This window comes from Megalobrama amblycephala, linkage group LG9 (genome assembly GCF_018812025.1).
Source record: "Megalobrama amblycephala isolate DHTTF-2021 linkage group LG9, ASM1881202v1, whole genome shotgun sequence".
Lineage (NCBI taxonomy): Eukaryota > Metazoa > Chordata > Actinopteri > Cypriniformes > Xenocyprididae > Megalobrama > Megalobrama amblycephala.
This window is the reverse complement of record NC_063052.1, coordinates 37,478,500-37,550,588: the sequence shown is the minus strand read 5'-3', so window position 1 is coordinate 37,550,588 and position 72,089 is coordinate 37,478,500. Positions and strand designations below refer to the sequence as shown.

Sequence of the window (72,089 nt, the reverse complement as noted above, 5' to 3'; positions counted from 1 at the left end):
GGAACAGTGAATTTACAGCACGCTCACACACACTGAACCAAGCCCTCCTTGTAATTAAATACTTCTTATAGTACTGAAATCGTGCCATTTACACCATCACAAAACAGTTCCTTAGCACTGAAAATATCTTTTCTTTCCTTGGTCTCCCTGAAGACATGCACAAAATGCTGTGGCGGGTTGTGCCGTGGCTTGTTCATTGACCTACTTCTGGCTCTTTTGCACCAGCCATGTGTACATGGTTGAATGGGGTACTGGATGTTCAAAATGGCCTCAACACAAAGTAAAATCCCATCGAAAGCAGCAACACAATGTCCCGTGAAACGCTCTACAGTTCTGAGCAGACGTGCATAAAAGATGTTTAGAAATCAACAAAAAAAGCCAGTGACAGCTTCGAGAATCAGTTTTGTATGGAAAGTGTGTGAGTTTCAATGATGTGTTGTCAAGCTGTTAAAAAAGCAGCGTTATAGAAAATCATGATGTTAAGCTTTATAATATCTTAAAGGATTAGTTCACTTTCAAATAAAAATTAGCCCAAGCTTTACTCACCCTCAAGCCATCGTAGGTGTATATGACTTTCTTCTTTCTGATAAACACTTTATAATGGCAGGCTCCGGGGGGTTAATGAAGGCCTTCTGAAATGAAACGATGCGTTTGTTTTAAAAAAACATATTTAACAAGTTATGAAGTAAAATATCTAGCTTCCACCAGACCGCCTTCCGTATTCAACTTACAAAGAAAATGTAAAACTCTCACAGTTCAAAAAGCTTACGCTATATCCTATATGCCTTCCCTATTCAACTTATGGAAAAAGTGTAAAATGATGCAACACCAGTTTACACTTTCTGTGTAAGTTGTATACAGAAGGCAGTCTGGCAAAAGCTAAATATATATATTTTTTTGCTGATATGAACAATCAAGCAAGTGTATCTGGTATTCAGATAAAGCAAAAAAGAAAAAAAAAAATACATCACCTTGATTGGCTTATTGCTGTCATGAAATGGAGGCAACAGCATAATAAAATTTTGTATATTTATATATTTAACATTTTTTAAAAATTGTTATATTGTTAATATTATATTATATAAATATGTATATATTTTTAATAAAATAAATAATATTATAAATAAATATAATTTAAAAATTTTAATATTTTGGATTTATAATATGTACATTTTCAGAAGAACAATTGGGTACTGGCCATTCAAAAGTTGTCCTCACAATGTTAGGGTGTTGTGAGTGGTTGTCAGGGTGTTGCTATGTGGTTGCTATGGTGTTTTTAGTAGTTGCTAGGTGGTTGTCTACTGGCAGGTCAAAAGGTCTGAAGCTGTTTTTTTCAATGATTTGGAGGGAGTTGTGTATTGAAGAGGCTGAACACTATTGATTGAGCTCAGATAAGCTAAAGTTCAGAGTTTTTCAGTCTTGGGTGGGACACTAATGACACTCCTGCTGCCTGGTAACACAAACACACACAATGCTGTATCAACACTCTGAAAAAAACAGGTGACCTCAACATTTCCACTCACTGTTGACCTCCCAGGGAACATACACACACATGTTGGGTTTAACCCTACCCATAAACCTACCCATCACAGAAAACGTTCTGCTATTTTAGATTTTAAAAATATAATTCTATATGATTTATAAGTTTGTTTGTTGTTCATAGGGACCAAAAAAAAAAAAAAAAGTCCCCACAAGGTCAAAATGTACTGACAGGGGGGCATTTCGGACATTTAGTTAATACCAGGACCACAACACACACACACACACACACAGGGCTACACTGAAATCTTTTTTCTCTTCAGTTGCTCTCAGTCTGAACTCTGGCTTGAGAAACAGACAGTACATGATATCTGTCTTTCTGTTTTGTAAATCTGAAGGGCATAAAATGATAACACTAAATCTATTTTGTCTCCATTTTAAAGCACGTCTTGTACGAAAAAACTATTTCCCAAAACAAACCCATGCAATATTCTTTTGCTAGATTAACTGCACCACAATTTTATGTGTTCTTGTTAAAATCTACAGTGCTGTTCAAAAGTCAAAGAAATGAATACTTTTATCCATCAAGGATGCATTTAATTGATCAAAAGTGACAGTAAAGATGTTTATAATGTTATAAAATATTTCTATTTCAAGTAAATGCTGTTTTTTGGACTTTGTTCATCAAGGAATCCTGAAAAAAATGACAGAGTTTCCACACAAATATTAACCCTCAGGGGTCTGAGGATTTTTGGGCCCCTGGAGAAGTTTTGACATGCCCTGACATTTGTGCTTTTTTCAGTTGTTCATAAACATATCAATGGAAAAAGTGTCATTACACTGTATTCAGCACAAACTAGGCTACAATAATATGTGAGGAACATGTATGTACATGTTTGTGTTTTTGAAGGAATAACGTTTATGCGTGGTTATTGAAAAAACAAAAAACTTAAGTCACTGAAATAAAGCCAAAAAATATATATTAAATCTTTGTTCACAAGACTTCTGGTTATTGGAGGTTGTAGACTAGAGTTTTTGCTTCAAAATGAGGTAAAAATTATGCTGCCTGCTTGTTCATATAAAACAATAGAGAGATTAAAATTTTCTAAAACATCTTTGGTCAAGAAACACAGTATGCGTGGAGGCGCAAATAATCATGAATAATGGGTGATTCTCACCTGAGAAGACAAAAGAATCGCATAAAGAGCTCTAATGACCTGCATAAATAATGAGCTCTTTCAGACAGGTAAGCTGTGAAAAAACCCTCTGTTGATCATGTCTCAAATCTCATCATGGTGTAAATCAAACATACAGAAAAAGTAGCAATACTGTGAAATATTATTACAATTTAAAATAATGGTATTCTATTATATTCTTTAAAATATAATGTATTTCTGTGATGCAAAGTGTCTGAACAATTATGTTACCTCTATGGCATTTCATATAGGCTTTTAGCTTAAAAGCATGCACATTTGGAGAAATATTGATGGATTCTCATATGTTTGTCAATTTTCTATACAGAGGAGTAATATTCAGGATTTATTGTCATTACTATGAGTGCTGGATACTGTGTTTTCAATTCATACTTGCAGCCGGAGGGTGCTCTGCCCCTTTTGTCCACAAATGCCTGAGCACTAAAGAAGAATAGGCAATCCAGGAACTAACCGAACTAACAGAGGCCAGAGATCGCTAACTATGGCTATTCAAAACACTTTTCAAGACAATAAATACACGATTGAGACGGCACAACCATTTACAACATTGATAACAATGAGAAATGTTTCTTGAGCAGCAAATCAGCATATTAGAATGATTTCTGAAGGATCATGTGACATGTTCCAGGTTGCACTTTTCCATAAAAACACCATAAAAGTGCTATTTTTCAAGTCTTGTAAAGTCATGATATCTGCTTGTGATAACCCACATTTCTACATATTCAAACTGAGATTTAAGATCTATGCTGGAGAGCATTTTATTTTTACTTGAGTTTGAAATTTCCATGTTCATTACTATTATGTGACTTCTGACATCCCTAAATATAGCACTTGAGACTACCTGAATCATACTTTCATGGTTGCTTTTGGTCATTTTGGACCCCATTCATGAGTGTTGAATGGAGGAGTGCCTGGAGTGTAGTGAGTCATATGTGTTTGGAATGACATGACGTTGAGCAAATTATTAAATTTTTTGGGGTTTTTGTATGAACTAACCCCTTTAACTAGAATTCAAAAGTGTTGATGTTTTGAATTGAAGTACAAGTATATTTAATTCTGACCACCTGACCTGTCACATCTACTGATCAATTGTCTCAGACCATCTGAGCAAACAAATCAATCTTGACCTGCACTCCAAACCCTCTCCCTCAACCCCTACAATCATCAGTGGAACAGTAAAATCATCCATTATTTCTTACTCACGACGGTATGAGGCTGTCCCAACAACCATTCATTCATTTCTAGAGATCAACACTTAAAAATAAGTACAAAAACAAATCTCCAGACAAGATTCGGTCTGAAACATAACTCAGCTGTCTTAACGCTTCCAAAAAGAGAGCAGAACTATACAAAACCTTTCCGCAGATGAAAAAATCATCATCTCTGGAATTCAAATCTGTCTTTTTTCATCCAAATCCTGTATTTTATTGAATGTATCTGGACAGTAGGGAAACATATTCATAGTATGTGTGCATGACTTTGGTTTGGCAGTGGAATAATTCCCCATCTGTTCCTTTTTCATGAACACTTGTGCCATTATCACCACATTCTAGAACACTGTGCCAAAGCCAAATATTCTGATTTCCATGTCTGTTTTAACAATACGCCTGCAGCGACAATTGTACAGATAGTATGTACTGTGCTCGTACTATCTGGGTATATACAAATAAGTGTAGAATAAACCAAAATGTTCTGATTGGCTGTTATTTTCTTGCTTTGTTTTTATGCCTCAAAATCTAACTACGGAAGAGGATTAGGGCCAAGCAATAATAAAAAAATAAAACCATCTCGAGATTAAAGTTGATAAATTTCGAGAAAAAGTCGAGATAAAATGTTGAGAATAAAGTTATTAAATTACGAGAAAAAAGTCATTAGATTATGAGAACAAATTCGGTAAATTATGAGAAAAAAAGTAGTTAAATTTTGAGAAAAAAAGTTGTTAAATTATGAGAACAAATTCATAATTTAACAGATTCAGTATTCATCAAAATGAATAAAAACAGTGAATTGCAAACTCAGAATATTACACAGTCCTGCACTAATTACCAGTAAATATGTTAAATAACACAAATATACATTATGTATTTAATCTCACGTTATTAACCAATGTCTTTGCTGCTGACCTTTGATGATCCAATTCAATCACAATAATAGGCAAAAAATTACTTTAGAAAACATCACATATGTGTTTCATTCTCTGTTTTATTGTAGAAGAGTGCTGAAATTTCTTGTCTGGTTGCTTTCTCACCTATACAGGTGTGAATTTGCATTTCCTTTAGCACTTCTGGTGTGAAAGGGCCTTTACATTTGCCCAAAATGAAATAACTTTTTTGTTATTAAAAAACAAACAAGCAAGCCCAGCCCAGATTAGAAAAAGTAACGTAACACATTACTTTCCATAAAAAGAATAAGTAACGCAATTAGTTCCTTTTTTTAGGAATTGGTTACTTTTTATTACTTTTAAAAGTAACTTTCCCCAACACTGCTAGCTAGTACACTGTAAAAAAAAATCCCAGTAAAATTTACGGTAAAAAACCGGCAGCTGTGGTTGCCAGAACTTTACCGTAAAAAATACAGTAGCAACGTAAAAAAAATCTGTTAAATTTACGGTAAAATAACGTATTTCATTAACTGATATAATGTTAATTTACCAACCTAATGAAGTACTAATATCTGTTTTGTACCTTTATAATACACTGACAGTCACCAAACACAGTGGTGATAAGAGTCACATGATGAATCAAAGTTCATCACAAGCTGAGAAGGACAACACTAACATATAGAAGGTGCACACAGTGTCATTCACACACACACACTAAACACCATCATGGTAACATGCATGAAATTTTAAAAATGCAATAAACATTAATTTAACAACATTAGATGTAACATAAAACCATAATGTACATAACTGATTAGAAAAAAATGAGAAAAACTAAGAAGAAACAGAGTTATTTCAACGAAAATATATCAAATGTGAAGTGTCACGCAGGGAATTGTGGGAATGTCAATTTACAGTTTTTCACTGTAAATTTTACAATGAATTGTTATTTTTCACTTCCAAAAACTGTGAATTTAACGGTATTTTACCGTAAAATTACATTAAACGTACCGTTAGATCTATTACAGTTATTCACCGTATATAGTACGGAAACTTTCTGTAAACCAATTGACAGTTTTTCACCGCAGCATTTTTACAGTCTTTTACTGTTAAAATCACGGTAATTTTTTACAGTGTATGGTAACTTTCACATGAATAGAAATTTTGTTCAGAATTCATGTTATGCATATGTAAATGTATTGGCGCTTTTCCACTGCGTGCACAGCTCGGCTAGCTTTGCTTGTCCACTGCAGTTTAGTACCGCTTCAAAGTAGGTGTGATTATTGACTGATTGTTATAGTTGCGCCGCCACCTTGTCTTGACCCCGATACAACCATTTCTTTTTTCAAGTTGCATGCGACGGTTGTTTAAAGCAAGTTCTTTAAAAAAAGTCACACAAACAAATGATACTGCAGTGGCTGTTACTGACGATTTAAATCTAGTGCTGTTGGTGCCTCGTGTCGCAAATCCAGTGGTGCTTGTAGTGACACATTTTAGTATCGGTACGGCTTGCTTGGAACCTCAACCGATGTGGTACTATTTAAGAGAGCCGTACCGAGCCGTACCATGCTGTGGAAAAGCGGCATATAATTATCAGAAAGTAAAAATAGTACAAAGTCATCTGCAAGTGAATTCAATTGATTTGAATTTTTTGCAACTATATCTGGAAATCATGTTTACCAGGCCAGTTTTACAGGTTTAGTGGCAGCAAATCTTACTCACAAGTTTTGTTTAAGGCACAGTTGCAAGTAGATCTTTTATTGTCTTATAATTTGTCAGATAAACACACCCTAAAAACATGCAAAAGCAACTGAATTCTTGTTTTTACATGTTGGTCAGACAGTCTCTTACATACTGTAGGCGTTGCTTGACATTACATTGAGGACTTGACCTTTAGCTACAAAAGTCAATAGACAGTGAGGATAGACAGTAACTGACATAGAAAACTTGTTGCATTGTACCTGGTTAGGATGTGTTGGTATTGAATTGATTTGTTGAAGTCAGTGATAAAATTTAATACATTTCTGTTGTTTTCATTATAGCTTTTATTACCAAATGAAATATACAGATTAATTTAGCTTTATAAATATTTAAATTAAGCAAAATGTCAAATTAAGGAAATGAAACACATTTATGCTTCTACAAAGTGACTTCGCAGTCATTATTTCTCACTGAGGAGTTTTCCATCAGCGCAGCTCAGACAAAAGCAGAACAGACTGCAGTGGGATCTGAGCCACATCTACCCCACTAGACTCACAAATACAAGCTCCCAGAATGCTCTGTGCTTGCGGCTTGTTTGAGCTTCTGTGCTCCAGTGCCCTCTTCACCTGCCTGCAAGGACACCCAGTCACCCAGTCAGTATGCAGATAAATTATGCCATTTGTGTATTCCACTATAACCCTCAAACCGAAATAGTACATCTCACATCAATAGAGGCTTGTGTCGCTCGCCCGCAGCAGATGGAGACTCTCTGAGGAATGCTGTGGATTTATAAAACTGCATTTCATTGTTCATTCACGGCCACGGAGGGGGAGATACAGACGCTCATCCATATTTGGTCTCGAGGGAAAGCTTCGATTGGACTTAATGTAATGCTGCGGCTCGTCGTGAATTCCAGCCCTGTTTGTTTATAGTGATTTCTGCTGTTGTCTGTTGTAGTCTGAACATCATTTGCAGGGAAGAACAGAACAATAGAGCTGTCTGGGAATGAAATATTCTCCTTATGTAACGCTGGAGAGAGTCCAGACGGACTGAGAGGTCATCTAAACAGGTCAAAAAAAAGTCTCTGCTGTCCTCAGTCTCACCTCAGCCTGGGAGTCCACCACAGGGAAACAGTGTTTACAGTCTTGACACAATATTTACAGTTACAAGGAACACACACACACACACACACACATACATATAGGCTATATAACTTCCCGGTTCGGTTCATGCAGTTACACGACAGATACAGTCAGTCACAAGCAATTCACAATCCAGAAGGGGTGCACGCGGTAATGCAATGCTGTTTGCTAACTGCCACAACAGGAACAGCACAGAAGAAGAAAAACAGATGATCTATGCACAGATATGTTTACGTGTAATCTCTCAACCAGTGTTTCAACTGTGGAAAGATATCAATAAAACAGCTTGAGAATAATATCTCATGTATAGCATTACATTTACCTCAGGCAAGTCATACAGTGTCCACAGCATGTTAGTTCAGTAGAGAAATGAACTCTAGAGGGAGCGTTTCACTAAATATATGCACTATATTAGCTTACATATTTATTATATTTACTTCACCTGTTAGTAATTGTGTAAATGATTATATTTCAAACCTGTACCTAACAGTGACTTCAATACTGAGGTACGTACTAACTTTTTAAAATATATTTAAATAATAACTAAATCACTAATCATTTATTTTATCATTTGAAGAGTAAGCTATTGCATTTTATAATATTTAAAAGTTTTAAATGTTTTTGAAATTTTGTATAGTCAATATTTATACAGATACATTGAATTTAAATATTTATAATAAAATAACATTTATTATATTTATGTAAATTGAAATAAAAATAAAAATATAGATGGATATATCAGCGCCTGGAGTCTTCAAACAAAGCAAGTCTGCCTTTTGAAATGTATCATGGGACAGATTGTCTGAATCACAACAGTTTCCCATGTCACACTCGCATAGCCAAGATTTAGAAAGACAGAGCAGAACTAATTCCATTATTTTGCAGGATATGCTGATTATAACACACAAAACACAGCAATGCCTCCGTAAAAGCAGACAGGACTAGACTCTCACCATTAATGAAGATAGTTATGCTCTTTTCACTGTAACAAATCTACTAACTTTATTTACAACTCTAGATGTAGTAAACATATACAAACTGAACACACATGATGGATGTTGGCTCACTCACTATCAGTTTCATTATCACTTTCAAAACTGATTCAGGACCAGTGATGTAATCCAACGACATTTATAAGAGTGTGACACATCGGTGAATGTATTTTTGTGCTTGTTGGAGTGCCCCTGTCTTTAGCCTGGCAATATTGAAACTGTAAATCAAAATATATTGAAATAATATTACATGTCCTGTGGCCACATCCTATAGTTATAGCATAACAGGAACAGAAGAAGTTTCTTTACATCCTGTGTTACACAGGAAGCAGCATGCTGTTTCAGACTGTGAGTGTGTGTGCATGAGCGTGTTTATAACCCCACAGACTGCTTTCGAAAAATGTCTCCAGGGGTTTAGAGGTTAAAACACATAGACAAAACATATGTGTAGAGTTGCCTTTGGGTCTGGATCTGCTCTCCTCATCGAACAGATCAAAAAAGCATGAAAAGTCTGTAAGGAACGTGAAAACTGGGTCAGACTGCCCATGTTTGCTTCGCCCCTCGCCCCAAATTCGATCGGATCTGCGGTTTCCCTGGTGACGGACACTCTCCGGTCTTTCAGCCTGTTCTGTTTGGCATGGAGCGCTGCGGACAAACTCTCTTTGAATTGAATCCCCTTCCTCAAGAAGATCATTCGGCACCTTTCAGATGTCACAAATGATTTCCTTTTTTATGAATGTTGTCTTTCCACTGTTTGGCGTCCCGCTTAGATTAGTTCAGCTGGAAGCATCCCATGCCAAACCCCAGGACCTTGAGTTGGGAATATTTTACTCTCCCCAAACCATGTGGATAATCCATATATAGTTGATGGCTGTTTGTCAAACATATTTTGTTTTGTGGGGAAAATACAGAACTCCTTAGGAATCTCACAACGAGTTCTAACTCCCAGACAAAAGAGAAAATGTGTGTTGCGTGCCTCGTATGAGTCCTGGATGATGGATGAAATATCACAAGTAGGCCTACTACAAACTGAAATCACAACTGTTTTTATAAAAGCTAAAAATGTTTTTTCAAAAAAAAAATAAAACCGTTGATTAGCCTACCGAAGAAGACTTTTGATATTTTAATTGAATTGGATTTTTTAATGGAATATTTCAGTTATTGTAAATGATTTATCCATGCACATCATTATTTTTTTTAAACCATGTGCCTCGTGAGGGTGGGGCAACCTGTCACTCACATGTAATCCACCAATAGCAAACCATGGACAAAATCAAGCCCCGCCCCGCATTTTTTTTCTTGTTCAAGAAGCTGTTTCACTCGGATACGTCACAATATAGAAGAAAAGACTATCCCCCTCAGTTTCATGCTGACTTTAACACCGTGTCTACAGTACACCGGACGCAAGTGACGCGGTACGACACAAAAAAAGACAATAGAAGAACTCATTATAATCAGTGATGTTGTCTCAGCGTGACGTGATCAAATCTCCAGAGACACGAGATGATATCCGTGGACCGCGAGTCGGCTCATACCACAAAAGGTATCGCTCCCATTTGAATTCTGCACAGAATGCTGGATTTTAAAGTAATATAGAGGAGAGATTACAAGGAAACGGATGTTTTACTGATTTTAACGGCTTTGGCTGAGCTGTGATATAAACGAAACGCTACTGGCTATTTTAAAAAAGAGGCGGAGCTGTTCGATATGTCCTGCCCTGTCTTCCTGTTTCAGTTGAAATTAGGCTTGTTCAAGATGCATCGGCGCTGCGCAGACCGATCGGCAAATGACATCAAAGTACCGCGAGAGCAATTGGAGACCAGACGACTCCTTATGCTTTTGAATCGCTATCGCGGTACTTTGATGTCATTCGCCGATCGGTCTGCGCAGCGCCGTTGCATCTCGAACAAGCCTATTGTCAACACATTGAATCCGGTTGTTAAGTCTGACGTCACGCGGCAGCACTTCCGGGTCCAAACGCTCTATCTCATACCACAAGAAAACAACAAATGGTGCTAATATACACACGTAATACTACAAAAACATATATAATTATAACCTTTATCTCCATACCAATATTCCAGATGGCCAGACAATGATTCATCTTTTATAAATCGTTAAAATATTAATAACTTTGACGCTGTGAGCACGGAGAATGTTGTGTAGACTGTAAGTATTTAAAATGTTTAACTTTTTAAAATGATTGATGTTTAATTTGAATAAATATCGCTCATAAACGGCCGTCGATGGCATTTGCCAGTGAAACGAGTTGAGGCTTGGACCCGGAAACGGCGTTCCTTACGTCACGACTTAACAAGCGGATAGAGGGTATGCATCGACGTCACTTTCCCGCCGAAAACGCGCTCCCTCAACTGGACTGAGTGGCAAAAGAACCTATTGCGTAACTGGATTAATAGGAGAAACGGCGAAAACGCGAGTAATAAACCTAATCCATGGATATTGACATGCAGCCAGGAGTCGTGTTTCCTGACATTTATATGTGCCTGATTTGACGCCGGGGAAATACATAAAGAAAATCTGGCTGTGAATATTTTATATAACTACAATATTGGTAGGTTTAAATCTGCTTAATCTCTTATATCAATGTTATATCGTCTTGTCCAGCCCTAAAACATATATAGTTTTATAGTATAGTTTTTGACAGTGTTGTTTATTTAAAAACACCCAATTATGCATAATATAAGATGGAAAATATTTAATTGATGAGTCGTCAACATAATATATAACAATACAATATATACGGTATGATTTTACCTCAAAATCCAACAATTCGACACAAAATGATAACTGCAAATCCATGTTTCTCTGCTGGAGTCCAGCTGTTTCTGTGACTTGCAGTGATCCATTTGCTTATTTTTCTGTTGCTTTCTCTAGTTTTTAAATATATACCTCAGGGTTTGTATCAAAATTTGTACAGTCAGCCGCAAAGCTCTTTCCCGTTTTGAATGTGTTTTGTGTGTTTTTCGCGACATTCACGCTGAAAACCAATGCTGCTGCTCAGTCTTTTGCCACTCAGCGTGCGTAACTGCAGTCCTAACGGTCGACGGTGACGTCACGTGCATACCCTCTATAATGTTGCGCGTTCCAAGACACTTCAGCACTTTAAGAGATGTGCATTTTATCAGTTTGCATGTTGTTTTGGAGTCGAATCCAAGAATTTGCCATTGCTAATAATACTATTGTATGTTCAACCAGTTAAAATAAGTCAAAACAACGACTTTTCAACAATATTTATGTGGTTTGATTTCAAACACTGCTTCATGAAGCTTCTGAGCTTTATGAATCTTTTGTTTCGAATTAGTGATTCGGATCTCCTATCAAACGGCTAAACCACTGAAATCACGTGACTTTGGCGCTCTGATTCACTGATTCGATTTGTGAAGCTTCATGAAGCAGTGTTTTGAAATCGGCCCATATAATTGTTGAAAAGTCTTTATTTATGTTTTTTTTTTTGGTGCACAAAAAGTATTCTTGTCGCTTTATAGTATTAAGATAGAATCACTGTACTCACATGAACTGTTTCAAATATGTTTTTAGTACCTTTATGGACCTTGAGAGTTTGAATGACTTTGCTCTCAATAGAGGCCTCTCTGAGCCATCAGATTTCATCAACAACATCTTAATTTGTGTTCGGAAGATGAACGAAGGTCTTATGGCTGTAGAACGACATGAGGGTGAGTAATAAATGACATAATTTTCATTTTTGGATGAACTTACCCTTTAAGCTACATGTTGTGCTAAATGTCCACAACTCATATCCAATGTTCTATCTGTCTTATCATGAAATATTTTGTCAACAATTTTAAGTTTCTTGGTATAAACATTAATATCATGTGCACGTCCTTGGTTATCTGTAGGATGATGCAATATAAGCGGGCCTCCAAAAAACAACCTGACCCTGAAAAACAACAGTCCTGAGCTGCAAGAGGGGTTGAGTTTTTATGGTGTGAGGTAACGTTAGGAAAAAAGCATCATGGTTTCCACAGAAATATGAAGCAGCACAACTGTTTTCAACATTGATAATAATCAGAAATGTTTCTTGAGCACCAAATCAGTATAAGAATGATTTCTGAAGGATCATGTGACACTGAAGACTGGAGTAATGATGCTGAAAATTCAGCTTTGATCACAGGAATAAATCTACTATACTATAGAAAACATTTATTTTAAATTGTAATAATATTTCACAATATTGCAGTGTTTACTGTATTTTTGATCAAATAAACAGGTGATCATAAGAAAATTCTTTCAAAAACATTAAAAAAAATCTTACAGACTGCAAAAGTTGCATTCTGGGTGGTTGCTAGGGAATTACTAGGTTGTTTATATGGTGTTGTGGGAGGTTGCTAGGTGGGAAAAAAAACATGCAAACTGAGTAAATTGATCGTTCACTTAAAGATGAATGGAGAACTAAAAACCACTGAATTTAATACTTAAATGTAATGACACCACAGATTTTTTCTTTATCTGAACTGAGATTTCGTGACTCCTGTCTTTTGTTAATCATAAACACAGGAGAATAAAATGACTTTTCAACTGAGCCTGCTAGCGTCTATTGCATAATATCTGAAAATAGATATCGTTCTACTTGTTTTTATTTCATCAGTGGATTTATTTTTCAAAATGTGCTTTAGTCTAAACAGGTCAGATGTCAAGTAGCGAATTTTTTTTTTTTTTTTTGCATTCTAGATTCAAAGTGTAATATCATACAATGCTGAATCTGAATTTACTATTTACTCACTCTTTTCCCTGAAACTCTTTTTAAAAATGTTTTCTGAGCTTGTACAACATGAATATGTGAAGTTACTTGCAAAAACAGCGGCCAGAGATTGACAGACAGCTGGAATTTCACATCTGTGTGGTAAAGTGACACTTGTTTAACTCCAAACCAAAAATATGCCTCTCTTCTGGAAACTGACAGCCACTGACGTCTTGCCATCAAAAACACTCTTTTTGTTGTTTTTACAGCCCTTTAAATATGTGACCTGCACACTCGCACAGGTGGTTGAATCGCTGTATACTCTCAACAGCCATGTACAGCTTTGTCTGGATAGAAAAAAAGAGGAGGAGGAGGAGGGAGGAAAGTTGAAAGAGAAACAAAACACCCTATTGTGCTTTACTACAAGACTTCCTGCCGATAATCAGGCGTACAATGCGGCCCATGCCAGGTGCTGTTTGTCAGTCTTACATACGCCAGATGAATTCATGTCATCGGACACAATGAAGTTTTGTCTACAAAAACGCTAATTACTTTAAGAAATCCTTCAGTTTGAGGTTTGAGATCAAATGGTTAATAAATAGAATTCAGAAACCACTGCTATTAGCGACACCTGTGGCCGTTAAGTGAACTGCAGCCAGCAAGCTATTCCTCGTTCTCGCACTTGTGCACACATAATGGACTAAACGTGATTAAAGGCCCGATAAACTCATGCGAAGTTATTCGCTTACAAGTAAAAAAGAAGTTGGAAATACCTATATACTTTTGATGAACATCCAGATGCCGTTCACGTTGTTGAGAGTAACGTTTAGATGAATATTTCCTCTCAGTAACAGCATTCGATAAACAACAAAAATGACAGCGGTGAGAAAAGCAGTTAAAGGATTAGTCCACTTTTAAATAATATTTTCCTGATAATTTACTCACCCCCATGTCATCCAAGGTGTCCATGTCCTTCTTCTTCAGTCGAAAAGAAATTAAGGTTTTTGATGAAAACATTCCAGGATTTTTCTCCTTATAGTGGACTTCAATGGCCTCCAAACGGTTGAAGGTCAAAATTACAGTTTCAGTGCAGCTTCAAAGGGCTTTAAACGATCCCAGACGAGGAGTAAGAGTCTTATCTAGAGAAACCATCACTCATTTTCTAAAAAAAAATTAAGAATTATATACGTTTTAACCATAAATACTCATCTTGAACTAGCTCTCTTATTCTTCTTCTCTATTTGAATTCCAGCAGTGTAGACACTGCTAAGTGTATTACTGCCCTCCACAGGTCAAAGTTTGAACTAATTGTTAGATACTTGCACTAGCATATTGTACATGACAATTTAGTTCAAACATTGTCCTGTGGAGGGCAGTAATAAACTTAGAAGTGTCTACACTGCTGGAATTCAAATAGAGAAGATGAAGAGAGCTAGTTCAAGATGAGCATTTATGGTTAAAACGTATCATTTTTATTTATTTTTTTTTAGAAAATGAGCGATGGTTTCTCTAGATAAGACCCTTATTCCTCGTCTGGGATCGTGTAGAACGCTTTGAAGCTGGTTTTTTGACCTTCAACCGTTTGGTGCCCATTGAAGTCCACTATATGGAGAAAAATCCTGGAATGTTTTCATCAAAAACCTTAATTTCTTTTTGACTGAAGAAAGAAGGACATGAACATCTTGGATGACATGGGGGTGAGTAAATTATCAGGAAATTTTAATTTGAAAGCGAACTAATCCTTTAAGAAAACATCTGATCATGTGGATGTGGATAGGTTTGCACCAGCTCTGCAATTCACCAGCATCATATCGACCGATGAGGTAGGCTAAATAAAAAATTACACTGTTAAGATAGTTTGATTATAACATATATTTGAGACTAGACTATTTAGATCTGGCTATGTGAGACTAGTTTGAATTAATCCATTTTTCTTTGCATGACACATTAACATTACAGTTCAGAATAGTCTTTTTTAGTATTATCCTGAGCATTGTAAGCATTCATTTCATGCGTCATAGAACAGAAGAGGCTCTCAGGAGCGTGTGTAAACATCACATCCTTTTGATTTTCCCGGCAAAACCGCCCCGTGTTCTTTATAGAAAAATCAGTTTAAAGGCTTTCATAGACAACCTGGGAAGTTGTGGAAGGTCTCGTTTTTTCAGTTTCGTTACAAGCTGTTCACACATTAGCAGTTGGCATAAACATTCTTACATACAGCCCTTTTAAATCAATAAAAATATTTTGTATTTTTTAGCCTGTATAAAAGTGCACATTGTCTAAACCAGTTATTGGATTGCACTTTTTAAAACACCTGAATTCTATAAAAATTTTAAATGATAAAATAACATTAAAATGCATGCGTCAGAATATGTAGCAGTGCCATGGTACTTTAATATTTACATATCATTTACATACAATTTACATGCCATGATATTTATATGGTACTCCAAGAATACCATGATTCTGTTTGCAAGTAAATCATGTACTATATATGAATTCCTAATGTCAAGCAAAGATCACTTCTTAAATATTGAATGTGTGGCTCGAGCAGCACGTGCAGTTTGCTTACAGCACTTTCTCGATCCCCATAAATAATGCCGCCGTGAGTTATGTTATGTGTCTCACAGCACATGGTCTGGAGTCAGAGTGCGTTTTGGTCATAATGTGTAATAATGTCTATACAGGTCCAAGATTTCTGCTCAAGCCATTAGATCAAGTGAAAACTTGATCACACACTCATGCTTGAATGCACCTATGCACACAAAACACACACACACAAAGACATATATAACACTGTCAGATCAGCTGAGATGATAGAAACACCTGGTGTAGTTGGCCTTGAGTCCCAAAAGATCTTTATATGGGATTTTCAGGATATGAAAGGCCAGAAAATATAGTTTACCTACATGTTCCAAATGTTTTAAGATCTTTAAATAATACCACAAAAATGTGATAAAATAAAACCAATTATATCTAACAACTTAAGCTTTAAAACACAGCCTGACTTTAATCCATCTGCATTACACAAATCAGTCTCGTAAAATTAGATCTCTTTCATTTTCCCCATTCCACATGCTTTTAGAGTGACTTAACGGACCATGTGTAATCACAGCTGTAATTTTAGCCTTTCACTTTCAGTCACTGATGTAATGAAGTAGTTTCCCTTCATCCATGTGGTGCCATTCATGACCTCTGTGTCCTTTTGGTGTGGCTTCCTGAAACAGTTTGATTTATAGAAAATACAATTTATGCACAGTTTCATTGTAAATCAATGCACAATAGAGCACTAACCTCAGATAATACTGTTTTTGTAATCTAATCTATCAGGATGTGGATGGAAAAACTGTTTTTGGATCAGCGGTCTCAGTCTTCACTGCATAAAAACACAAGAATAAGGTCAATTCTTGAGGTTTATAACTAGACAACACTTGCTAAATTGAACATTGTTTTATTGTGAGGTCATGTGAATGGATATTATTAAATAAACTAAAAATATTTTGTTTCTTGAATCAAAATAATTGTTAACTGAAATAAAATAAAATATAAAAAAACTTAAACTTATTTTAAATTTCAGCTAGTTGCCAACATGTCTCATTTATTAACTAAAACTAATGAATAAAAATGAATAAAAACTATATATTTAAAAAATGCAAAAATGCAAAACAAAATTACTAAAAATATAAATTTTTAGTAAAACAGAAAATAAAAATTTTAATTTAAAATGTTAACAAAAACTATAATATAGCCTATTAATGATACTAAAATAACACTAGTCATGTGACAACGGCAATTATTTATACTGTAAAATAATTAAAATAAAATATAATTACTGATGTCAAATCGATTAATCACGATTAATCGCATCTAACATAAAAGTTTGTTTACATAATGTATGTGTGTATATATATTATTATATTTATATATATTATATATACATGTCTGTGTGTGTATACTGTATATTACTATACATTTATTCACACATGTGTATATATGTGTGTATATGTACATATACACAGACACGGGCACACACACACACACACACACACACACACACACACACACACACACACACACACACACACACATATACAGGTGCTGGTCATATAATTAGAATATCATCAAAATGTTGATTTATTTCACTAATTCCATTCAAAAAGTGAAACTTGTATATTATATTCATTCATTACACACAGACTGATATATTTCAAATGTTTAGGCCTATTTCTTATAATTTTGATGATTATAACTGACAACTAAGGAAAATCCCAAATTTAATATCTCAGAAAATTAGAATATTACTTAAGACCAATACAAAGAAAGGATTTTTAGAAATCTTGGCCATCTGAAAAGTATGAACATGAAAAGTATGAGCATGTACAGCACTCAAAAATTAGTTGGGGCTCCTTTTGTCTGAATTACTGCAGCAATGCGGCGTGGCATGGAGTCAATCAGTCTGTGACACTGCTCAGGTGTTATGAGAGCCCAGGTTGCTCTGATAGTAGCCTTCAGCTCTTCTGCATTGTTGGGTCTGGCATATCTCATCTTCCTCTTCACAATACCCCATGGATTTTCTATGGGGTTAAGGTCAGGCGAGTTTGCTGGCCAATTAAAAACAGGGATACCATCGTCCTTAAACCAGGTACTGGTAGCTTTGGCACTGTGTGCAGGTGCCAAGTCCTGTTGGAAAATGAAATCTGCATCTCCATAAAGTTGGTCAGCAGCAGGAAGCATGAAGTGCTCTAAAACTTCCTGGTATACGGCTGCGTTGACCTTGGACCTCAGAAAACACAGTGGACCAACACCAGCAGATAACATGGCACCCCAAACCATCACTGACTGTGGAAACTTTACACTGGACCTCAAGCAACGTGGATTGTGTGCCTCTCCTCTCTTCCTCCAGACTCTGGGACCCTGATTTCCAAAGGAAATGAAGTGAAGTGAAGTGACTTGTGGCCAAGTATGGTGACCCATACTCAGAATTTGTGCTCTGCATTTAACCCATCCAAGTGCACACACACGGCAGTGAACACACACACCGTGAACACACACCCGGAGCAGTGGGCAGCCATTGCTGCGGCGCCTGGGGAGCAGTTGGGGGTACGGTGCCTTGCTCAAGGGTCTCTCACCTCAGTCGTGGTATTGAAGGTGGGGAGAGCGCTGGATATTCACTCCCCTCACCGACACTCCCTGCCGGACCTGAGACTCGAACCCATGACCTTTGGGTTATAAGTCCGACTCTCTATCCATTAGGCCACGACTGCCCTAAAATGCAAAATTTACTTTCATCAGAGAACATAACTTTGGACCACTCAGCAGCAGTCCAGTCCTTTTTGTCTTTAGATGCTTCTGACGCTGTCTGTTGTTCAAGAGTGGCTTGACACAAGGAATGCGACAGCTGAAACCCATGTCTTGCATACGTCTGTGCGTAGTGGTTCTTGAAGCACTGACTCCAGCTGCAGTCCACTCTTTGTGAATCTCCCCCCATTTTTGAATGGGTTTTGTTTCACAATCCTCTCCAGGGTGTGGTTATCTCTATTGCTTGTACACTTTTTTTCTACCACATCTTTTCCTTCCCTTCGCCTCTCTATTAATGTGCTTGGACACAGAGCTCTGTGAACAGCCAGCCTCTTTTGCAATGACCTTTTGTGTCTTGCCCTCCTTGTGCAAGGTGTCAATAGTCGTCTTTTGGACAACTGTCAAGTCAGCAGTCTTCCCCATGATTGTGTAGCCTACAGAACTAGACTGAGAGACCATTTAAAGGCCTTTGCAGGTGTTTTGAGTTAATTAGCTATATATACAGACATTATGTAAACAAACTTTTATGTTAGATGTGATTAATTACAATATACATATTTTAATTAATCACATCTATATATATTTCATTGTATTAAGAAAGTAAGTTGGGTCAATTTCAGTTTCATGTTGACTATGCACCTTTTTCAGAGGCATTATGGTTGAGATTCAAGGTTGCATCTTGGTTGAATTTATAACTAGCTAGTTCAGATCTTTAACCTCTGTGGGATAGAAAGTGTTAGAGTAGCACAACATCAAATGCGAGTACGTGTCAAAACACACTCAGGCTGATGATGTGGTCAGTGCGTGAATACATTTGTCATGTTTTGTTTAGTGTGTTCTCTTGCCGAGCTGCAGAAGGCCTAGTTTCAGTGGGTTGTTTTTTAATCAGAATATTCTACATTGTGGACTTTATGCTGGATCTGTGAGCATTCGTAGGGCCTCTGGGATTATGGAAACAGGTGATACAGGACACCTTTGTTGCTCCAGTGTGTGTGAGGAGCCTTTCTGTGAGCTTTCCAAAGAGCTCAAGGGCAGGTTTTGATTTCTAGACACGCATGTGATGCCTTTCTGTGAAATTTACACTCCAGTGCAGAATGCTGGACTCCACCTTGCCCTTTAGTACTCTACAAACATGCACAAGAAGTCTTTTTCCTGCCTGGATTTTCTCCCTGTTTACACCTGGTATTAAGATGCGGAGTGGACACAAGTGGATGACGCTAAATACAGGTGTAAACGGGGTCTAAAATATTTTGAACTTGACCACTTCAGACCACTTCCAGAGGTAGTCGAAAACACATTTGACGCATTCGTTCGAACAGCCACTAAAGACCACCTACTCTCCACTTACTGACCTAATGCGTAAAGATTATGGGAAGCGCGCTAGCCAGATAGGATTTAAACTTTGTCGGCTGAAGACCCAAGTTTGGTTTGAATACAAAAATGTACCAAGCACAATGTTCTCTCACCATTCCTGATTTCTAACACACACTCACCGCATTCGGCTGGTCTCCAATCACGTTCATATGTAAATTGCATGAGCTTATTTCGTCAATTAGATCAAAAGATCTGAAAAAGCCCATACATTTACCTGCCTATAGACCCTCCCCTCAAAGAAATCAGAACAGAAGTTGTTGAAAGTGGACAAAAGAGACCTGGATTAAAACACCAGGTGTAAACAGGGATGTGTCTCCCTCGTCTACTTGTGATCCAGTAAACTAAAACACATCTTAGTACCAGGTGTAAACAGGGATGTGTCTCCCTCGTCTACTTGTGATCCAGTAAACTAAAACACATCTTAGTACCAGGTGTAAACAGGGCCAGAGAGATGGGATGAGTGACACCACGTCTTATTGGAAAAGTTAGTGTGATCTTCAAATGTTCAGGGAAAGTCCTACTGGTGCTTGTCAGAATGATGTATTTTGCACTGAAGTTCGGAATGATGATGTCGTTGCAGGTGCTACCAAATGTGAAAACTGCCAGTGCCAGATCTTCATCCATCAGAGGAGATGGAGAGGAATGGAAAAATAAATAACTGCTGCAGATATCCTACTATTTTCCGTTTTCTTTTGGTTAAAAACTCTGTGGTTTATCTCCATTCAGCAGCTCCCAAAAGCTGCTAATGTGAAATATGACCACTGTTTTTCCTCCACTGTAAAGTTATATGAATGATAATCTGATGACTAGCAGGATATTGTATATACTGCACAAGCATAGAGAGTGATGTGTGTGTCTGTCTGTACAGTATATACATACACTCTTAAAAATAAAGGTTCCAAGGGGGATTTTTGCAGTGATGCCATTGGAGAACCATTTTGGGTTCCCCAAAGAACCTTTCAGTGAACAGTTCTTTTCTTAGTGTAAATATTTTAATAATCTAAACCTTTCTCCATAATAAAGCACCTTTTGTGGAATGGAAAGGTTCCATGGATGTAAAGTTTCTTCATGGAACCATAAATGCCAATAAAGAGCCTTTATTTTTAAGAATATATGTGTGCATGTGGGTTTTATAGTAAGTAATGTGTGACTGTTTTAAGTCAGATAAGCTAAACTACTGACATTGTGTCTCTGGAACAGGAATTTAACTGTCTCTCTTTCTCTTCATTATACAGTGTGAAGCGTTTTGCACTTTTTGACCTGGAAGCACAACCAGCGCTGGATTAGACTGCTTTTGTGAAGAATTTTCCATAATTCAATTGTGCCAAATGACCTGGAGGCGACGCTGTAGAATCAGTGAGGAAGTGTGGCTTAACAAATATTAGTTTTGTTTGTTTTTGGAGTGATTTCAAGCTTACATTAATGAGAAAAGAATCATCAACCGCTAAAGCTGCTGAACAAATTCTAATTAATCTGACACTAATTACACAGACCACCTGATGTTTAATCCTCTTCTTACTGAGTTTGTGTGTGTGTGTGTGTGTGTGTCTGGCATTCCCTATGTTATGGGGGCCAAATGTTCCCAAAATGATAGTAATACCAGTAATTTTTGAATTTGTGGGGACATTTGTTTTGGTCCCCATGTGGAAAACAGCTTATAAATCATACTAAATGAGTTTTTTGAAGGTAGGTTTAGGGGTCAGGTTAGGTTAGGGATAGAATATACAGTTTGTACAGTATAAAAATCTTTATATCTATGGAAAGTCCTCATAAAACACGGAAACAAGTGTGTGTGTATGTAGTTTGTGTCTAAGTCTTGTGTCTTTGAAATCTTGTGTCTTTTAGTCAATTTTTTTTACCTATGCTCTTCTTCTTAATAATAATAAAAATGATAATATTACAATACAGAAAAAATAGAGATCATAAAATAATATAAAAAATTGTTATCCCTATATTAGAGATTCATAATATAACGGGGCCTTATTGGTTATTGGCTGATATTAGTGATTTATTTTATTTTATTTTATTTTATTTTATTTTATTTTATTTTATTTTATTTTAGTTTTGTTTTGTTTTGTTTTGTTTTATTTTATTTTATTTTATTTTATTTTTTGCATTTATCAATACTGGTTGATATTATTTACCTATAAATTTGTGTTATTATTATTATTATTATAAATATTACAATAAATAAAAATAGAGTTAATAAAATATTTTTTGTATGAATTCCTAAAATAATACTGGTCAATATAAAGATATTGCATATTGAATTGTAGATGCTTGTTTCTGCCAGATTAATAGGAGATTAGTCACTTTAATGGAGTAATATTCAATAATATTATTATTAAATATTTGCACATTTGTCATATTAGTTGCTATAGGTTGAACAGTATTTTTTTTATACGTCCTTTTTTTAGGTTGTCTTTAATTTGTGTCCATTGCCCAGTCTGTCATTGGGATATTTCACATCCTAAGAAATACAACAAGTATGAGCGATTTAAGTTTTCAAGAAGCATTTTTTCTCATTCCTTTGCCGTGAACATCTGGTGTGGTGGTCGTGCGTGTGTAAACATTGTGAGAGTATATGTTTGTGTGTGCATCTCATTATTGTGTGGTGTAATCAGTGCTCCTAATGAGCATCTATGATTAACTGCCAATGAAAGACTTGTTAGCACATCATTCACTCCTTCTTCTGGTTCTTTAATTATCTTTTGTTCATTCAAGGCTCTGCTTTTGCCCCTTCAGTTAAAGCAATAAAACCACCACCACATCTGTCTCTGTCAGGTGAAGTTCATCTATCAAGCTGTGAAACAATAGCTCATCAAATTCGCAGACGCCTTCTGAACATCTAAAGATAAATCAGATTGTCGTCTAGTGGCAACAACCACTCATGGGCTTTGATTCAGTTCTGATGTGTTTACTTTCTCCAGCCGTTGAAAAAGAGCACATTTGGTCCTCTGGCATTGGTGTGGACCAACCAAAGAACCCCACTTGAAAGGCTTTGGTTAAACCCAAACAGCCCAATCCAGATGATTCTGCTTTGAGAACGGCTCATTGGACCGCCTCTTCCTCACCGCACAGATTGTTCCGGAACAAATACATCCAAAGATGGCTTGTAAAAGCCCACAAATAGTTCTTTGAGTTCCTCTCCCATGGATTGGCGTAATTTGTCTTGAAATGTTTGTCTGAAGGTAATAAATGACCTTACGATGTAATGTAAGTCGCCATCATGGTAGTCTTTCTTTGACCTAGCCAAATTGACATGGCTAAAACTCTCGTTTAATCATATTTCACTGCTGTTCGACTCCCCCTTTTTTATAGGATGACTAAATATATACTGAAAACCCAAAAATGAGGCATAGTTGAGTGTAAGTGATCCTCTGTGGCGGGCTGTTAAAAGCCTTCATATTTCACAGTTGAGTCATTGGGTTGCTCGACTCATTTTAGATGCCAGGAAAGGGCCACACCGTCCAGTCCACATGGCCAGAGGTTTGTGTTTAATAGCTGACAGCTTTGTTACTTACTTGGAAGTCGATGAAGAAACATCTTAAAAGAAAAGTGACAATTTGCTATTGTGAAAGTCTCTAAAAATGGATCTTGTGTGCACTTGCGTGCATCAGAGTCATGCCATTATCTTGACATGCACCATGTTTTAATGCATGGAAGTCTTTTTAGCAACTGGCAGCTTAAATTTCGGTCTGTTTGTTTTTTTGAGAACATAGCATGCCTTCAGAGGAGTTACGCTATAGTTCAACAGATTGGGGTTGGTACGATTTTTTTTTTATGTTTTTGAAAAAAGTCTCTTTTGCCCACCAAGGCTGCATTTATTTGACAAAAATAAAGAAAAAAAAATGCAATATTGTGAAATATATTTACAAATTAAAATAGCTGTTTTGTATTTTAATATATTTTAAAATGTAATTTATTCCTGTGATCAAAGCTGAATTTTCAGCATCATTACTCCAGTCTTCAGTGTCACATGATCCTTCAGAAATCATTCTAATATGATGATTTGCTGCTCAAGAAACAGTTCTGATTATTATCAATGTTGAAAACAGCTGTGCTGCTCAATATTTTTGTGGAAACTACACATACTTTTTCTCAGGATACTTTAATGAATAGAAAGTTTTAAAAAAAACAGCATTTATTTGAAATAACAATCTTTTGTAACATCAATTTAATGTTTTTATTTACACATTTATTTATTTGTTTGTTCATTTTCTCACTCCAAAATTTAAGTATAGACTGTATGTACTAATTTTATGTTTTTATTTTTCTCAGATTGACAGTACCCGTTCACTTTTCTTCTAAGAACAGCTTGGACATTATGCTGAATATATGGTGAATAATGACAGAAGTTGATTTGTGGTGAACTATTGATTTAAGCCACCTGACATTGAATCCCCGGATCTTGCTTTTTATGCAGGGCAGCAGTTTAGAGCCCAGAGCTGAGGACTACTGTTAAATCAATCAGCTCAGAATGAGAGGAAAGGAGGGGAACCTCATACTGGGTACAGCTACTGTTCCAAAGCACACACCATGACTTTTTCCAACACACTGTTCTATTTCAGTGTTCCAGCACTGTACTTTTGAGATTTTGCTGATGAGACCCCCTTTACACCAGGTATGAACATCCATCATAAATGATCTGATCACAAGTGCAATGTGTTCTAAAGGCAAAGGTATTTGGACAAGATTTTTAAGAAAAAAAAAATGCTTTTGAAAGGAGTCTTGCTAACCAAGGCTGCATTTATTGGATCAAAAATACAGGAAAAATAGGAATATTGAAAATTTACAATTTAAAATAGCTGTTTTCTATTAGAATATATTTTAAAATGTAATTTATTCCTGTGATCAAAGCTGAATTGCATCATTAATCCAGTCTTCAGTGTCACATGATCCTTCTAGAAATCATTCTAATATGATGATTTGCTGCTCAAGAAACATTTCTGATTATTATCAATGTTGAAAACAGTTGTGCTGCTTCATATTTTTGTAGAAACCATGATACATTCAGGATTCTTTGATGAATAGAAAGTTCAAAAGGACAGCATTTATTTGAAATAGAAATCTTTTGTAACATTATAAATGTCTTTACTGTTATTTTTGATCAGTGTAATGCATTGCTAAATTAAGTATTAAATTCTTCTTTAAAAAAAAAAATCTTGCTGACCCCAATCTTTTGAATGGTATTATAGATTATTATAGATCACAACAAAGCCAAAAGTTGCCTAAAGACAAGCAAACAAACAAAAAAGATAGCACAAGCCTTCAAGCAAAACATTTCACAAGAGAAGTTTCAAATGATAAAGCAAACTGGTCAAAATGAAGTCAACTTTGTGGTTGTGAAATGTGTAATATCTCTAGGCATGACTTAAGTGTCCAAATACTTTTTGGAGCCACGCACATATATAAAACATAATGGAATAGGTTTAGTATGCCTGACATACAGATAATTCACACTGAATAAAAGCATCTGTTAAATGAATAAATGTTGATTATTTGTTTGTAGATCATGTGAAGTATCGGTTCTTCCAGTAATTTCTGCAGCTCAACCTAAATACATTGTGCTTCTTATCCTTATTCTTCAGGATGCAATCGAACACCACAAGGACAAACAGAGGCAGACAGAGAGAGAGAGAGAACATTCGACAGAACCGTGACTCCGGACCCCTGGGACGCCCTCCTGCTGAAGATGTGAGACTCGGAGGTTATTTTAAGCAGCACGTCGGACCTGGTTCTGAATACAGAGAGAGCTCAGGGGTAAAGAGACGAGGTGAGAGGACAAAGACAGCAGGTGAGGAGGATAACATTTCAGAAGAGAGTTTAAAATCAGCTTTTTCCAGCTGAACTTGTCTCTGGAGATCCATTAATCAGAATCAATCTACTCTTTTTGACCTTTCATTCTTAGAGAAAAAAAGTTACAAAACATAAAAGAGTTTTTCAGGCTCTTCATATATATAATGTTTTAGGGGTTCCCATCATGGAATCATTTTATGGATTTAGTTTTAAAAGGGTCCTTGATTATGATTTCACTTTTTTAACTTTAGTTTGTGTTTAATGTTGCTGTTTGAGCATAAACAACATCTGCAAATTTACGACGCTCAAAGTTCAATGTAAAGGGAGAAATTTTTTACAGAAATCACTTTTTAAGGACTACAACAAACGGCTGGTAGGGACTACAACAAGCTTCTTCCCAGGTTAGTGACATCACAAACCCCAAAATTTACATAAACCCTGCCCCGGGAACACGCAACAAAGGGGGCGAGGCCATGTTGGGCTGCTTTAGAGAAGAGGAAGAGTTGTTGTTATCTTGCCGTCATTTTACGCCGACTGCTTCACAAACGAGGGTCAATTCAACACTGGATTTGCACAAAAGATTAACATGACGGCACATGCGAGTCGATGAGTTGAATCAACTGTAACTTCTTCCTGAGTCTCTCCTTCAGTGTCCGTCTCGTTTGAACAATGTAAGGCTGAACACCGTTACTGGCGATCTTCATTTTGGCTGCGTGAGATTCTCCAGCTTTGTTGTTGTTAAGCAACCGAAGTGTCAGCTGTTAAAGCTCCGCCCTCTTTGGACGTAGGCCAGTAAGATCTGTGCGTGTAAACCTCACTCCCTTGATCTCAAGATGTGCTCTAGCGACTAACATTAGAGACCTTTAGCCTCCTTGTTAGAACGCTGACTGCCATGCCAGCGGACCAGGGTTCGAGTCCCACTTAGAGCGGGTGGTTCAAACTGGAGGGGCTACATTGGTACCGTGACCCGGATGGGAGTGAGGTTTAGGGGGGTGAATGTAATGGACATAGGCCGGTGAGAGCTGTGCGTGTAAACCTCACTCCCCTGATCTCAAGAGGCGCTCTAGCGACTGACGCTAGAGACTGCAGTCTTTAGCCTCCTTCTTAGAGCACCCGACTGCCATCCCGGCGGACCGGGGTTTGAGTCCCGCTTAGAGCGGGTGGTTTGAACTGGAGGGGCTACATTGGTACCGTGACCCGGATGAAAGGGGGGTGAGTGTAACGGACGTAGACCGTTAGAAGCTGTGTGTGTAAACCTCACTCCTCTGATCTCAAAAGGCGCTATAGAGACTGCGGTCTTTAGCCTTCTTGTTAGAGCGCCCAACTCCCATGCCGGCGGAGCCGGGTTCAAGTTCCACTTAGAGCACGGTTTGAACTGGAGGGGCTACATTGGTACCGTGACCCGGATGGAAGTGAGGTTTAAGGCAGGAACACACCAAGTTTTTCTTCGTCGGCCGACTAAGTTTTCTCAGTGTGTTCTGCACCGTCGGCTGAAGTTGGTCCTCGTCAGCTTTTTTTCGGCTGATTCGAAATGTTGAATCGGCGTTGGAGCCCGTTGGTCCGTCGGGCCATCTGATCATTCTGATTGGCTGTTCTGCTACTGCCGCCAGCTGGTTCGGAAAGGCATTTCATCTCACGTAGGCACAGAACTGACGTGTTACTTGGCCGTCGGCTGTTTAGCGTAGGTTTGGTGTGTCAGGGCAACAGTCTGCTTTCATTGCCACTAGTTCGTCGGCGTCGGCTTGGTGTGTTCTGGCCTTTAGGGGGGTGAGTGTAACGGACGTAGGCCAGTAGAAGCTGTGTGTGTAAATCTCACTCCTCTGATCTCAAAAGGCGCTATAGAGACTGCGTCTTTAGCCTTCTTGTTAGAGCGCCCAACTCCCATGCCGGCGAACCCGGGTTCAAGTTCCACTTAGAGCAGGCGGTTTGAACTGGAGGGGCTACATTGGTACCGTGACCCGGATGGAAGTCAGGTTTAGGGGGGTGAGTGTAACGGACGTAGACCGTTAGAAGCTGTGCGTGTGAACCTCACTCCTCTGATCTCAAAAGGCGCTATAGAGACTGCGGTCTTTAGCCTTCTTGTTAGAGCACCCAACTCCCATGCCGGCAGACCCGGGTTCAAGTTCCACTTAGAGCAGGCGGTTTGAACTGGAGGGGCTACATTGGTACCGTGACCCGGATGGAAGTGAGGTTTAAGGCAGGAACACACCAAGCCGACGGTCGTCCGTCGGGCAGTTTTTCTTCATCGGCCGACTAAGTTTTCTCAGTGTGTTCTGCACCGTCGGCTGAAGTTGGTCCTCGTCAGCTTTTTTTCGGCTGATTCGAAATGTTGAATCGGCGTTGGAGCTCGTCGGTCCGTCGGGCCATCTGATCATTCTGATTGGCTGTTCTGCTACTGCCGCCAGCTGGTTCGGAAAGGCATTTCATCTCACGCAGGCACAGAACTGACGTGCTACTTGGCCGTCGGCTGTTTAGCGTCAGTTTGGTGTGTCAGGGCAACTTTGGACACAGACGCTGCTGACGCGAGCAAACCCCGCAGTCTGCTTTCATTGCCACTAGTTCGTCGGCGTCGGCTTGGTGTGTTCTGGCCTTTAGGGGGGTGAGTGTAACGGAAGTAGGCCAGTAGAAGCTGTGTGTGTAAATCTCACTCCTCTGATCTCAAAAGGCGCTATAGGGACTGCGGTCTTTAGCCTTCTTGTTAGAGCGCCCAACTCCCATGCCGGCGAACCCAGGTTCAAGTTCCACTTAGAGCGCGGTTTGAACTGGAGGGGCTACATTGGTACCGTGACCAGGATGGAAGTCAGGTTTAGGGGGGTGAGTGTAACGGACGTAGGCTGTTAGAAGCTGTGCATGTAAACCTCACTCCTCTGATCTCAAAAGGCGCTATAGAAACTGCGGTCTTTAGCCGCTTTGTTAGAGCGCCCAACTCCCATGCCGGCAGACCCGGGTTCGAGTTCCACTTAGAGCGCGCGGTTTGAACTGGAGGGGCTACACTTATATAGAGAATAACTCCCTTTGGAGTGACTTTGTGCTTTGTAACTTTGCAGAACTTTTTCTAAAAGTGTTGAATTAAACAGCTACTGTCCTTTTAAGATGTAAATGACCTGTTTTGGCATTCATATCAAGTATATTTGAAAGAATATATTGTGAAAAGCACTATGACAGAAATCCATTCCCAGTTTTCAAATGAAATTAAACAGCAGCACAGTCTACATTAGGACACGTCTTATTAGAGTAAATCGCTCATAGTTTAAAGACGACTTCAAAGGGACCTGACATCAGATATGGATTGTTTGAGTTACTGGCCGTGACAGATATATCGAGACTCCAGCATGACTGTCGTGCACTAACATACCATGCTTCTGTGCACCTCTATGTCAGACGAAAAAGGTTTCATTCCTGGCTCGCACTTCTGGAGCACAAAGGAAAAGAGGAATCCTGACCTCATCAGTCATGCCAAGCCCTGCCACAAAAGAGCTTCATTTAGGAGGCTTTAGACCCTGCCAGTTTGAGTGTTGGTTGCTGTAGTCTGTAATTTCCAGCCATGCAGATACTGGAGTGCTTTTTCTAGCTGGTGACGTCAGTGTGAGCGCCTTGTTTTTCTCAGGCGTGGAATAATTGTGTTTACCGGAACATTTAGCATGTGGCACAGATGGATTGTTACATTAGCTGTAGACGAGATGTTGAATAACCAAATTACCTTTTTTTTTTTCCTATTTACAGTGAGAAACTGGCATATATACACACACACACACATTGCTTTCTGAAGTTGATTTTTTGTTAATTGTTCAAGTTTGGAGTTGGTTAGATTTTTGAGTCTCTTCTGCTCACCAAGGTTGCATTTATTTGATTAAAAATGCAATACAAAGAGGAATAAGAAATAGGTACATGAAATATTATTACAATTTAAAATACAGTAACATACTGTAGAACTGTTCACTTTCATTTGAGTTTAGCTTCAATCTTGATCAAACTCACCTGCCTATAACTTTCTAGTAATCCTTGATTAGCTTGTTCAGGTGTGTTTTATTAGGGTTGGTACAAAACTTTGCAGGAAAGTGGATCTCGAGGGCCAGAGTTGAGAACCCCTGCTGTAGAACTTGAAATGATAACCATTTATATATTGAATATATCAAACATTTTTTTAAAAAAAACAAGTTTTCATCCTGTGCCTTCAGATCCCAACACTTTCATCTCGAAATATCAATGCTATTCCTTTAACCATTGTATTGGATGTGAAGAAAGGGCCATCTCTGTATTCATGAGTTATGAATAGAAGCATTGTGTTCAGTATCCAGGTGCTCAGGTGTGTCTTTAGTTTGCTGAGCTAATAAACAAACAGATCTGAAAATGATACAAGCTCAAAGCAGATTGAGCTTTATATCCAGTAATGATGGATTCAAAGAGTCAACAGGCAGGCTGTGGGTTTATTATGTCTTAGAGTTTATCCAAACAGTATAAAACAGAGTTGCATTTCATAGATGCAATAAATGAATATGATATTTATGGCTGTGTTCTTCATAAACAAATAGTTCACAAAATTCTGGGGCAAATTCACTAAACAGTTGTGGCTCTTTAGTGGCACTTCAGAGAAGGGTTATTATAGATAACTAAAACTAAAACCATAAAAAAAAATGTTACTTAAATGTTTAACTGAAATACAATATATATAAAATACTTTCATTAGTTGCAAAGGCAACATTTCTCATTTCACTTTATGTACTAAAATAACTAAAAATGAAAATAAAAATGAATAAACAGTATATTATAGACATTAAAAACAATAACTAAATAATAACTAAAAAAAACAATAATAAAAATGACAAGAATACAAAATTAGTTTAAATCCTTAAAAAAATTAAACAAATATTATATATATATATATATATATATATATATATATATATATATATATATATATATATATATACAGTAGTCAACATTTGAAGTGGATCAAAAAAGTCAAAATTGTCCTAAGAACTAAGTTGTCCTAAGAAGAAGGTATTAGGACAACTTTGATAAAAGATTTTGATCCACTTCAGATGTTGACTACTGTGTATGTATGTATGTATATATATATATATATATATATATATATATATATATATATATACAGTGCCCTCCACAAATATTGGCACCCTTAGTAAATATGAGCAAAGGCAGCTGTGAAAATAAATCTGCATTGTTTATCTTTTTGATCTTTCATTCAAAACATTCACAAAATTCTAACCTTTCATTGAAGGAAAAGAATTGAAAAGGGTGGAAAAAGCTCATTATGAAATAAATGTTTTAAATTCACATTTACATTTTTTAGCACACCAGGGTGACTAGGAGCATGAAATTGTGCAGCCATGACTTCCTGTTCCACAAGAGTACAAATATGTGTAAACACAAAGGCCAAATCCCCTTAATCATTCATCACAATGAGAAAAAACAAAGAATATAGTTCTGATGTGCAGCAAAAGATTGTTGAGCTTCACAAAATAGAAAATGGGTATGAGAAAAAAGCTAACGCATTAAAATCCCCATTTCCACCATCATGGAAATAATTAAGAAGTTTCAAACAACTAAAGATGTTACAAATCTGCCTGGAAGGGGACGTGTGTCTAAATCGTCCTAATGCGCGGTGAGGAGGAAAGTTTGAGTGGCTAAAGACTCTTCAAGGATCACAGCTGGAGAATTGCAGAGATTAGTTGAGTCTTGAGTCTCGGAAAGCCTAAAAAAAATTACCAAACAACACCTACATCCCCACAAGTTGTTCGGGAGGGTTTCAAGAAAAATCGTTCTTTGCACATCCAAAAACAAACTCCAGCATATTCAGTTGTCAGACAAGACTGGAACTTCAAATGGGACTGGCTTCTATGGTAAGATGAAACTAAAAAAAGAGCTTTTTGGCAGCAAACCCACCAGATGGGTTTGGTGCACACATGGATAAAAAGTACCCCATGCCCACGGTTAAATATGCTGCTGGATCTTTAATGCTGTGGGCCTATTTTTCTGCTGGAGGTCCTGGACATCTTGTTCAGATACATGGCATCATGGATTCTATCAAATGTCAACAGATAAAAAATCTAAACCTGACCACTTCTGCTAGAAATCCAATAATGGGCAGTGGTTTGATCGTCCATCAGGACAATGATCCAAAACAAACATCAAAACCAACACAAAAATGTGTCACTGAGCACAAAATGAAGCTTCTGCCATGGCCATCCCAGTCCCTGACCTGAACCCTAAAGAAAATGAGTGGAGTGAACTGAAGAGAAGAAGCACTAACATGGAGCTGGAATCTGAAGGATCTGGAGAGATTCTGTATGAAGGAATGGTCTCTGATCTCTTGTCAGGTATTCTCCAAACTCATCAGGCATTATAGAAGAAGACTCAGAGCTGTTATCTTGGGAAAAGGACATTGCAATAATTGGGTGCCAATAATTGTGGCCAACATGAACTAGAGAAAAACATTTATTTCATAATGAGCTTTTCCACCCATTTTCAATTCTTTTCCTTCAATGAAAGGTTAGAATTTTGTGAATTTTTTGAATGAAAGATCAAAAAGATAAACAATGCAGATTTATTTTCACAGCTGCCTTTGCTCATATTTACTAAGGGTGCCAATATTTGTGGAGGACACTGTGTGTGTGTGTGTGTGTGTATATATATATATATATATATATATATATATATATATATATATATATATATATATATATATATATATATATAGTAGTAACTCGAATATACTAAAATAATTCTGCTTCATTCTTAATCACAAACCACCTGCAATCCAGTTTAAGCAACCCCAAAATGAGCTGGAATAGCCCTGAAATTCAATATGTCATTATTTTCAGTACAAACATACCTCCTTTCTATTTAATTTAGGCTTATTATAGTAATATAGAAACCATGAGTAGTCCATACAAAGTCTTCTCAAGCCATACCATAGTTTTATGTGAGAAGCAGACTGAAAACGTATTTGTTATTCACTGAAAATCTTCCCCTCAAATGAGTACCCATATCAGCTATCTTAAAACAATAACTTACTTGTTTGTAGATAAAAAAAGTTGATGCTGTCATTGTGTGTGTTTGCTGAGGGAAACCCACACGTGAGTATGAGCAGACGTGTTTACTGAACGTGATTTCATATAGTGATCTAGAAAACAGGATAATGAGTCACACAAACACTTCAGTTCATGCTACTGTGCACAGGTAGACTGCACAGGACCTAGACTGAGGGAATGTCTCTTCTGCCGGGTTTTGTTTGCAGGAAGCGGTGGTTTTCTGATAAGAGTCTATCAGATAGAAGCACTAGACTGGTCACTGTCTGGTCTGGAGAGAGCTGTGAGGAAGTCATCAAGCCATAAGCACAGCGGGGGTGAGAGACACGGGCTGATAAGGAAATCCAGACAGCAGCACACAACTGACCTTGTTTGTGTCCCAGTAGAAATGTGTTAAACCTTTTTACACCGTCTGAAAGGCTCCGCTTGACCGAAATGGCAGTTTGTGATGTATTATTCAATGAACAAACGTGAGGGTTATGAGCTCATGATATTTATTGTAATGCATAATTAAGCAACAACAAGGCAGCAGAGTTTACAACATAGAACAGCCTCTCATACCTTACTGCTTTTGTAAAACACTGCATAATATACAATCCTTTTATTCAGCAAGGATGCATTAAAGTGATCAAAAGTGACACTAAAGGCATTTATAATGTTATTCTTTTTTTCATCAAAGAATCTGAAATATGGAGCAGCTGTTTTTTTAACATTGATGATAATAAGAAATGCTTTATGAGCAGCACATCAGCATATTAGAATGATTTCTGAAGTTTTCCAAATATTTCGAATGTTTGGAAATATATAGTCAAATATATAGTCAATACATGACTCTGAAAGCCTTGTGGAATATACTGGTGTACTGAAGGACTGTTGCAACAAGGCACCTCAAACTTTTCAATATCTTGCATAGACTCATTGTCTTCAATTATTAACCTCTTCCTCAGACGTGCTAATTGTTGCAGCTTGGTTTCTTGTAAACATCCATGTTTCCTGTGCATTTCCTGACTCCTGGTCATTGCAAAACATCATCTATTATGACTGGAGGCTTGCAGTTTTAAGTGAGCTCTTGCCATTTTTAAGCATCTGTGGGTGTATCTGTGGTAGAACTCTATGACTAAACGGATGTTGTTATAATTAACCAGATAGTTTTAGACTGACTTAAATTGTCAGTTCCGATTTCTTAATAATTTCCCTAGAAGTTGTATAAATTCAGCTATTTATACAGCTAGGCTGTGATGCAATAATATAATGTAAAACAAAAAGCCAAAAAAAAAAAGTATGAGCAAAGCATGATTGTGACTCATGATGAGCAGATCATTCTGGCATGAACTTAAATGTGATCTCAATATGAGAGTCATTTCATTGTGGTTTATTTCTTTCTTTATTTTTACAGACATGTGAGGAACTATAAACCTGAAGTTAAGTGTTTTGTGATAGGTCACAAGAGAAGTGTGATCTGGGATTAAACCCAGAACATTTATGATATCATCCCAATGCCTAAACCACTAGGATACCACTGACCTTGTGTCTTCAATCACACAAGTAAATACCACAGACACACAGCATGTAAAGTCCCTTCTTCACTCTGGATGACCACTGACACCATGCGACACCTAAAAATGGGAAATGATTTATTTATTTATTTGCTTTTTATTTCTTTACATGCTTATTTGTGTATGCATGTATATTACATGAGAGTAATTGGCATCTCCTTCTTTAGACGTTTCTCCTGAGAAAAACATGCCAGTAATCTCATGTCTCCTGTTTCAGAAAAGATCTCAACAATGCCTCAAACTGTGCTCACATTTTCCAAGATACCTATCAAAGGTCAGAGATCTCAATATGAATTTAAATATTTATTTATTAAATATTTTAATTTTCATTAAATAATACATTAAATTTCAGTTAGTTTTTTACCAAACCCTATCGTATACCCCCAGAGCACATGTAATATATGACACGTGCCACATGGGATCATTCTGTGATACTTTTACAGCTTTTTTAAAAAGCTTGATGCTGGTCGCTATTCACTACCATTTTTATATATATATATATATATATATATATATATATATATATATATATATATATATATATATATATATATATATATATATATATATCAGTACAGTCCAAAAGTTTGGAAACACTAAGATTTTTAATGTTTTTAAAAGAAGTTTCGTCTGCTCACCAAGGCTACATTTATTTAATTAAAAATACAGTAAAAACAGTAATATTGTGAAATATTATTACAATTTAAAAATAACTGTTTTCTATTGAATATATTTCACAAAGTAATTTATTCCTGTGATGCAAAGCTGAATTTTCAGCATCATTACTCCAGTCTTCAGTGTCACATGATCCTTCAGAAATCATTCTAATATGCTGATTTGCTGCTCAATAAACATGTATGATTATTTTCAATGTTGAAAACAGTTGTGTACTTTTTTTTTTCAGGATTCCTTGATGAATAGAAAGTTCAAAAGAACAGCATTTATCTGAAATACAAAGCTTCTGTAGCATTATACACTACCGTTCAAAAGTTTGGGGTCAGTAAGAATTTTTATTTTTATTTTTTTGAAAAGAAATTAAAGAAATGAATACTTTTATTCAGCAAGGATGCATTAAATCAATCAAAAGTGGCAGTAAAGACATTTATAATGTTACAAAAGATTAGATTTCAGATAAACACTGTTCTTTTGAACTTTCTATTCATCAAATAATTCTGAAAAAAAATATTGTACACAAATATTTTGTACAATTGTACACATTAAATGTTTCTTGAGCAGCAGATCAGCATATTAGAATGATTTCTGAAGGATCATGTGACACTGAAGACTGTAGTAACGATGCTGAAAATTCAGCTTTGATCACAGGAATAAATTACTTTGTGAGATATATTCAAATAGAAAACAGTTATTTTAAATTGTAATAATATTTTACAATATTACTGTTTTTTACTGTATTTTTAATTAAATAAATGTAGCCTTGGTGAGCAGACGAAACTTCTTTTAAAAACATTAAAAATCTTAGTGGTTCCAAACTTTTGGACTGTACTATATATATATATATATATATATATATATATATATATATATATATATATATATATATATATATATATATATATTTTTTTTTTTTTTTAGGGGGCGCTATTACACATCTTCTGAAAGAGTAGAGAATCTCTGGATCAAAACAGGCAAAAAAGAAGCATAAACAAGTGATAAAAGCATTGCTTATGCATGTTGACAAAAACGCAATGTTATTTTTTTTTTTAGGAAACTTAAAAAAATGAAAATTAAAGTGTTGATAAAAAGAATGTATGAAGTTAGAATAAAACCTTTTTGTTGTTGTTTAAAATGCTCTGTTCTTTCTTTTGATATATTGCATGTTCAGGTATTCATACAACAAAATATTCAGGGGGCCATGAACATTTTGTAAAAATGATCAAAAATGCTGGCTCTGGTTGGCAATTTAAAAAGAGTTAATTATCATGAGCTATGAAAGAGAAACTTCTGAGTTTCCTAAAAGGTTACCCACTCCTGGAGTGTGATGCGTGTAATGACTTTGCATGTTGGTCTTTGTGGAAAGTTTCACAGCCTCTTTTGTGGGTCAAAACATTTGTGGTTTGTTAAATTTCAGCAGAATCTCGTTCTGATCTCATGATGTGAGTACACGTGAAACACACTGCTCTGCTGCCTTGAAACACACCATATATGATGCTGATGTGTGATTCTAGCAGGACATCTGTCCTTAATCTGAGGACGAGTAGGTTCTGTCCTTCCTGAAACGAATACACCCCAATTTCACCCTCCAGTCAACAGAGTCAGATGAACTTTGTTTGCACAAATGTCTTTGAAACTGCCTTTGTGATTATTCACTCTTTATCTTAGCTGAGATGAGAAGAACCTGAGCTGACACCATTTCAGTCAGGCGTGTCGTTCCTGTATGATCATGCCCCTCAACATCACAGCTGCTGACTGGAGACCCTTCATCTGAAGGACGCTCGTCTGTGTGGTTAGTCAAGCATCACTACTGTTCATACTTAAAGTTAGCCATTTGAACAAAACCCTAACATTAAACTTTAAAGGGTTAGTTCACCCAAAAATGAAATGTCTGTGTTCATCTTCTGAACACAAATGAAGATCTTTTTGATTTCTGTCCCTTCATTGACAGTTACGCAACTGAAAATTTGATGCTTCAAAAATTTCATAAAGAGATCGTAAAACTAATCCATATGAATTGAGCGGTTTAGTCCAAATTTTCTGAAGAGACTCGATCACATTATATGATGAACAGACTGAATGTAGGCTTTTATTCACATATTTATTCACAGACATCAGTTGTGGTAAACCAATGGAAGCTCAAGCATGTTTGCCTGACGTGCGACAACCAATGAGGTTCATTCTCGTGTGTTACGCAACACGTTTGAGCTTCTGCAAGAACCATTGAGGTTCATTCTTGTGTTACGCAGCACGTTTGAGCTTCCGCAAGAACCAATGAGGTTCATTCTCGTGTTACGCAGCACGTTTGAGCTTCCGCAAGAACCAATGAGGTTCATTCTGGTGTTACGCAGCACGTTTGAGCTTCCGCAAGAACCAATGAGGTTCATTCTCGTGTTACGCAGCACGTTTGAGCTTCAGCAAGAACCAATGAGGTTCACTCTCTCGTGTTACGCAGCACGTTTGAGCTTCCGCAAGAACCAATGAGGTTCATTCTCGTGTTACGCAGCACGTTTGAGCTTCCGCAAGAACCAATGAGGTTCATTCTCGTGTTACGCAGCACTTTTGAGCTTCCGCAAGAACCAATGAGGTTCATTCTCGTGTTACGCAGCACGTTTGAGCTGCCGCAAGAACCAATGAGGTTCATTCTCGTGTTACGCAGCACGTTTGAGCTTCTGCAAGAACCATTGAGGTTTACTCTCTCGTGTTACGCAGCACGTTTGAGCTTCAGCAAGAACCAATGAGGTTCATTCTTGTGTTACGCAGCACGTTTGAGCTTCCGCAAGAACCAATGAGGTTCATTCTCGTGTTACGCAGCACGTTTGAGCTTCTGCAAGAACCATTGAGGTTTACTCTCTCGTGTTAGGCAGCACGTTTGAGCTTCAGCAAGAACCATTGAGGTTTACTCTCTCGTGTTACGCAGCACATTTGAGCTTCCGCAAGAACCAATGAGGTTCATTCTCGTGTTACGCAACACGTTTGAGCTTCCGCAAGAACCAATGAGGTTCATTCTCGTGTTACGCAGCACGTTTGAGCTTCCGCAAGAACCAATGAGGTTCATTCTCGTGTTACGCAGCACGTTTGAGCTTCCGCAAGAACCAATGAGGTTCATTCTCGTGTTACGCAGCACGTTTGAGCTTCTGCAAGAACCAATGAGGTTCATTCTCGTCTTACGCAGCACGTTTGAGCTTCAGCAAGAACCAATGAGGTTCACTCTCTCGTGTTACGCAGCACGTTTGAGCTTCCGCAAGAACCAATGAGGTTCATTCTCGTGTTACGCAGCACGTTTGAGCTTCAGCAAGAACCAATGAGGTTCACTCTCTCGTGTTACGCAGCACGTTTGAGCTTCCGCAAGAACCAATGAGGTTCATTCTCATGTTACGCAGCACTTTTGAGCTTCCGCAAGAACCAATGAGGTTCATTCTCATGTTACGCAGCACTTTTGAGCTTCCGCAAGAACCAATGAGGTTCATTCTCATGTTACGCAGCACTTTTGAGCTTCCGCAAGAACCAATGAGGTTCATTCTCGTGTTATGCAGCACTTTTGAGCTTCCGCAAGAACCAATGAGGTTCATTCTCGTGTTACGCAGCACTTTTGAGCTTCCGCAAGAACCAATGAGGTTCATTCTCGTGTTACGCAGCACGTTTGAGCTGCCGCAAGAACCAATGAGGTTCATTCTCGTGTTACGCAGCACGTTTGAGCTTCTGCAAGAACCATTGAGGTTTACTCTCTCGTGTTACGCAGCACGTTTGAGCTTCAGCAAGAACCAATGAGGTTCATTCTTGTGTTACGCAGCACGTTTGAGCTTCCGCAAGAACCAATGAGGTTCATTCTCGTGTTACGCAGCACGTTTGAGCTTCTGCAAGAACCATTGAGGTTCATTCTCGTGTTACGCAGCACGTTTGAGCTTCTGCAAGAACCATTGAGGTTTACTCTCTCGTGTTAGGCAGCACGTTTGAGCTTCAGCAAGAACCATTGAGGTTTACTCTCTCGTGTTACGCAGCACATTTGAGCTTCCGCAAGAACCAATGAGGTTCATTCTCGTGTTACGCAACACGTTTGAGCTTCCGCAAGAACCAATGAGGTTCATTCTCGTGTTACGCAGCACGTTTGAGCTTCCGCAAGAACCAATGAGGTTCATTCTCGTGTTACGCAGCACGTTTGAGCTTCCGCAAGAACCAATGAGGTTCATTCTCGTGTTACGCAGCACGTTTGAGCTTCTGCAAGAACCAATGAGGTTCATTCTCGTCTTACGCAGCACGTTTGAGCTTCAGCAAGAACCAATGAGGTTCACTCTCTCGTGTTACGCAGCACGTTTGAGCTTCCGCAAGAACCAATGAGGTTCATTCTCGTGTTACGCAGCACGTTTGAGCTTCAGCAAGAACCAATGAGGTTCACTCTCTCGTGTTACGCAGCACGTTTGAGCTTCCGCAAGAACCAATGAGGTTCATTCTCATGTTACGCAGCACTTTTGAGCTTCCGCAAGAACCAATGAGGTTCATTCTCATGTTACGCAGCACTTTTGAGCTTCCGCAAGAACCAATGAGGTTCATTCTCGTGTTACGCAGCACTTTTGAGCTTCCGCAAGAACCAATGAGGTTCATTCTCGTGTTATGCAGCACTTTTGAGCTTCCGCAAGAACCAATGAGGTTCATTCTCGTGTTACGCAGCACTTTTGAGCTTCCGCAAGAACCAATGAGGTTCATTCTCCTGTTACGCAGCACGTTTGAGCTTCCGCAAGAACCAATGAGGTTCATTCTCGTGTTACGCAGCACGTTTGAGCTTCTGCAAGAACCATTGAGGTTTACTCTCTCGTGTTACGCAGCATGTTTGAGCTTCAGCAAGAACCAATGAGGTTCATTCTTGTGTTACGCAGCACGTTTGAGCTTCTGCAAGAACCAATGAGGTTCATTCTCGTGTTACGCAGCACGTTTGAGCTTCAGCAAGAACCAATGAGGTTCATTCTCGTGTTACGCAGCACGTTTGAGCTTCCGCAAGAACCAATGAGGTTCATTCTCGTGTTACGCAGCACGTTTGAGCTTCAGCAAGAACCAATGAGGTTCACTCTCTCGTGTTACGCAGCACGTTTGAGCTTCCGTAAGAACCAGTGAGGTTCATTCTCATGTTATGCAGCACTTTTGAGCTTCCGCAAGAACCAATGAGGTTCATTCTCGTGTTACGCAGCACTTTTGAGCTTCCGCAAGAACCAATGAGGTTCATTCTCCTGTTACGCAGCACGTTTGAGCTTCCGCAAGAACCAATGAGGTTCATTCTTGTGTTACGCAGCACGTTTGAGCTTCTGCAAGAACCAATGAGGTTCATTCTCGTGTTACGCAGCACGTTTGAGCTTCAGCAAGAACCAATGAGGTTCATTCTCGTGTTACGCAGCACGTTTGAGCTTCCGCAAGAACCAATGAGGTTCATTCTCGTGTTACGCAGCACGTTTGAGCTTCCGCAAGAACCAATGAGGTTCATTCTCGTGTTACACAGCACGTTTGAGCTTCTGCAAGAACCAATGAGGTTCACTCTCTCGTGTTACGCAGCACATTTGAGCTTCCGTAAGAACCAATGAGGTCCATTCTCATGTTACGCATCACGTTTGAGCTTCCACAAGAACCAATGAGGTTCATTCTCGTGTTACGCAGCAAGTTTCAGCTTCCGAAAGAGGTTTGTTCTCGCATGTCAAGCAGGTTCGTTTGAGCTTCTGTTTATGTTCACTGATCAATGTTTATATGTGAATAAAAGCCTAAATTAAATCTGTTTAAAACTATCCCTTTAAACTTTGATATGTAACTCATCCTACAGAGTACATGCCTGATAAATTGTGTGACTTGTTAAGGAGAGATGTTACTTTTCTTAGCAATTGGACAAAAACAATCAGTGCACCATAAATGCATAGAAATGCACTAACAAGCACTCAGAAAGTCTTAGAAACCACCAACAGCATAGTGACAACCCAAAAAACCCTAGCAAACAACTAGCAATGCTCAAGCAACCACAAAAAAAATAAATAAAAAAATAAAGACCTTCAAACTAGTTAAAGTCTCATTTTAAATGTGTTTTAGCTGCGATTTATAGTAGATGTCTGAATTAATTCTCTTTGTCTTGGCAACTGCATCAAAGGCAGGACGTCCCAGATAGAGCTTTGATGTTTAATACAGGTCTTTGAGATTTACATCATGTGTGCCAATTATTTCTTACCTTCCTGTGAACAACGTAATTCTGGATAAGTTGTCCAAACCTATAAAATCCAACATAAATGTGATTTAAATTGAAAACTGGATGTCTGCATCATCCCTTGATGATGAAATCAACCGCCTACGCATCTTACTCATGTCTGATTGAATGAGGGGAATTCTGCGTTTGAAAATCTACACCCTCGGGGGCTGTTTTATCAAAGCCAGGAGGACTTACACCTTCACGTTGTGACAAGAATATGATAGGCCTTGCTTAAACACTATGTGTCATTCTAATTAATGCGATATTCTCGGAACCACGAACAAAAATTGGAGTTACGCCTCCATTTTTAACTCTAGGTTGCCTGAAGCGGATTCTAGACCACCGGTTCCCATAGTGTCTGCGTTTGATTGACAGGAGGTCTGTTTGATGTCACAGACCCTTTGTCAAATAGACGGATCATTGTCGCTAACAAAGACGCTGCAGTCATTTGGTGTCTTTATGATGTGTGTAATTATAAGATTCCATAACAGCGAACTATAATTATGGCAGAGTTGTGTTTTGTTACAACAATTTGCTTCAAACTATACACTACAGTTAAAAAGTGGGGTCAGCAAGAGGTTGTTTTTGTTAGAAATGTTTCTTAAGCATCAAATCATCATATTAGAATGATTTCTGAAGGATCATGTGACACTGAAGACTGAAGTAAAGTGAATGTACAACAAGTATACATTCAAAATGGGATATAAGGATGCTTTGCATAAGTGTGTGATTTTGATACATCTCATAATGTCAGAAGAGAAAGTCCCTTCATTAAGATCAGAGCAGGTTTAAGTGTAAACAAGTAATCCGTGAAAAATCAGGCTGAAAGTCCCAGGAATTGGTTTTCGTAGCCTTAGGGATATGTTTTAGTCTCAGGCAGGTATGGGCAGGTCTCCCACAGGTGTCTCTACTACAACGAATTTCATCTGGAATGATACAACTGATTAGCGACCAGGTCAAGCGAGGTTAAAGCTTTAAAGTCCCACATCAGTAGCTTATTATTTGTTAAACAACCTCAGGAGAGTTTCACATGTGAAACGCCTTGTAGTGAGTAACGCAGCAACAAAGCAAGCCGATTTCTGTTTGAACTTTTCTGAATTAACTTTTAAATCTTCTCTCTTTGCCAGAGAACTCAAGAGGGATCGCTTTGAAGTCTGTGCATGGATACCCAAAGGTGAGGTTTTGAAGAATATACTGGGTGCAACAGGGCTGTCAAACACTGAAATTATACGAAAGCACTATAAAAAGATTGTTAAATGAATCCATGCAACATTTGGAGCCATTTCACAAATCTAATATAGTACCATTAGGCTCTTTGCATCAGGTTTGAGTCAAAAGCTACAGCGAAGATTTTTAGTAAGCGACGACTTACATTTTAGACTGTTAATGCCGAAAAACACTTGACTTCAGAAGATGTCTAAAAAACACATTGACCTTAGGACAATGTTTAATGCTTGAATCTGATTGGTTGTCAAATGTTCTAAGGTGTGCAATTATTTTCAAGGAAATGCATGGCTAAAGTAGTTCCAGGCAGGTCTTGACCGCATTACAGTTCCATATCACTTCGCCAAATGATTTCAGTTATTTCAGGTCCTACAACAGCAAAAGAAACAAAACCCACAACAACACTGACCGAGCAAATAAATATAGTAAACAATAGGATAAAAACGACAAATTCTTTCCATTATTTCATGCTTTGCGTTGTGGTCGCATTACCACCTCGGGTGTGCATTATGTTCTCGTTGTCAATTATCCCTTACTTTTTACAACTATCAACTATTCATTTCATAAGTTACAGTACAATTGTAATTGTCGAGCAATATATTTCTGTCTTCATTTCTGGAATAGAGTAGTAAACTTACCATGAGAAGAACCAGAGAGAACCATGAACACCACAAATGTGTCATTAAAGCATTGAAATATTAACTTAAAATCTCAGGTTGTACTTCAAGTAAATATTTTACATCTAAGGGGTTTAGCTGATGAAAATGTTTAGGAACTAACACAATATTTGAATGTAAGGTAAGATATGTTAGGTAACACTCATTTGTTATCATTAGTTAGTGTATTAACTAACATGATCTAACCATGAGCAATACATACACTTGTTGCTGCATTTGTTAATCTTTGCTAACGTTAGTTAATAAAAATACAGCAGTCCATTGTTTGTTCATGTTAACTAATGTAGTTTAACCTTATTGTAAAGTGTTTTTTTCAGTCAAATTTTTTATTAACAGAAACTTGGAGTGTTGATAATAATTAACCACTATTCATTTTGTGATTCTAGAATGTAAAAAAAAAAAAAAAAAAAAAAAAACTATTAAGGCTTTTTTATTAAGATATTTTATTAAGATATTAAGGGTGGGAAAATAGATTTGTTTACATCTTGATTGTATGTTTTTTAGCATTTAAACTAAGTTAAAATATTTTTAATATGTCAATAATTATAATATACATTTACATTTATATTACAATATATTCTGAGTTTTAATAATAATATATATTTTTTTTTTTTTTTTTAATCATCCTGCCCCCCCTTTGGTAGTTTGCTGAGGCCCCCTGTATGACAACGTACCACCAGCAGCCCCATCAAAAAACACCTTAACTGAAAGGGGGAAATTTATGGTGAGGAATAGGCTCAGGTGTCATGTTGCGTTTATTCAGTGGTCTGTGGTGGTGACTCAGGCTAGGACTTGATCATTCCAGTGAATCAGGTCACTCTGACAGATGTGATATATTCAGATGAGCTGCCCAAGACGTGAGTCACCTGAAGAGAGAGAAAAGAGCAGAGGAAACAGACAATGTGAGAATCCAGAAATTAAGAAGTATGAATAGATTGATATAACACGCTTCCAGCCATGTCACTCCCTTAGATTAGATTACACACCAACAGCAACCGATGCACATGTACAGATTTAGATGCTGCGGCTGCAAGAATACTTTCTTGGAGACTGACTCACGCACATTCACACACCTGAGGCGATTCTGGTGACTGTGTGAGAGCTTTTACAGTCAGACTGTGAGCTCTCACATTTCACAAAAAGACAATTCTCTTATTGCTCAAGAGAAATCAAACACACATATTAAACATATATCTACACACTTCTAAAAAAGACAGATTGATGCATAGATAAGGTGTTTGTACAAATATAAAATGACCATTTGCGTAGTTCTTATTTATTTTTTGTTTCTTTGTGTTTTATCGTATGACGTATGATGCTTTATCTCTAACTGTAAATGTATCCAGATTGATATTACTGAGCTTTTGGACTCTGGAAAACTACTGGGTCAATCTGTACAATGTAAGTTCATAGCGCCATCTGCTGGATAAGATGAAAAAAGTTATTTTACTATATGGAATTTTCCATAAACAATTTCATTGTGTGGTTAAAGACACATTGGAATATGTTTATTTATTGATTTATTTATTCCTTCAGCAAAACTCATTAAATTCAAGGCTGAATGGGAGAGTGTGTTTGTGATATGCAAATAAAACGGTTGTTTGTTATGGTAATTTGCACCCCTAACTTGACCTAGACCAAATTACTGTCAGTAGAATGATGAATACATTAGCCTACACAGGCAATCAGTAACACTTTATAATATGAATTTTATTTAGCTGTTTAAAGCATACCGATATTGACACTTGAATGAATTTCAGTGGCTGTTAGGTTTGTGTTCAAGCAGCAGGTGATGCTTTTTAAGTCCCACATTACCCGTGGAGTTGAATGATTCCTTCGGCCTTTGGAAACACACCCTTCGGCCATTTAGAGGAGTTGGGATTACTCCACAAAAGGTCCAGAAGTCATTCCTATCCCAGCTCTGATCATGTGTCAGGTGTTTGCCTTCAAACTAATCCATCCAGTCCTTTGGTGTGGTGTTCTCTGGGCTCCTCACGTGACCTGCGATTCAGACATCATTTGAGATTGTTCCTACAATGGAGCGTTTACAATGAGAAAGCAGAAGCTGAGAGGTTTGGGTTTGTAAGGTAATACAACAAGCGTAGGCTCAAATGTCAGGCCGATAAATAGTGGAAAAATGATCAGGGTGTGTGTTTGAGGAACATTATGTCACTGTCCTATTGAAAATCCATAAACCTGTCCATAAACCTGTTCTGGGAACTTGCTTCATCATCCCACCCCCCCAAAAATCAAAGAGCAGCTCTTTTTACTTTTATGTTTAGTATTGCATGATGAATCAGAGCTTTATATGACACATTTCAGTGCATGTAATGCAATCTGTATTTGTAAAATTATGTATTACTGGGAACATATTTAAGCCTATAATCTTTTCCACAAACTGACAGGACCTTATAGAACATCTTCTTCAAATATCTTTAGGAAATGCTCAGACATATTACTTTAATGTCTACACTTCCTAGACAGCGTTTACATTTCAACTCTGTCACACTGTAAAAATATATTTTCATGATTTGTTATCACTACATTTTTTCTTTTGTCAAATCAACTTAGAGGATTACTGTGGTTCAGATAACATCATATTTTGAGTTTCTGTTGCTTAAATCAATCACCTTCATTGTATTAAATTAATTTCAATGAACTCAAAATTTTAAGGCAACCAGGTAACTTACTTTTCTTTTAAGTTAAACCAACAATTCTTTTTTACACCACAGATATTTCCTGAAAATAAATTGATTTTATTTGGCAGAAATTTTCAATTCATTTCCATCAAAACTATAAAATATCCTAGTGGAGTTTCAGCAGTGACTGTTAAAAATACGCTTAATGATGATGACGACGATTATTATTGTAGTAGTAATTAAATAATATATCAAAATTGTGTAATCAAATCATTATTATTATTATCCAGAGTAGTATTAATAATAATAATCATTTGATATTAAATATTGAAGTGATATTTAAATATACAAATTAATATTTTATATAGAATCTGGTTTAACTTAAACTATGCATAAGCAATGCATTATTATCCTATAATATAATAATATTAATAACAAATAACATTTTATATATTCATATTAATAACAGAAATACCAACTGTTATTTTTATTATTATTATTATTATTATTTAATATTGCAGAAATTCCTAAAATTATATTTATATTATTGATAGTAGTAGTAACAGTCGCATTTAATATTTTAAATAATTGACATTTGAATATACAAATTGTATAGCATTTGGTTTAACTTAATTATCCAATTATTATTATTTCTACATTAATAAAGCACTAATTATTGTAGTAGTTAACAGTTGTGTCCATAAAATACTATTATATATATTTTAATAGTATTTTATGGACACAGCTGTTAACTACTACTATAATTTTAGTCACATCACATTTCACACTACGATGAAATACATCGGTTTATGAATGTATATGTATAATCTTTATTATTCATTCATAAACCGCTGTATTTGATCGTAGTGTAAGATGTGATGTTCACCTCCCTTTAAGAGCGCTGCGCCTTTAAGCGCCATGCAGAAGCGCTGGTGTGTGTGCGCGCGTGTATGTGTCTAGTGAGTGAGAGTGTGTGTGTGAATGTGTGTGTCAGCCGTACCCATCATGGCCCCTGAGCAGCAGCTGATCAGACGGACCGCCGCTCCGCCATCCTCCTCCAGCGAGCAGCGGCACCGGTGAAGAGGCTCCATGTGTCCCCCATCCTCGGTCCGATATCTGAGCAAGAGGGCCGCGCTCCAGCCGCCCAGCGCGAACATGAATAAGGATTATTCCATTAATCTATCGGTGCAGCAAGTGCTCAGCCTGTGGGTCCAGGGCACGGAACCGACCCTACAGCACTTCACAGGTACGTTCACACGAGGAGAAAGATCTGGTGAAACGGGTTCATGTGTGTCATCCAGCCGCGCGCACACGCCTCTCTCCACACCGGCCAGTCTATTGTACCGGCAGACGCACGAGCAGCTGCGCGCATCCCATCTGAACAAGGTCACACTTCACATCACACTGTATACTGTGTGCTTACACGCTAAATTAATAATGCATCACGCGTAGTATTGCATGCGGTACTTAATATAATAAAAAGTGTGTATATCATGGCACAAATGTACTTTGATATATAGCCTATGTGATATATAGTAGTGTAAAATAAAACACCATGGTAAATGTGGGGGGGGAGACATGATTTTATCTTGGAACATGTTCAAAAAATACTGCCAAAGTGCTATTTTCATAAGGCTGGCTTTTTTTTTTTTTTTTTTTTGTAAATAACATGCTAGATAATTCTGTATTAAGGTATGTATCATTTTCATTTACTGTGATATTTTTATAGTACTTTCAATTTCAATGAATACCATGGTGTGACCATCATAGTTGTGTCCAAATCATAGTTTTACCATGGCACCATGTCCAAAACATATACCACCATGGTACTTTTTTGTTATCTGCATAATAACTACAGTATTTTTATATTAACACTAGTTCCCCATGCACCTGACTGTGAGATGTCGTGTATTTAGAAGTGAAAGCTTTGCCCGTCGTAGACCGTAGTGCACTAATACATTCAGCCAGTCTGATGTGAACCTCTAAAAAGCATTGTGCCACTCATTAATCTTTAGTTAATCTTGAGTCATTGCATCGTTTCTGGCGGCTCTCGGCTCGTGTAGTGGAGTAATCATTAGTAATTACCGACACCATATTGGCCTCCACATGATACTGTGCTCGTGGGCTTCTTTTGTGCAGCATTATACAGTCTTTTGCCTTGCTTTGATCAGTTCACAATACCAATGACAATGTCACATTTGAGTGAGACCAGGCTGTGTTAGTCAACACGAAAACTGTGTAAAAACATCTATTCAATGTCAAGGGTGTAACCTGGCATGGAAAAACCGCCCCAAAGAATAGCTCATTTCCTTTTTAAGGGTCTAGATAAGGTACATAGTTGTATAAACAACTACAAGCAATAATATTTTCCTTTCCTTAAATGTGTTGCGATCAGATTTTTGTGTGTATATGAAACGGATGTTATTAAATATTTGATTGATTTGTTTTTGACAGATTGCAGTGGTTCTTAATCGGTGAGTTATGACCCAAAACACCCATAAAACCACAAATATACACATATATATATTATTAGACATTTATCATGTTACAAAATATTATATTTCATAAATATATATATATATATACTTGCAAAAGTTGTATTTGTATATATATGAGATTCTTTATTTTATATGAGAACCACTGTGATGATATATGATGTGATGATATATATACAGGGCTTGACATTAACATCTGCCAATCCTCCAAATTCAGGTGTAATTCAGCAGTGGCGTGTAACGCAGTCTCTCCTACTAGCCACTTTGGCAAGTTGAATTTAATATAAAATATATATATACATTTTTCAATTGTAGTCTTTTAAAAAGGCATCTGAAATAAGAAACTAAATGCAATGTAGTGTTGTCAAAAATATTGATACCGAAATATCTGAAACGCTTCCACTTCTCATTTTCTGCAGAATAGACACAATGCCAGCTGCTCTTTCCCTCTCTCTCATTTCTCTGACAGCGAGTTGACACACAAACCCGCCTTCCCTCACTCACTCCTTTCATTTGCTCCAGATGAATGTTGTTGGTCTTACAGGGCTTGAATTTCGGCATGGGATTGCACGTATTACGCATAATTTTACTAATTCCGGCAGATTTTGTATGCACACATAAAGCCGCCTCAGTTTGCTTTTTGTGCTCAAACAGTGAAATACGCACAAATTAATGTCAAAATACCAGTCTTCGCGTAAGAGTATTCGCATACACACAGTCAGTTTTATGTTTTAAGTGAACGTAAAACAGTTGAGAAAGAAAACGCATGTGTAACAGTATAATGGATCCGTGCATCAGTTCTTAAAGTGACAGCAGCCTAATATACTTGCTGCCAAATTATGAGATAATATTAAAAATATCTTTATGGCAGTTTTTCCCTATGTCAAATGTCAAAATTGTGGCCAGTGAAAATGCTGAAAACTTTGCAAAACCACTAGCCACATGGGCTGTTATTGTCAAGCCCTAGCCTGTATGTATATATATATAGTTCATTTTATCTTTTTTACCTTTGTATGAAAGCGTTTTGGTATTTTGTTAGATCACTTGTAATGTAAAATCTCCTGAAGCAAGAACCACATAAATACTGGACTATGAAATCACTGCAATGAACAATGTAATGTAATATAAAAGTCAGACCACTGCGGGTAAGTGAGTGTTACAGGAAGACAGCATGAAGCATTTCTAGGGAACAAGTCAGTTTTATGGTGCATGAGGCACATGACACGCCCGTCCTTTCACTTCCGAGATTTGGCCAGATTATAATTTCTGCAATCTTGTGGACATCTGGCATGACGCAACACATGATGCAACTTGAGAGAGGACTGCGGCACCGGTAGCACGTGAGGTAGTAAGGAATTCACTCATGAAAAAGAAGTAATTTATTATTATTACATGTTGGCAACTATTTTCAATGGAAAGTAGCTAACGCTAGCTCAAAAAGTAGCTAAATGTTGCTAGATGATGTAATGTGGCAACTGTCAGCACTTTACATCTGTTTTCTCTCAATCCATGCACATATACTGTATTTTAATAGTCGGATGTCCAATAAAGCTGTTCTCATTTACATATTTTCTGTCAGACAACAGAAAGAGTATGATATAATGACTGACTAGCAGTTCAAAAATCGCTAGATTTGCTAGTTGATTTTGCTGAAAAATGTCTCTAATCTAGTGACAAAGTCGCTAAATTGGCAAAACTGCATTCCAACGTGTGGTGCTGGTTTTTCTGTGGCACTGAAAGAGAAATTTTGAAGAATATTCTATATAGCTCTTTTCTAAATAAAAACAGGGCAGAGTGACCAAAAAACCACCATGAAAATACCACACATTTATTTGTGCAAGTTTGCGGTTTTCCCGTGGAATTGGGTTAAAGCGACCCCAAATAACATGATATTTAACCCCTGGAATGCGAATTTTACTAGGGGAACCCGGCCAAAAATGCGGATTTTTTTCCCCGGAACGCGATTGGGTTAGTTTTGTGCTAATTTTGTGCTAATTTTGAGTAGCAATTGGGCAGGTTTTGTTGTGAAAACCTGGCAACCCTGAACTGCATACGGGTTTGGAAAGACAAAGGGTGAGTTAATAATGCCAAAATATTCATTTTTGGCTGAAGAACATGATGGGATGACGTGGCACATCAGCTGTGCCCCCGCCGCTGACAGAAACAGCTGTGTTCAGATGTTCTCTCTTTGTGATGATGGGAAGGAACAGCACAGGTGCAAAAGCACAGAGATTCAAAGAGAATGCTGGGAGATTATGACAAACTCCCACTCGGGAGGAAAGTTAATAGTGTTTCCTGTTTTGGTCAGTGAAACGAGCCTATTTAGACATTTCATTTCCTTCTGCTGTTGATGGAGACAGACTTCTGCCTACTTTGCAATTGTTTGTGCCTTTGGGTAAACAGTTAGTTCTTTGGTGTTTAGTGAAATCATTCTAATATGCTGATTTGCTGCTCAAGAAACATTTATGATTATTATCAATGTTGAAAACAGTTGTGCTGCTTCATATTTTTGTGAAAACTGACTTTTCCTTGGTGAATAGAAAGTTCATAAGATAGCATTTATTTGAAATAGAAATCTTTTTTAACATTATAAATGTCTTTACTGTCACTTTTGATCAATTTAATGCTGATTTAATGTAATGCTTTCCAAAAATATATATTTCTAAAAAAATTGTGGTAAAACTCTGTCACAACATTAAGGGTTGTGGGTGATCGCTAGAGTTGTTGCAAAGGTCCTTTTTCAATGTAAGTCTGTGTTGTTGTTGTTGTTTTTTGCCATCATCTGCCAGACACTGCTTATAATAGTACTGTGATATCAAAACTAACATAGAAACATCCATTATAGCCCTGATGAAGTTGTAGTTATCTCTGTGTGCAGCTATTGAGTTTCCTGTGTGGAAATAGAAACTTAACGCTTTCATAAAAAGTTTTAACCCTGTTAGTGGTAGAAATGTGTGACAACTTTGCTACTTCTTGTTTAGTGATCATTATCTCGATTAGCATTTGGCTATGTTTATCATAGTCCACCACAGAGTTAGATAGCGCTAAGTTATTGTTTATATGTGCTTGCTTAATTGGAATAAGCATTTCGTCTGTTTGTCCATCATTATATGCTGATGTTGAAGAACATTGTTACTGACTGTGACTGCTGACAGCCTGACAAAAGAGGCTTTTTGTCACCTCGGAAACTGCTTTGTTGACACGACGAGAGCCCAGGGTGTTTAAAGAGGCCTTTCACAAGCCGAACGCTTTACATTGTCCCCTCCCCCATTTTCTTTGCGGCAATATAACCTTCAAAATATATCCTGATTATCTATGTTGTTATATTTATTAGAGTAACCAACCATAACCTGTCACATTTCTGTTCGGTGTTTACTTTTGTTTGGTTCTTCATGGTTTAATAGTTTTATATGCTTTTGTATGTAAAAACACAAGTCTGTGTGAGTGTTGAAGTAATGTCTGAGTGTCTCTCTATAGTAAATGGCAATGTGGGTCAGTAGTACACTGAAGGTATGCTTTCCATCAGCGTCATTCACTTTTGCTCCTTCCATATGATTAAGTCTTTCTCACTCTCTCTCTCTTCTAGTAGATTTGTGCTAAAGTGTCTGTTTCCCTGCATCTCATTGTCTCTTGTCCAGTATTTGTGTGTTATCTGTGCTTTTTGTTGTGCAGTGCCACCTAACCTCAGGACTGCAGCAGTGTTCCTGGCACAGCATGGCTCTGAGGCTTTTGTGCCCAGTCTGGCTCAGTTTACTGTTAACAGTTAGATGGACGTGTCTGTGTTACTGTTGTTTGTCTGTTCATAGTGATGTGTGTGTGTGTGTGTGTGTGTGCATGTAGTGTTTACAGACCTCCAGCACAAAGGCCTTCTCTGTCTGGACGTTATGTGAGCGGCAGCTTATAGCTTAATCAATACATTGTGTTTGTGTCAGTCTGGATTACACAAAGTCATAGGCATGATTGCACATAGGTAAAGTTCATGCATAGTGGAAATTTCATGCATTGAGTTTGTGTGTATATTTTATACATACATATATAAATATATATAAAATATACACACAAACTCAATTCCAAAAAAGTTGGGACACTGTACAAATTGTGAATAAAAAAGGAATGCAATAATTTACAAATCTCATAAACTTATATTTTATTCACAATAGAATATAGATAACATATCAAATGTTGAAAGTGAGACATTTTGAAATGTCATGCCAAATATTGCCTCATTTTGGATTTCATGAGAGCTACACATTCCAAAAAAGTTGGGACAGGTAGCAATAAGAGGCCGGAAAAGTTAAATGTACATATAAGGAACAGCTGGAGGACCAATTTGCAACTTATTAGGTCAATTGGTAACATGATTGGGTATAAAAAGAGCCTCTCAGAGTGGCAGTGTCTCTCAGAAGTCAAGATGAGCAGAGGATCACCAATTCCCCAATGTTGCGGCGAAAAATGGAGCAACTGCATCACATACAGGAATGCTACTGTAATGGAAATCACAACATGGGCTCAGGAATACTTCCAGAAAACATTGTCGGTGAACACAATCCACTGTGCCATTCGCCGTTGCCGGCTAAAACTCTATAGGGTTAAAAAAAGAAGCCATATCTAAACATGATCCAGAAGCGCAGGCGTTTTCTCTGGGCCAAGGCTCATTTAAAATGGACTGTGGCAAAGTGGAAAACTGTTCTGTGGTCAGACTAATCAAAATTTAAAGGGAAAACTGGAAAACTGGGACGCCATGTCATCCGGACTAAAGAGGACAAGGACAACCCAAGTTGTTATCAGCGCTCAGTTCAGAAGCCTGCATCTCTGATGGTATGGGGTTGCATGAGTGCGTGTGGCATGGGCAGCTTACACATCTGGAAAGGTACCATCAATGCTGAAAGGTATATCCAAGTTCTAGAACAACATATGCTCCCATCCAGACGTCGTCTCTTTCAGGGAAGACCTTGCATTTTCCAACATGACAATGCCAGACCACATACTGCATCAATTACAACATCATGGCTGCGTAGAAGAAGGATCCGGGTACTGAAATGGCCAGCCTGCAGTCCAGATCTTTCACCCATAGAAAACATTTGGCACATCATAAAGAGGAAGAAGCGACAAAGAAGACCTAAGACAGTTGAGCAACTAGAAGCCTGTATTAGATAAGAATACAGAATACAACATTCCTATTCCTAAACTTGAGCAACTTGTCTCCTCAGTCCCCAGACGTTTACAGACTGTTATAAAAAGAAGAGGGGATGCCACACAGTGGTAAACATGGCCTTGTCCCAACTTTTTTGAGATGTGTTGATGCCATGAAATTTAAAATCAACTTATTTTTCCCTTAAAATGATACATTTTCTCAGTTTAAACATTTGAAATGTCATATGTCACATATCATTAAAAACTTGATTTTCACCACAGGGGGACTTTAAATCAGACACAGAGATAAAGTAGTGCGGTTGATTGAATTATAACATTTATTTGAATGAAAAAGCCTGTCACGAGAGAGAGAGAGAGAGAGAGAGAGAGAGAGAGAGAGAGAGAGAGAGAGAGAGAGAGAGAGATGTGTGTGTAAATAACCTGCATCTGTGCAATGTCTCTATACTAGCAATGAAGCTAAGAGTTAATTTCTTGAAAAACATGTTATAATGTCCTTGCTGAGTAATATAATGGAGCGATTCAGTTTTTAATTTATTAATAAAAGTCACAGAGAAACGTTGAAAAGTTTCTGTGCTACTAGATGTCTCTGTGTGTGCGCAGTGCAATCTCTGATCTCTCTCTCTGTGTGTGTGTGTGTGTGTGTGTGTGTGTGTGTGTGTGTGTGTGTGTGCGTTTTTGTGACATATCAGGACATAAATTTGTATAATGACAGGGGTATGACAGGTATTACAAGAAGAGGTGACTTATGAGGACATTACCCCATGTCCCCATTTTTCAAAAGGCTTATAAATCATACAGAATGAGTTTTTGTGAGAAAGTAAAAATGTGCACAGTTTCCTGTGATGGTTAGGTTTAGGTGTAGGGTTGGTGTAGGGCGATAGAAAATACGGTTTGTACAGTATAAAAACCATTACGCCTATGGAATGTCCCCACAATTCACAAAAACAAACCTGTGTGTGTGTGTGTGTGTGTGTGTGTGTGTGTGTGCGTGCTTCAATAAAAGCAGCATGTTAATATAGAACGGTGATATAGAACTGACTTGGAACTATCTGCGAAATAAACGGTTATTTTGGACACCTTCCAGCCAATCAGAATCAAGTATTCAGAATCAAGTGTTACTTTACCGGTTTACCAGATTGCATAACTTGTGTTACTTATAATGCGTTACCAAAACAGTTTTTGCTGCTTAATTTTTTGTAGAAATTTTTTTCCATGATTATTCGATGAGAGTTCAAGAGAACAGCATTTATTTGAAATAGAATTCTTTTGTAACATTATAAAAAGTCTTTTCTGTCACTTTTGATCAATTTAATGTGTCCTTGTTGAATGACAGTATTCATTTCTTTCAAAAAATGTACTCCAAACTATTAAACAGTAGTGTATCAGTTTCCACAAAAATATAAAGCAGCAAAAATGTTTTTTTCACATCAATAATAATAATAAATGTTTCTTGAGCCGCAAATCAGCATATTAGAATGATTTCTGAAGGATCATGTGACACTGAAGACTGCTGCTGAAAATTAATTTCTGTGTTCAGTGAACACAGGGTGCTAATGGCGTGACGTCTCTTCATGCTTCAGGGTACAAACGCTCTAATCAGCACTATACAGCGTTGCATGTGCAACTATGCAGTTCGTTATTTGACGCATTCGCTTTGACATGTTAAATTACGGCTGTCAGCAATATTTCTGCCTGAGCGTGTGGTTTCTCAAGCATTTTTCATTTATGTGGAGCTGCATTTCCCAGAGTTCATGACAACAGCAGTTTGATAATCATTTTCGTGTTGAGCAAAGATGCTCATCCATGTCATCCACAGATGCTCTGGAATCTTCTTAAACGATCCAGAGCCGACTGATTGTCTCTCAATGGAGCCAGACTGTCGGTTTACTCTGTGTGGACAAGTTACTTAAATAATAACAGTCTCCAAGCCAATAAAGGACTGAGAGACGTATATGGAGTGTTAAAGAGAGAGAGTATATGAAAGTGGACCAGACAGTTTATGAGAAAGCGAGGCTGGTGATAGTGGGAGAGTATTTATTGAGGTACACTGTTATAAGTACAATGTGTTCTGCTCTGTTATGATGTGTTACCCTGAAATTATTATTATTTTTTTCACCAACTGTCATGTGCACCACATCTGAAATTGTGTTTAATAATATTATGTGGTGCAAATTGCATTTGAAACTTTTTGGACTGACTCATTTGTCTTGCTATGGCAAATTTCTTTTCCAGCATTGCTAAACACACACACACACATACAATTAATTATATTTTCATGCTGTTTGCATAATTTGACAAAATTACAGCTTGATTGGAAATGACACAGATGAAATCACAGGTGATATTTACCTCATTGCATTACCTTTCAAAAATTTTGGGCCAGTAAGATTTTTTAATGGTTTCTTGTTTCTTCTGCTCACCGAGGCTGCATTTATTTGATCAAAAATACAGTAAAAACAGTAATATTATGAAATATTATTCCCATTTAAAATAACTGTTTACTATTTGAATATATATTAAAATGTAATTTATTTCTGTGATGGTAAAGCTGAATTTTCAGCATCATTACTCCAGTCTTCAGTGTCACATGATCCTTCAGAAATCATTCTAATATGCTGATTTACTGCTCATGAAACATTTCAGATTATATCAATGTTGTATATCAAAACAGTTGTGCTGCTTCATATTTTTGTGGAAACCGTGATGCATTTTTTTTTTTCATGATTGTTTGATAAACAGAAAGTTCTTAACCTTTTGAACAGTAGGGTTTATCTTCATCTCTTGCTCTTCTCCTTGGTAACCAAGTACACTACCTTGCTGATTGTGGTGAAAATAACATCACAACCTAGTGTCTATTATAAAGATAAATATAAAGTCATAATTTGTGTATTTTGAGATTGAAAGTCTGGGTCTGGGATGAGAGTGAAACAATAAAATAACATAAAAGGTATTTTAAAAGTAATTTAAATAAATGACAGATTGTGATCTCATAACAAAACTGTTGCAATATCTTAACTTTAATAAATAAACAAAGTGTGTTGCAGAACTCTAGTTTGTTAGTGTTCCTTTAAAGCGGAGGTCGGCAACCCGCGGCTCTAGAGCCGCATGCGGCTCTTTAGCGCTCCCCTAGTGGCTCCCTGGAGCTTTTTCAAAAATGTATTAAAATGGAAAAAATATATATTTTTTGTTTTCATATGGTTTATGTAGGAGGACAAACATGACACAAACATTCTTAACGTTTTTCAATGCTGTAAAAATGTGTATAATACATATTAAATTTCAACATTTCTGTCAACGAAGATTTGCGTCATAGCCATCGACGTCACTTTCCCGCCGAAAGCGCGCTCCCTCAGCTGGACTGATTGGCAAAAGAACCTGCTGCGTGACTGGATTTAAAAGAGGAAACTGCGAAAACGCGAGTAAAAACAAACGAATTACACTAAAGGTTGGACTCGAAAGTGTTTCTTACAACTTGTCAAATAAACCTAATCCATGGATATTGACATGTAGCCAGGAGTCGTGTTTCCTGACATTTATATGTGCCTGATTTGACGCCGAGGAAATACATAAAGCAAATCTGCCTGTGAATATTTTATATAACTACAATATAGGTAACTTAGGCTTAAATCCGCGTAATTACTTAACGTTATATCAATGTTATATATATCGTCATATTGTCCATCCCTAAAACATATAGTTTTATAGTATAGTTTTTGTCAGTGTTTATTTTAAAACGCACAATTATGCAGAATATAAGATGGAAAATATTTAATAGATGATTTGTCAACATAATATATAACAATACAATATATATGGAATGATTTTACCTCAAAATCCAACAATTTGACACAAAAAGATAACTGCAAATCCATGTTTCTCTGCTGGAGTCCAGCTGTTTCTGTGGATTGCACCGATCCATTTGCTTCTTTTTTCTGTAGCTTTCAGCAGTTTTTAAATATATACCTCGGGAATACCTCATTATGTATTTGTAGCCTAGTTAGTCATTTTGATAGTAGGCTAATATAGCTAATATACACTTACAGCCTGTGTTGCCTTCATATAAGGCTTATATAAGGCTTTTAATTTTTTGCGGCTCCAGACAGATTTGTTTTTTGTTTTTTTGGTCCAATATGGCTCTTTGAACATTTTGGGTTGCCGACCCCTGCTTTAAAGGGATAGTTCACCCAGAAATGAAAATTCTGTCATCACTTTCTCACCCTCAAGTTGTTCCAAACTTGTATAAATAATTTTGTTCTGTTGAACACAAAGGAAGATATTTTGAAGAATGTGGGAAACTGAACAGTTGTGGGGCACCATTGACTTCCATAGTATTTTTTTTTTTTCCTACTATGGAAGTCAATGGTGTCTCAAAGTGGCCTGGTTACAAACTTTCTTTGACATATCTTCCTTTGTGTTTCAGCAAAACAAAGACATTCATACAGGTTTGGAACAACGTGAGGGTGAGTAAATAATGACACAATTTTCATTTTTGTGTGAACTATACTTTTAACAGAGGTTCCTCACATTGCAGTTCCTCTTCACTCAAGAAGCAGAAAGCAGAACTTTTTTTTTTAAAGAAAAACAACATGCATGAGCAAGAATGTGTTTATTATTTTGTTATTAGTTGATTTGAATGTAATGCAGAAAATCACAATTATGCATGACTTAATATATTCTACTATACTACTTTTGCAATATGCTGTATGTTTATGCATCAGGAATCAACTGTTTTTATCTTTTTCTTGACTCATTATTAGATTGAATAGCCAAAAGTGAAACACAAAAAAAAAATATATATATGGATTGCCATGCAACTGACATATTCATGCATATGCTTCCTGAATGACATGCTCAACTGCTCACTTGCATTTTTTGAAAACAGCTAACTTTCTAACCAGTTTGTTCTCTCTCTCTCTCTGTCTGTGTGTGTTTTATCTCTGCAGAAATGTGGTACTGGGTGTTCCTGTGGTGTCTGTTCTCGTCTCTGTTCGTTCACAGTGCCGTGGGTCTGCTGATGTGTGTGACACTGCAGCGTCATAAGAGAGGACGGCTCATCACACTGGTGCTCATCAGCGTGGGCTTCCTGGCCTCTCTCACAGGAGGGGTCATCACCAGTCAGTACTCGCACACTTCTGCTTTTCTTATCGGCCTTTGTGGACAAAATCAGCACATTAAATGTGCATGTTCTCAAACACAATATGAAATCAAAATTAATAAACGTCCATGGTCATTTTGTGCATGATTCATTAATGCACAATTTTGCTGTTATAATCAAGTCACTGTGAGACTGAGAAATGTTTATGACCCAACTAGATTTTTACATTTTCTCATGCAAAATTCACCGCCATGATGCTAGTGGGTTCTGGGAGGTTGCTGGGGTTTTGCTATGCAGTTGCTAAGGTATTCTGTGTGGTTTTTAGAGTATCTGTGACTGAAAAAATGCATTAGAATGGACTATATTTTAAGGACATTGTCTAGTTGGGCAGGGTGTCAGTGAACTAGCTTTTAGCTGTTCTCCAGTCGGGCACAAATGGAGTTTGATTCAAAAATAACCCTATGCCGAAGTGCCTGTTCCCAGAGGTCTGCTTTAATATTAATATGAATATAACCAAGAGAGACAGAAACAATTAGGGCCCTATAATACACCCGGCGCAATGCGACGCAAGGCGCAGCGCAAGTGTGTTTGCTAGTTTGCATCCGGCGCCGTTCGCGTTTTCCTGTTCAGCGCCACGTCCTTAAATTAGTAAATGCATTTGCGCCAGTTAGTGCGCCCATGGGCGTGCTGGTCTAAAAAAGAGGTGTGTTCAGGCGCATTGCCGGCGCATTGCTATTTTAAGGAGCTGAAAATAGACTGCGCCATAGACCAACTCAAACCTAGTCTAAAGTCAATGGGGCAATATTTTTTTGTTAGAGCGCGTTGGTAGAAACTGCACCTCTGGGCGCGTCCACAGTGCGTGTTGACTTTGTTTATTACACACAGGGATGCGCATCATACAAACATGCCAAATATTAAAAACAAAAGGATTACAGTGTAAAAGAATATTATTGTGTAGGCTACATAAATATAAAAATGTAATGATGAATAGTCATTGCGTGTATTAGAATTAGGCTACCTATTTTCAATTCAGCCTATTACTACTTATAATGATGAACGAAACTGGCTAATTAATTGAACAATCGTGCCAATACACACACATATATATTAACTGACTCATCGCGTGTACGCCATGTAAATAGCAATCCGCCATGGCACGAGCGCATCTCGCTCTTAAAGGGAATGGGAGATAACACTTTGATTGGTTTATTGAACGTTACGCCCATTACTCATTAAGAGAATAGGGACAACCCATTTCAAAAATGCGCCCCGGCGCACGGACCGTTTATCCGTTGTTAAAATAGCAAAAGTGGATTATAAAATAGGGCCCCTAGTCTGTTAATGTGTGTGTGTGAGAGAGAGAGAGAGAGAGTAAATGATGACAATTTTTTGGGGTGAATTAACTCTTTAATGTTTACAGCATGTATATGAATGTTAATGTATATCTCTGTGTGTGACAGATCCATTCACAGTGATATACTGTACATTAAAGGGGACATGAACTGAGAAATCAAATTTTCCTTGAGCTTTTGACATGTAAGATGTCATCATACTATAAGAATATCCTGTAAGTTTCAGAACTGAAAACTTCCTTGTTAGTCCAAAAACAGCTTTTATTATAAAGATCGCCTCAGTAAAAGAAAATAAACGGCTACTTCATCATTGCAACGTTAGCCCCGCCTACTGGCGTGTTAGTCAGATGACGAGGAGAGAAGAGGATCAGGATACAGGACTAAAAATAGCATTACCTTTCAAATGATCCTAATGCTAGGAATATGGTTATTTATTTTCAACAATGTGAATGTCTCAGTTGAGCATTATTTATTTGTATTCGGTATTTCACTGTGGATTCTTTGGTAAATCAGTCGCAATTTTGGCGCAGGCTTTGCAAACAGACTTTTTTACAATATGGACTCGACAGTAATGCAACAACATGTAAGTAATTGTGTTAATTCTAATGCCTGATCTGATATTAATGATTCATGTACAGTCAGATATTCTTTGTCTGTGTGTCAGTAAATCAAACCACTGACTAAACGGTCAACTTCACGTTGTTTCTCTTGGTAGGATAAAAAAATAATCTGTTATTACATAAACTGTGATTAAATTATTTATAGAAAGCGATCAAAGAACACTGGAGCTGTCAATCAAACAGCGCGAGTGTTCTGGACTCTCGACAAAAGTCCTGTTATATTCAACAAATCTCTTATTTACATTGTGTTTGCACTGTTAGTTAAGATGAAAGCATTCATTAGTGTGCAGAAATTGAGTTGCAGTGACGAGATCACTGCATTCGTGCACTCAACAACATGTCTGATCGGCTACAATGTTCATCACTGCAACCTTTCTTGCCACGATCTAAATATGATGCCATAGATCTAAATGTAAATGCTATAATCAACACTTTTCACAATTAGTTAACCTTGAGAGCTGTAATAGTTAAAACATGCTAAAAGTTGTCGAGAGAGTTCCACACGTAATACTATTTCATATGCAAAGATGTCAGCCAATCACAGCAATGGACGTTTACACTGAAGTCTCACAGCAGAAACAGAGCATTCAAATAAGAGGGCTATAATAAAGGTAGGAAAAATGCTTTTATTTATAAATTATGACAATACTTCATGTAAAAATCATTAGAGTTGTTCCGATTCCGATACTAGCATCGGAAATACCACCGATACCAGAAAAAATTCTAGCATCGGTATCGGCGAGTATTTAAACTCATGTACCGATCCGATACCATTTTCTTAAACAATATCTAGTTGTGCCCGCTATCTTTGCTTAACGCAGCAAATCGGAACTCAATACTTCTTCGCGGCTCAGAATGCAAACACAGGAAGTTGTGCTGTGTTGCCATACGCAACCACTGTTTAGAGCAGCAAAGAAGTGAAAAACAAGGTTATTTATTAGAAATAAAACTAAATAAGATGCTAAACGAATTAATTTAAAGTGAGTCTGAAGCCTACCTTTCTCATTTGGCACTGTTTCCATTTTCGAGACGAATGCTAAACTATTAGGCTATTTATTATGTAACGTTAGCCTAAACTTTGTACTTCACTCGCATTAACATCCTTCACATAACAGCACAGTCAGGCGGTGGTCACGGGACGGCAGATTGTATTACAGAATTGAATTGAGCAGTGTAAAGTTTTATATGTTTGGTTGACTGTATTTTTATTTTAATATTTAACAGCTGCGATATCAAGTAAGCAATGCAAGAATTTGTGTGCGCGCGCATGAGGTGCCGGCGCGACCACTGGAGCGTTTTTTTCCTAAACTGTACTCCGTAATTTATGGTTTCTGGTCGTAATTTAAAAGCCAGACATAATTCATACATTTACAAAAGACATTTAAATAACGAAGACAAGCAGAATGTCTGTTTCCTTTCCTAGATCGTTGGAGTGCGCCACAATGAGCCACTTTCGTTTTGTTAATCTGTAGACCTAATTATGGTGAAATATTTAGCGTAGCCTATAGGCCTAAATATTCCCTTTTATTGTATACGTGTTATGTTAGCCTATAGTTTTATTCTGTTTTCTCCGTTCACCGAACCACTGCATGTGCGTGATGTGGCGTTGTGTGAACCTATGTTCTACATATCCTGTAATTTTCGCTTGTTTCAAAACGTACAACAAGCTGCATATTAGCCTACTTGACTTTAATTTTCACTTAAATATAGGCCTAATACTTGACGGTTGGTGACATATCATCGGAAAAACTAATGCCAGGGCGTTGCCATTGTGACTTACCTAACCTATGATGACTTGACAACTGAGCGCTCAGCTCGGTCATTTCACTCTCGTTGGATGCGTCGGCGTCACATTTGCATAGGCTGTACTATTTGAATTCGTGATTGGTTGACTGCCAAATCAAAATATTAAATAGAACGAAAAAATAACATTATTAACCGGTTAATGGCCATTTCAAATGAGCGTTTCTGTTCAAAACGATTAAATTTGATTCAGTTTCCGTTTCTGGTTACGGTCCGGTCAAAATTTTGTTCGTTTCCGGTTTCGTTCCTTGAACCGGTTCAGAGCCCTGCACCCAGGTATCGGATCAGTACTTGGTATCGGCCAATACCCTAAGCTCAGGTATCGGAATCGGTATCGGGAGTGGAAAAGGGGTATCGGAACATCTCTAAAAATCATACTAACATTGTAAGTGCACCCCAGGAAACATTATAAAACAATGCAGTTCATGACTCCTTTAATATTCATATACATACTGTATACATTAAAGTGTTAATTCACCCAAAAATGAAAAAAAACTTGTCATCATTTACTCACTCTCATATTGTTCCAAACACAAATGAAGATATTTTGAATGAAATCTGAGAGATTTCGGTCCCTCCATTGACAGTCTACACAACTACCACTTGTCTTGTCATTTGTCCTGTGTCAGGCGCGGCAGTGGCGGGTGTGTACCGTGTGGCAGGAAAGAACATGGCTCCTCTTGAAGCTCTGGTGTTCGGGGTGGGCCAGACTGCTTTTACTGTCATCATTTCATTCTCACGGATCTTGGCCACTCTTTGAATGGATGGCAAACATCAATAACTGACATACCCAACAGCCAATCAGCCGGCAGAAGGGCCACGGTCGAGGTGAGTGGGGTTAAACCACAGAGATCTGGCCTGTGGTGCAAAGAAATGAGCTTTAGGAGTCACTAATGGCCAATGGACCACTATATGAAGCCCTCTAGAACAGCACCTTTTGGAGAACTGAACATTTCAAGAAGCAAAAACAGCATTATAGGCCAATGACTGAAACTCAATCAACGTGCCAACTGCCTCGATGGAGGATTGAGATGAATCCTGGGATGTCTGTTCATCTTTGCTGAACATTTGTTTTGTTTTTGCACACGGATCGCTTCAGCTTTATGTAAACCGAGTGGTGTTGGAGCCGTAGCTGGACCATAAAGCCAAGATGGATGCATCAAAAGCATCCTCTGATAGTTTGTCTCTCTGTCAATGTATCCTCAATCAGTGTGGGAAAACACCACTAAACATTTTCTAATTCTGCTCAGCTGAACGGCCTGAAACATTCCTGTTTGTGTGATTATGGATCTTCACTCTGGTCCAGCAGTATTACCACATCCATTTTTCTTCTCCGTAAGAAATGGCTTCCACTTTGCACTTTCTGCATTTTGAAAACTGTCTGTAGAAGGTTATGCAATATGGCGGTTTAGGTGTGATGTGGTCTCTTGTAACCTATATACTGTAAATGTATCCATAATGGAAAAATGCCTTATTTATATAATATGGAAACACATTGGAACGTCAGTGTAAATTTGAACTCTGGTATTAGAGCTGCACGATTAATCGTTAAAAGATCGCGATCTCGATTCAAACGGCCACACGATCTCATTCTTAAATGACAATGATTCGTCTGTGTCTATTAAACCTTTGACAAAAGCACAGCGGAACATTCAAATCTGCGTTTGTGCTGCCGCTGGTCTAGAGAGAGCAGTTTTCATGTATAAGTATGAAACAGCTTCACAAACACTCTTTTCAACCATGCAGTATTGTTATTTCTGTGTTACAAGTATTCATATTATCACAGAAGTATTGGGATAAAGGTCTGGAGCCCCGCACATAACATGCAGGAAAAAAAGTAAATTGTGCGCACAATTTACTAATTCATTCCCTCATGCACATGATTTATAAATCAAAGAAACGACTTAGTAAAGCGTGCGCACAATTTAGTAAATAGAGGGAACAAATTAGTAAATCGTGCGCACAATTGATAAATCGAGGGAACGACTTAAAGCACGCGCACGATTTAGCCTGCTTTTTTTCCCTGCATGTCATGTGCAGGGTTCCGTATAAAAGTTTATGGTTCGGATATAAACACTGATGTCTATGGAAGCGATCACAATAGAGCAAATCACCTTTTGAAAGTAACTTAAAGGTGCCGTAGAACGTAATTTGTAATATGTAAAGATGTAATATAAGTCTAAGGTGTCTTCTGAATGTGTCTGTGAAGTTTCAGCTCAAAATTCCCCATAGTTTTTTTTTTATTCATTTTTTTAACTGCCTATTTTGGAGCATCATTAAATATGCGCCGATTCAGGCTGCGGCCCCTTTAAATTCTCGGCTCCCCGCCCCCGGAGCTCGCACTTGCCTTTAACAGCATAAACAAAGTTCACACAGCTAATATAATCCTCAAAATGGATCTTTACAAAGTGTTCGTCATGCAGCATTTGGATGTTTACATTTGATTCTGAATCAGTTTGATTGTGCTCCGTGGCTAAAGCTAACATTACACACTGTTGGAGAGATTTATAAAGAATGAAGTTGTGTTTATGAATTATACAGACTGCAAGTGTTTAAAAAATGAAAATAGCGATGGCTCTTGTCTCCGTGAATATAGTAAGAAATGATGGTAACTTTAACCACATTTAAGAGAACATTAGCAACATGCTAACGAAACATTTATCACTAAAAATATCATGATATCATGGATCATGTCAGTTATTATCGCTCCATCTGCCATTTTTTGCTATTGTTCTTGTTTGCTTACCTAGTCTGATGATTCGGCTGTGCACATTCAGACGTCCTGCCCTTGTCTAATGCCTTGAACATGAGCTGGCATATGCAAATATTGGGGGCGTACATATTAATGATCCCGACTGTTACGTAACAGTTGGTGTTATGTTGAGATTCGCCTGTTTTTCGGAGGTCTTTTAAACAAATTTGATTTATATAAGAAGGAGGAAACAATGGTGTTTGAGACTCACTGTATGTCATTTCCATGTACTGAACTCTTGTTATTTAACTATGCCAAGGTAAATTCAATTCTTAATTCTAGGGCACCTTTAAGGCTTCAAATAATGATTGTATCATTACATCGTTACGCCACCAGATGGCGACAAGTGACTGTTAAAAATGTATTGTCGTTGAATCATTCATTCAAGAGATACGTGTAAAAACGCTGATTAATCCAGTAATCAAAAGCTGTGTTCGAAATCACCCCCTATACCGTCATTCACTATTCCCTACATTACTCCACTTCACTTGAAGGGATGGATGAAAACGAGTGTGTGAATTCAAATATGAGTGCGCCAGAATAGCTGCTGCTTTGCATAATTTGTGCTTGCTGTGTAATAATCACTTGAAAATTGGCAAACTGGCAGCTCCAGTAGTCATGAAGAGGTTTATCTTGAACTCTGTCATGGAGACTAGCATGTATAAACTTTAATTAAACAATTTAATAATCAAAAAGCTGTATGATATTACGCTGTAGCCACATTGGACCAGTGGTTTGGAAAATGGATGAATGGATGATTCAGCTGCGGGTGCCATCTTCTGGTGAGACACAGGAATTAATTTGGCACAACCCTCACAGTGCATTATGGGTATTCTCTAGCTGTTGAGCGTACATCGGTTGTACACTCGTTATCGTGGTGCATTGTGGGATTGAATGAGTGCACTCGATAATGTCTGCTATGGTTTCGGACACCACTACAAAATGGCCTTTTCCCCTCAAATAGTGCCCTATTTAAGGGTATAGGGGTGATTTCAGACACAGCCAAACAAGTGAAGTATTTATGAGTGAGTCATTAAATCATTCATTCATACGTTTTTTTTTTTTTTTTTTTTTTTTTTTAATAATTCATTCAGATTAATTAAACATGATAAATTGACTGCAGTAATTAACATTTTGTCAGATCCTCTAGTAAATTACATGTTGTTTTGCTTAGTTGTCTGTTCAGAATCTTGGGAGAATCGTGATCTCTGTTTGATTCTCAATTTATCCAGAATCGTGCAGCTCTATCTGGTATTTATGGAAACTTGTTTCCGCCACTAGATAAAAAATAAAAAAGGTAATTGTGACTTTTTATCTCACAATTCTGACTTTTTTTCTCTCAATTGCGCTATTTCTCGCTTTTTTCTTAGAACTGTGTGATAGAAACTCGGTATTGCAAGTTATAAAGTCTGAATTGCGTGATAGAAACTCAGAATTGCAAGTTATAAATTCAGAATGGCAAGTTATAAAGTCAGAATTGCGAGAGATAAAGTCAGAATTGCATGATATTAACTCGGAATTGCAAGTTATAAAGTCAGAATGGCAAAAAATAAACTCAGAATTGCGAGATAAACTCACAATTCTGAGAAAAAAAAATCTGAATATTGAGATAAAAAGCCACAATTATCCTTTAAATTGTATTCACTGGAATTGGATTAAACCCATAGGTATTTAATCAAATGTCAGTTTTAAAGCAAAGAAGACAAGTATTCAAAAAGTCACTATGGTCTATAACTTTTTGTTCTGTTATGATGTAATCCATCACCTGTGATTATATCATGGATTCCATGCCCTGTCCACATCCAAATCTGAGCCTGTCCTCGTACAAATGTCATTTCATAGTAATCAATGTCTTTATGTATAACCCATTTTATCCAGCATTACTGTGGCAATACTCTCCCTGCTCGAATATGGGGACTTAAACCTCAGGCCTTAAAAGACAAGACAGACACCTTCATCCTGGACACGTTCTACACAGTTTGAGAAGCTGGCGTATGACTGTGCGAGTAAATCGAGAGGTGATTTTCTCCTTTGCATTGGCATCACAGGTTTAATCTGAATATTGTGATCTTTAGGACACTCGGACTAACGTAATGTACTTGAAAGCTTTTGCAAGGAAGTGCACACTGATGCCATAATGAAAACGGTCACTCGTGGGTCTTTGCCAACAGACGTGTGAAATTGCACTGTTAATAATTTGCCTTCCATAAGTTTCCTGATGGACTTCACCAAAACAGTATAAACTAGAGTTGTGTAAGGAACAGGAGTGAGCGTCATGGTGTTAAAATGTTAAACGGAGAGCGTTTTGCGGCCGGTGTGGAATGTGCCGATAGCGGTGTGTTTTACGATACCTCACTGCTGCCACTGGCTTTATTATTGATGAAACATCATTTTTTGTTTCCCTGTGTGTTTCCTTTTTATGAACGCCATGAATTTTGATGTCTTAATGCTAATAATGAACCTTATAGTTGAAGACTATTCCTTTTGTTTTGAATGTAAATGTTTGCAAATAAGTGCATTTTTCTTTTATTTGGTAGCACATTCTATGAAGCTTTAAATGTCAACAAAGCGAGTTTATTATGCTTTAATTTTATAACCACCTACAACAAACAGTATAATGAGTATAATACATTAAAAACAGAATTTAATGTATTATATGAAATGTTATGCTGTTTTTGAAACTGTAACCATGAATAGGAAAGTATTATAATACATTAATTGAAGGTACAATTATTTGTGACTTATTACAGTATGCATATTATGAAAAACTTAATGCATTAAAATACCTTTAAAATGCATTATATAAAGTCCTATACAGGCTTCATAGATGATGTTAATCATTTTTCAAACAAGAACAAACTCAACTGCAAATTATTTAATTATTTTGAAGTATTATTTACATTTTTCATAGCATATGTGAGCCATTTCTAAAACTCAAAACAGGTGTTTCGTCTTTCAGTTCATTTTTTGTTTAGTTTTTTTTATTAACAGTTCATTCCACGTTGTGTCAAAGCGAACTGTCACTTTAAAACACTGTATTGTATGAAACAAACAGGATCATGAGAAATGATTTCTTTTGCTCTATTTTTCTGTTGTCATTGACAATGTTTATTTAAACCAAAGTATTTCTTATCTCTTCAGCTTTAGGACTTTTTTAAATTGAATATGATTTTTTTTTAACACAACTGTTTGTGACTTTTTATATTATGCGTTTTTGCATGTCAGATTTCTCAGCACTAATTCATGAAGCTGATTTAAGTCTGAACTACTCCTGAAAAGGCTAATTTCCCTTTTGTTGTTACTATGAAAGGCTTTCAGATAAGGTATTGATGAGGGTGGTGGATGTAATGGATTTTTATTTATTTCCAATCTTATGCAACTAAGAGTTGACTTTCAGTACCAGAGCAGCACTGCAGAGGGCGACAGTGTACTGTGAATGAGTGTGAAACAAGGGAACAACGATTGTAGCTCAGATCTGCAGAATTATGCAGGTCTGTTGTGTTGATTCATAATTTATGAGGGATTCTGCGAATCGGAAAAGAGTCACTTTTCTCACCCCTATTGGCAGATATTTGTTCTAAGCAACTTTTTCATATATTATGTCAATTTCTTTCATGAGTTAAGTTTAGATTTTACTGGAAAACAGGACAGCAAGTGTTATGTATAGTGTGCATAGTATGAAAATGTTCTGTATGCACAGAATACCATAAGATAACCACAAAATAACTATATTTTGTAAAGACAGGACTTAATTAAACTTGAGGTCATGTGACTACATTTGAAAACGATTACATACTGCATAATATTTCACATGAAACTTTAAAAAAAGCACTGTATACAGTGTGTACCACATAGTAGGCACTAGACAGTATGCTAGTTTTCCATTCTGAACACAGCCATATAATTTTTCACATTGTTTTAGCGACATATTTTTCATTTGCGTATATCAGTTAAATCCATTTTAATAGCGTTTTCCTTAAAATCTATTTGTTCAAGTTCAAATCCAAGTTGCACCTCGAATGCAAACACAAGTTTGTAGAGAATGACAAAATATTAAATTAAAGGGCGGGAAAGAAAGATAACTGGCTAAAGTCGTGGCATATTTGAAGGGTTTTTGAAACACAAGCTTTAGGTGTCTGTGTTTATGAGTGAAGCTGTAGTAGAAGTGTGTTATCCGTGTTTCTGTCTGCTTGTATGTAGGTGTGTTTGAGTGTATTGAAACCGATTTGTGATGGAGTATTCCCTTTGCAAGAAGGCTTGATTGATTCTGATGTTTTGATAAAGTTTGACTGAGCAGAATTGTGCTGAAATACTTTTATAGCTGCCTTTAAGATTATGGGAACAATAAATCTGCATGTCTCTCTTATCTCTCTTTTTTTTTTTTTTTTTTTTTTTTTTTAGATAGGAAAAAAAAGCTTTGCTTTTTGTTGTTTTGCACAGTTTTGAGGGTTGTAATGCCAGGTAGCAGCTGGACTGGGGTGAGTGTCCTCATGACCCAATCAAATTCAGAGCTGCTGATTGGTCAGTTGCTATCCATAAGTCACATGTGTGTGAAAAAAGTCTTATTTTGAATTGAAGATGTGCCATGAACGGACGGTAAGATTTCAGGCCTTGAGATGGAGAATGTTGTAACACAGAGAGGGAGATGATACGGACACATCCGTTACAGACATTCAACGCGGTTTCTTCTTTGAAAGCCAGTCGTGTGTCTGTACCTCAGTGACTGCATGACAAAATGCAACTCCTCTCAAACTTTAATGTGTCCGAATGGATTTCTGACAATCCTTCTTAAGCGCCGCTCTGCAGGAAGTGGCGTGTGTAGATAGTGTATATGTTCTTTTTTTAATTTTGTATGAGCAAACAGCTGTGCTTTCCAGCACCTCTATTTATGTACAAATGCTCTTCTGTAAAACACTGCGGTCAGTTGAAATAAATTTGTTTTGCAGTAAAAGTCACCTTGTGGTCATCATTAACAGAAATTACAACTGTTTGTCAGTAATAATGGTGTATGCAGAAATTTTAGTTAATCAGTTCATAAATATTAAATCAATAAGCCATATATGTAACTTTGCAAAACTATATATATATATATATATATATATATATATATATATATATATATATATATATATATATATATATATACAGTACAGTTCAAAAGTTTGGAACCACTAAGATTTTTAATGTTTTTAAAAGAAGTTTCGTCTGCTCACCAAGGCTACATTTATTTAATTAAAAATACAGTAAAAAACAGTAATATTGTGAAATATTATTACAATTTAAAATAACTGTGTACTATTTAAATATATTTGACAAAGTAATTTATTCCTGTGATGCAAAGCTGAATTTTCAGCATCGTTACTCCAGTCTTCAGTGTCACATGATCCTTCAGAAATCATTCTAATATGCTGATTTGCTGCTCAATAAACATTTATGATTATTTTCAATGTTGAAAACAGTTGTGTACTTTTTTTTTTCAGGATTCCTTGATGAATAGAAAGTTCAAAAGAACAGCATTTATCTGAAATACAAAGCTTCTGTAGCATTATACACTACCGTTCAAAAGTTTGGGGTCAGTAAGAATTTTTATTTTTATTTTTTTGAAAAGAAATTAAAGAAATGAATACTTTTATTCAGCAAGGATGCATTAAATCAATCAAAAGTGGCAGTAAAGACATTTATAATGTTACAAAAGATTAGATTTCAGATAAACACTGTTCTTTTGAACTTTCTATTCATCAAATAATCCTGAAAAAAAATATTGTACACAAATATTTTGTACAATTGTACACTTTTCTTGAGCAGCAGATCAGCATATTAGAATGATTTCTGAAGGATCATGTGACACTGAAGACTGGAGTAATGATGCTGAAAATTCAGCTTTGATCACAGGAATAAATTACTTTGTGAAATATATTCAAATAGAAAACAGTTATTTTAAATTGTAATAATATTTCACAATATTACTGTTTTTTACTGTATTTTTAATGAAATAAATGTAGCCTTGGTGAGCAGACAAAACTTATTTTAAAAACATTAAAAATCTTAGTGGTTCCAAACTTTTGGACTGTACTGTATATATATATATATATATATATATATATATATATATATATATATATATATATATATATATATATGCACACACACAACTACATTTTCAGCATCATTACTTCAGTCTTCATTGTCACATGATCTTTCAGAAATCATTCTAATATTTATATATAACATGTAGAAATGTTTGTTTTATTATTAAATAATTAAAAATGGACAGAAGAAAAATCCAGTTGGCATAAATAAAAGCATTTTGGTCTGTTTTGCCTGATTGTCATCAAATCATGACTCAGTCTCTGGACATAGTCTGGTTTTATTATAGTCTTGGCTGACATTTTATCTTTTTGGCTCCTTTTTGCTGAATTGAGGGTGAATAGTACAATGTCAATTGAATAACCACTCAGAAATCACAATAGAGGTCAGACTGACTCGTTTACTTTTTATAAGTCATTGGTTTCAATGCAACAGCATTGCTGCATGGGTCATTTAGTCTATACAGAGGCCTTTCATCTCCCTCAGTCATCTTTCTACAGTGAACCCACCACGAGCACACTAGCGTGGACGTGCAGAACCAGCGCACCCTTGCCACCTGAGGAACCGCCCTCCTGGAGATATTCAGAGGGCGCCAAGGTACTATTTTCAGAGCTACTGTTTTAATCGGAGCACTAAATTTGGTAGAAATCCTTTAAAACAGTCATGAAGCCGGATGCACAACGGCTGCCAGAGTATATAGGACGTGGGGTTGTGCCACACGGCCCGACTCTGGCTCTGTTCCAAAACCAGCAAGCTCTCTTGCTGTCCAAATAAGCAGCTATAAGGCAGCATCTGGAATGGTCTGCATTTACATTTAGGCATTTTAAAAGATTGTATAAGTTTATTTTATCCAAAGTGACTTTGCAATATTGGA

General features: G+C 37.1%; 1 protein-coding gene and 3 long non-coding RNA genes across 5 annotated transcripts; 2 read left to right on the top strand and 2 right to left on the bottom strand.

Annotated features, from left to right (window-relative positions):
* Nucleotides 1-24,301: 24,301 nt before the first annotated feature.
* LOC125276211 lies at nt 24,302-33,213 on the top strand. 2 transcript variants are annotated; one of them, XR_007186595.1, is made up of 4 exons: nt 24,302-24,362; nt 24,448-24,645; nt 25,613-25,797; nt 33,082-33,213. It is a non-coding gene; the product is annotated as an uncharacterized LOC125276211 (long non-coding RNA). The 2 variants fall into 2 exon arrangements; XR_007186596.1 differs by having other exon boundaries at nt 25,613-25,818.
* A 136-nt stretch (nt 33,214-33,349) lies between these two features.
* LOC125276214 lies at nt 33,350-41,632 on the bottom strand. The gene is made up of 2 exons (XR_007186599.1): nt 41,300-41,632; nt 33,350-34,488 (listed from the first exon to the last, which is right to left on the bottom strand). It is a non-coding gene; the product is annotated as an uncharacterized LOC125276214 (long non-coding RNA).
* Nucleotides 41,633-43,659: 2,027 nt separating this feature from the next.
* Nucleotides 43,660-46,989, bottom strand: LOC125276205. Its single transcript, XR_007186588.1, has 3 exons — nt 46,858-46,989; nt 45,034-45,219; nt 43,660-44,084 (listed from the first exon to the last, which is right to left on the bottom strand). It is a non-coding gene; the product is annotated as an uncharacterized LOC125276205 (long non-coding RNA).
* On the top strand, nt 46,947-64,559 carry tmem170b (transmembrane protein 170B). Its single transcript, XM_048203722.1, has 3 exons — nt 46,947-47,103; nt 58,450-58,620; nt 63,006-64,559. The coding sequence occupies exons 1-3, from the start codon at nt 46,947-46,949 to the stop codon at nt 63,134-63,136; spliced, it is 459 nt and encodes a 152-aa protein (XP_048059679.1). The 3' UTR covers nt 63,137-64,559.
* Nucleotides 64,560-72,089: the final 7,530 nt, after the last annotated feature.

Coding starts and splice junctions, on each gene's coding strand:
- tmem170b (XM_048203722.1), top strand. CDS start 46,947: ATGTGTCCCCCATCCTCGGTCCGATATCTGAGCAAGAGGGCCGCGCTC. Junction 47,104..58,449: donor GACCCTACAGCACTTCACAG/GTACGTTCACAC, acceptor TTATCTCTGCAG/AAATGTGGTACTGGGTGTTC. Junction 58,621..63,005: donor CACAGGAGGGGTCATCACCA/GTCAGTACTCGC, acceptor GTCCTGTGTCAG/GCGCGGCAGTGGCGGGTGTG.